The 60,948-nt window shown below is 38.7% G+C and overlaps 2 protein-coding genes and 1 pseudogene across 2 annotated transcripts in view; all 3 read right to left on the bottom strand.

The window, feature by feature from the left end:
* The window catches only part of LOC136393016 (prorelaxin-like), a 2,641-nt gene extending 305 nt beyond the window's left edge, over positions 1-2,336 (bottom strand). The window contains exons 1-2 of the mRNA XM_066365689.1: positions 2,114-2,336; positions 1-188 (exon numbers count right to left, since the gene is read on the bottom strand). The exon at positions 1-188 is cut by the window's left edge and continues 305 nt beyond it. Coding sequence (XP_066221786.1) covers positions 1-188; positions 2,114-2,315 — 390 coding nt within the window. The 5' untranslated portion in view covers positions 2,316-2,336. The remainder of the gene's footprint in view (positions 189-2,113) is intronic.
* A 17,079-nt stretch (positions 2,337-19,415) lies between these two features.
* Positions 19,416-60,743, bottom strand: PLGRKT (plasminogen receptor with a C-terminal lysine). Its single transcript, XM_066368109.1, has 5 exons — positions 60,608-60,743; positions 57,758-57,844; positions 26,982-27,112; positions 25,980-26,089; positions 19,416-19,802 (listed from the first exon to the last, which is right to left on the bottom strand). Exons 2-5 carry the CDS (start codon positions 57,836-57,838, stop codon positions 19,681-19,683), a joined length of 444 nt encoding a protein of 147 aa, XP_066224206.1. The 5' UTR covers positions 57,839-57,844; positions 60,608-60,743; the 3' UTR covers positions 19,416-19,680.
* Positions 33,884-41,440, bottom strand: LOC136393808 (replication factor C subunit 1-like; annotated as a pseudogene).
* Positions 60,744-60,948: the final 205 nt, after the last annotated feature.

A 60,948-nucleotide genomic window follows, 5' to 3' on the forward strand; every position in this document is an offset into this window, starting at 1 on the left:
ATTGAGACTATTTTCCTTAAATTCTTCAAAGTTAAGATTTATATCCTTTGATGCAGCTTGTCGTAGCTCTTTCAATAACAGCGGCCTCTCAGACAGTGTTTTCTTCAGTTCCTGTGGCAAAGTAGGAACGAAATCCATAATTTTATTTAAGGTTTCTGCATCTTTGGTGGTGGAAGATGGCATGATTTCTAAGTTAAAGAGGAGGAAGAAAAAAAAATATTCACATTAACAAACAGAAGGAAAACTATAAAATTTTGCATAGTCATAAAGGAAAGTATTGCCACAATAAAATTCAGTATCAAAATAATCAGCAAGTATCCTGGTATCTAAACAAGTTAGTTTATTATAATTGGGCAGCTTAACGTACTACATTACCAAAGTTGTAGTCCTTTATTCCACTTGGACTGTCTGTTACCACTCCTTATATCCCCTTAATGCTTTCATTAAAGTGCTTTGGCATATCTGTAGTCATCTTGGTCATCAAAAACTCTCAGTTTGACCACATGTTCTTACCTGAGTAATTTTCTTCCATTACTAAGTAACATCTAAGTTAATGATAATAACCCTTGAAGAGTATATTATTTTAAACTATCAAATGCTCCATGGTGGAATATTACCACTTCAAGATAAAGTTAAAAAGGCAGAATTTTCAACTGTTTTGATCTCTTAGGCAGGCGATTCTAGTCCTTGACATCCTCATGCATCTACTATTTAATAGTTTCTTTTCCACAGAGTCTTTATTCCAAATTGTATCTGAGCCCCTTGTGATTTTAATGCCCCTGGCATTTTTGGTAGCTAGAATTAAATAATTTCATTCTTATCAGGCCTTTGTTCACGTTAGCCGCTTTTCCTGCGCAACTCCTTTTGTTCTCATGAATGTACTCATAAGTTGCTGATGCACTACCATCTGTCAAGCGAGAGGAGATAACTTCAGGGTTGCAAGGAGAATTTAAGAATTTGTTTTACAGAGAGAAAGAATGTCTTCAAGGTAGCTGTGACCAGCTGCTGATGCCCAGGAGTCTGATGTAACTTAAGAAATACAAACCTCTCTCAGTTCCTTGGAACTTTCTCTCCTCTACTCCCTAGCTACATAAAAACTTGCTCTTGCTTTTAGAGAGAGATGGATTTTTAAAAAGATTTAGTTATTGATTTTAGAGAGAGAAACATCAATTTGTTGTTCCACTTATCTCTGCACTCATTGGCTGAATCTTGTATGTGCCCTGACTGGAGATTGAACCCACAACCTTGGTGTATAGAATGAGCTACCCTGGCCAGGGCCGGATTTGAGAGATCTTGCTCTCCTGTTCTCTTACTTCAGCCAAATCAAATAAACCTTTCTCTTGTCTCCAAGAACCAGTGTCTCAATGTTTTGGCCTACTAGTGGATTAAAACACAAACCTGAATTTTGGGTGATGAATCTGCAACAAAATCAATAGTTTAGTTCTGTTTGTTTGAAAGACAAACCTCCCTTGACTGTTGGTCCCTTCAGTTTCTCCTGAAGATGACCAGGCCCTTTTCTTTCTCTTCAGTCCCCTCCCTCACAAATGAGCTTTAAGATCCAGTTCAAAGCTGTGGGAGCTTTCCCCTTTGGTAAAGTTTACAAATAAAAATTAAATTAAAACAAAAGGGGAGGTTTTCGATGGCATAGGCCATGGCCCAGGATTTTGTTTGTTTGTTTGTTTGTTTTTTACAAAGGAAGAAAGTCATGTCTACCATTCCAGGACCCAATGGGAGGTCTGTTGATTTCTGCCCCAAACACCTTGATAATCAGCTTACACCTCACTGCCCCCGTCCTCTCAAGAAGCCCTGTCTGGTTGCCCCAGCCACCAGCACTTTTGCTGTCCAGCCCACAGACCTTGACTTTGGGGTCTGGCCCCAGTGTGCCCTGCCTCTTACAGGTCTTTGGGCAGCCTTATCTCCTCTGTGGCTTTCCCCTTCTCCCCACCACGTCACCCTGGTTGCAGGAGGCGAAGGGCATCAAATGCCTCTCAGATGAGACCAATTGCGGTTTCCACAGCTTTCTCTCCCTCTGGTGAGATCCCCAGTGTGACCCTTACTAGAAAAGCAAGTTATAAGGGAACAGCCCAAACTTTTAGGCACCAGCATCTCTCACCTGCAGACCGTTCAGCTCTCAATCTTTGATTCTTCCTCATCTCCTCTGCCCAGAGTTGAGTACCACAAGTATGGACCCAGAAACGGACTAATTCGATGTTGCACTTAGTAAAAATTTCCATTTCCTGGCCATGGATCTCTCTTGTCAGTTGGCTCAGTAGCAGCCAGCTTTCTAGCAGATGGAACAAGAAAAAACGTGGCATCCTGGACCTAATCTCTCCTGCTCTGGGTGTTTCAGCCTTTGTCTCTGCCCCTGCTGCCTCTACCAGTCTCTGCCTGTGTGCCAACCCTGGACTTCAGGCTGCTTTCCCTTGGCACCACCAAGCTTTTATAGCCCTCAGGCTACCACTAGACCTTGAGTCAATTGTCCAAGCTCCACCCCTTTCTACACCCACGTCCTTGCAATTCTCCCACCCCCACCTGTTTCCCCCAGCTCTAATTTGTCCTTCCAACTTTTCCTTCATTTGCCCATCTTTCTGTTCTTGGCCATTTTACAGCTGTGTATTTTTCTTTTTCTTACCTCCGATACATTTTATATACTTATGTAAAATTAGTCAATATTTGAAGTCTTTCCTTTATTATAAAGCTAGGCTGGTCATTATACTAAATTATATCAACAAAATAAAATATAAATTATTCATATTCTCACAACCTAGACTTTTTCCAGTGTGAACATTTGCTGTATAACCTTCTGATCTAAATAAGATTATAGTTAGATTAATTAGTATAGTATGTGGTATATCAATCCATAAAAATAAAATGAATGAAATGATAAATTATTGATAAGAGAAGCAAAACTGATGAATCTTTAAATAACAGTAGAAACATTAAAATTCTCAATATATCACTTTAGGCTTGTACAATATCTTAAATTTGCCATGCATTTTCTTCACGGACTTTTCTTCTACTCCCCTGGGAGGTATTTTGATAATAACCAGTTTCTTGAATAGTTTAATTTGAAATTGTATTCTATATATCTAGAGACTGGAGAACACACACACACACACACACACACACACACACACACACGGAGAAAAAGAGAGAGAGAAACTGGAAAAGAAAAGAAAAAATATCAGTAGAATCCTACAATTCCAGGAAGAATATTTTCGTAGCATGTTACAGTACAAAAATTATGTTTGTTTGTTTGTTTTTTTACTGTATTCTATGTTTGCTGTATTTGGTGAGGTAATTTTTTTTCAATGATAACAAGCTATTTTTAATTTTTTTTTTGGTTAGAAACATTCCCTGGATAACATACTGATAAAAGAGAGTTTGGTAGAAAAAAAACAATAGTTGGATATGGGACAGTCATTAAACATATGACCCAGTAATCACATGTAGCTCTTAGATCAGTTTCAAAATACACGTTTCTTTCAAGGTACAGCAAAAAATGTATCCAAATATTTTTTTCTTTATTTCTTTTTTTTTTGTCTGACTTGTGGTGGTGCAGTGGATAAAGTGTCAACCTGAAACACTGAGATCACCAGTTTGAAACCCTGGCTTCCCTGGTCAAGACACATATGGGAGTTGATGCTTCCTGCTCCTCCCCCCTTGTCTCTCTCTTTCTCTCTTTCTCTACTCTCTAAAATGAATAAAGAAAAAATATTTTAAAAAATAAATATGCTACACATTACTATGTAAAATAATTTTATATATAACATTCAATTAGAATCTTTCTTTTGTTCACATTTCACACTTAAACATTTAATTGTGAAATCTTCCCTTGGTATACTCTTAAAATACAGAATTACAAAGATTACATAGTTTTCTAATAAACTTAGAGTCCAATAATATATGAATATTAAATTACATATCTAATTATTCCAAAACCAGATAAAGACACTATAAGGAAAGAAAATTATGGGCCAATATCCCTGGTAAACATAGCCTAAAATTTTCAATAAAATATTAGCAAACTGAACCCCTCAATACATTAAAAAGATGATACATCATAATCAAGTGGGTCTTCCCTCATCTTGAGTTTTTTGGAATAGTTTGAAAAGCATAGGTGTTGGTTCTTCTTTGAATGTTTGGTAAAATTCTCCTGTGAGGCCATCTGGTCCAGGACTTTTGTTTGTTGGGAGTTTTTTGATTATTGCTTCAATTTCACTAGTTGTAATCTGTTCATTTATATTCTGTGATTCTCTCTGATTCAGTTTGGGAGGATTGTAAGTTTGTAGGAATTTATCCATTTTGTCCAGATAGTCCAATTTGTTAGCATATAGTTGTTCATAACATTTTCTTACAATCCTTTGTATTTCACTGGTGTCAGTTGTTACTTCCTCTCATTCATTCTGATTTTATTTATTTGGGTCCACTCTCTTTCTTTTCTTGATGAGTCTGGTTAAAGGTTTGTCAATCATGTTTATCTTTTTAAAGAATCAGCTCTTGGTTTCATTCATCTTTTGTATTATTTTTTAGACTCCATTTTTTAAAATTTACTCTGATCTTTATTATTTCTTTCATTCTACTCACTCTGAGCTTTGTTTGTTGTTCTTTTTCAAGTCCTTTAAGTGTAAATTAAATTGCTTATTTGAGATTTTTTTATTTGTTTGTTTTTTAAGATAGGCCTTGCCTGACTGGTGATGGTATGGTGGATAGAGCATTGACCTGGGATGCTGAGGTCCCAGGTTTGAAACCCCAAGGTCATCAACTAGAATGCAGGCTCATATGGTTTGAGCACAGAATCACCAGCTTGAGTTTGGGGTCACTAAATTGAGTGTGAGATCATTGCCACGATCCCAGGTCACTGGCTTGAAGCCCAAGATTGCTGGATTGACCACAAGGTCACTGCTTGAGCAAGGGGCCACTTGCTCAGCTGGGGCCCCTTGGTCAAGGTATCTGTGAGAAGCAATCAGTCAACAGCTAAAGTGCCACAACTACAAGTTGATGCTTCTTATCTCTCTCCCTGTCTGTCTCTCTCTTGCTTAAAAAAAAAAGTTAAGCTTGTAATACTATGAATTTTCCTCTTAGGACGGTTTTTGCTATGTTCCATAGAGTTTGGGTTGTTGTGTGTTCATTTTCATTTGTTTCAAGAATTTTTTTATTAATTTTTTTCTTGATCTTATTTTTAACCCATTCATTCTATAAGTAACATGTTATTTAGCTTCCATGTCTTTGTGTGTTTATCAGTTTGTGTGTGTGTGTGTGTGTGTGTGTATGTGTGTGTGATTGATCTCATTTCATTATGGTCTGAGAAGATGCTTGATATGATTTCAGTTTTCTTAAATTTATGGAGACTTATTTTATGTCCTAACATGTGGTTTGTTCTAGAAAATATTCCATGGGCACTTGAAAAGAATGTATATTTTGTTTCTTTGGGGTGAAATGCTCTGAAGATATTAATTAAATCCAATTAATCTAGTGTGTCATTTAAGGCTACTGCCTCATTGATATTCTATCTGAAAAATCTATCCATTGATGTCAATGGGGTGTTAAAATTCCCTACTATATTATTGTCAGTCTCTTTATGTCCCACAATATCATCTGCTTTACATATTTAGGTGCTCCTATATTGGTTGCATAAATGTTCACAAGGGTTATACCCTTTATTGGACTGTTCCATTTATCATTGTGTAGTATCCTTTATCTCTTACTATAATCTTTGTTTTGAAGTCTATTTTGTCAGATATAGGTATTACTACCCCAGGTTTGTTTATGTTTTTTTCATTTTCATTTGCATGAAAAATCTTTTTCTATCCCTTTACTTTTAGTCTGTGTGTACCTTTCATTCTGAGGTGGGTCTATTATAGACAGCATATATATGGGTCTTGTTTTCTTATCCATTAAGCTACCCTATGTCTTTTGATTGGAGCATTTACACCATATACATATAAAGTGATTATTGAGAAATACGTATTTGTTGCCATTTTATTCTTTTAACTATTTTGTCTGTTTTCTTCTTCTCCTCCTTTCTCCCTGCTCTCATCTTTCTACTTCCCCACTTCCTCCCTCCCCTCCTCCTCTCCTTCTTATCCCTTCCCCTCTCCTCTTCCTTATCTCCTCCTCCTCCTCTTCTTCCTCCTACTTCTTCTTTCTCTCCTCCTTCTTCTTTCTCTCTCTCCTCCTTCTTCCTCCTCCTTTGTTTCCTCATCTTCCTTTTTCTTCCAGGACCTTAATCATATCTTGTAATATTATTTTGGTGGTAACAAACTCCTTTAGCTTATTTCTTGTTTGGGAAGCTCTTTATTTTTCCTTGAATGTTAAATTATAGCCTTCCTTGGTAAACTAGTTTTGGTTGTAGCTCCTTGGTTTTTGTCACTTTGAATATTTAATGCTAATCATTTCTGGCCTGAAATGCTTCTGTTGAGAAATCTGCATATAGTCTTATGGCAGCTGCCTTGTAGGTAACTAACTGCTCTTCTCTTGCTGCTTAAAGATTCTCTTTTTGTCTTTACCTTTGACATTTTAATTATAAAATTATCATGGGTCTTGTTGTAGGCCTCTTTGTGTTCATTTTATTTCGCATGCTCTGTGCTTCCTGCACTATGCATATTTTTTCTTCACTAGGTTAGGTAAGTTTTTTTTCATTATTTCTTGAGGTAAGTTCTCCATCCCTTGCTCTCTTTCTCTTCTTCTGGTATCCCTAAATGCAGGTGTTGTTACATTTCATGTTGTCTCAAAGGTCCCTTAAACTATCCTAATTCTTTTTTTTAAATAAATTTTTATTAATTTTTAATTTATTGTGTTTACATGTATTCAAGTGTCCCACTGAATATAACTCCCTCAACCCCATCCCTGTGTCCCTTTTTATATCCCCTTTGTCCCCTTCCCCCTAACTCCCTCCCCCCTTCCCTCTAGGCCAGGGTCCCCAAACTTTTTACACAGGGGGCCAGTTCACTGTCCTTCAGACCATTGGAGGGCCGGACTATAAAAAAAACTATGAACAAATCCCTATGCACACTGCACATATCTTATTTTAAAGTAAAAAAACAAAATGGGAACAAATACAATATTTAAAATAAAGAACAAATAAATTTAAATCAACAAACTGACCAGTATTTCAATGGGAACTATGGGCCTACTTTTGGCTAATGAGATGGTCAATGTGCTCCTCTCACTGACCACCGATGAAAGAGGTGCCCCTTCCGGAAGTGCGGCAGGGGCCGGATAAATGGCCTCAGGGGGCCGCATGCGGCCCGTGGGCTGTAGTTTGGGGACCCCTGCTCTAGGCTTTGCTGTCCTGTTATCTACATCTCTATGATATGTATATATGATTTCACTAATCCCTTCACCTTCCCTGATCCTATCCCCTCATCCCCCTTCCCTCTGACTGCTGTCTGTCTGGTCCCTCTTACCCTGCCTCTGCCTCTATTCCATTCCTCAGTTCACTTTGTTCATTAGATTCCACATATATGTGAGATTATATGATATTTTTCTTTCTCTGCCTGGCTCATTTCACTTAGCATAATAATCTCCAGGTCTATCCATGCTGTCACAAAAGGTAAGATTTCCTTCATTTTCACAGTCATGTAGTATTTCATTGTGTATATGTACCACAGCTTTTTAATCCATTTGTCCACTGACAGACACTTGGGCTGTTTCTAGATCTTGGCTATTGTAAATAATGCTGCAATAAACATGGGGGTGCATATTTTTTTTAATTCTTTTCTTTTTTTGATGCTCTGATTGGGTATTTTTTCTACCTTGTCTTCCAAATCTCTGATTTGATTCTCTGCTTCATTTAACCTACTGTTTATCCTCCCAGTGTATTCTTGATATCAGATATTGTATTTTTTGTTTCCAACTGCTTCTTTTTTATAGTTTTTATATCCTTTTTCATGCTGTTGTAATTCTCACTAAATTCCTTGAGCATCCTTATAACCATGACTTTGAACTGTATATCTGATAAATTGCTTGCCTCCATTTTATTTAGCTCTTTTTCTGGAGATTTATTCTGTTCTTTCACTTGGGACATGTATTTTTGTCTCTTATTTTGTCTGCCTCTTTGTTTTTGTTTCTATGTAGTACATAGATATGCTATGACTCCTAGTATGTGTGGGGTGGCCTTATCCAGTAGCTGTCCTGTGTGGTCCAGTACTATGGCAACTTGATCACCTGAGCTGGGTACTCCAGGAATGTTTCCTTTTTGGGTTATATGGGCACTCTTGTTGTACTTGTGGCTTGATTGCTATTGGCCCATTTTATGTGGGATCAACCCTAATGCTGGCTGACTGTGAGCTCAACCCCAATTATAGTGTGTAAGCCGCTGTACAGGTGCTGACCACACAAAGCAGAATTCACCTTAGCAGGGTTTGGTGCCTGCTTAAATCTTTTTTTGGATGTGTTGATTATGAAGCTTTTTGGATCCTGCTCTGATGTTGTCTGAAGCTGACCACTGGGTGTGGTGGTACTGGGTCTCTGTGGAAGTACACTGGTGCAGGCCAGTGTAAGATGGTGCCTATGACTCACTCACAGTATCTTTTTGGGGCAGTCTTAATGTGGCTTCTTCTGTAAATCCTTGATTATAAGACTTCTCTTCAGCTAGTATTCAGTTGGTTATACAGGATAATTTTTCTATAATTAGGTTGTAATTCTAGTTTGGTCCTGGGAGGAAGTGAGTGTAGCTTCCACTTACTCTGCCACCACCTTGGATCCATCTAAGTGTCTTGTAAAGAGCTAATGTCAGAATATGCTAATTAATATGGTGAAAAACAGATGGTTATTATGGAAAAGGAAGTATGTTTTATAATTTGTCTAAAATTTTAGCCAATTTTTTTTAAAAATCATATTTGGTTGGATGATGGTTAATAACACTATATCAGTTTCAAGAGTACAATTCTATATGCATCATCTGTATATTGCACTGTGTGCTTACCACTCAGTCTAGTCTACCTTTGATACCATATATTTGACCCCTTTATCCTCTTCATTGTCTTCCCCACTCCCCTTCCTTTCTGCTAACCACCCTTCTATTGTCTGTGTTTCTAAGTTTGTTTGTTCATATGTTCCTTTCTGTTTTATATCCCACATATGAGTGAAATTGCATGGTTTTTATTTTTTTCTCTCTGACTTATTTCACTTAGCATGATACCCTCAAGATCTATCCATGTTTTTATAAATATCAGTAATTCATCTTTTATTATTCTAGCCAATGTTTTTGGAAACATTAATTATTCTACTTCACCCTCGTGACAATGGCACAGACATGCGAAAAATTAGAACAAAAATGTTCAGTCACAAATACAGATTCTAAACGATCATGCTTTTTTCCTTCCTATTTGACTCTCATCATTAACCTTTTCTTTTGCAAGGATATCAAATATACCTTATCATCTTCATATATTTAAAGAGCTTAACAAGTTATATTTTATATTTACTTGTACCTGGCCCAATATACCAACTTTGAAACATCTCAGAATAATCCCTACTAAGTGTTCTGAAACAATTCTCAAGCACTCGTTAGCATGATAGAGATAACATATTAAAGCTTTAATAAAACATATAATTCTGTTGATTTTCAAGAGGTATTATTTTTGTATCAGCAAGTTAGACTAGAATTGTAACTTTTGTCTTCATAAAATGAAATTTAATTATTTTTGTCAACATTGATTGATATGTGTGATTAGCTATATATATTTAAATAAGAGGTTTTTACTGTAAACAAATAGCCCAATATTCCTCTAGAAAAATGGCTTTATTTGGGAACAAATAATTGCGATTCTGGACATGTGTTCTAATGGAACACCACACACTTTGCCATAAATGAAGTCCAGAGAAACAAAGAAGAGGAATTGTAAACAATGAGTCCTTTAATTGAAACAAAGTTAGAAGGATAGTGACTTTCCAGTAGCTGAGGTATGAAAGTCTCCCATTGGCTGAGCTGTTACTGGGCTGTTACCACCTCTGATTGAGGTATAAAATAATATCACTTCCTGTCGGATACGTATATCTCTTCCTGTTGGGGTCAGTAGCATGTGTTAAGTGACTCATGCATGAGCATTCTATAGCCTCTTGATTCCATTTTAAATGAAGTTTTTGTTTATTAATTTTCATAGAGGATACCCAAAAGCATCTCATAAAGAGAATGATTCTGGACTGAGCTGACTGGTAGAGAGGAAAATTTGGTAAGAATCTAGGGAAAGTTGTGTACATCTGTATGATTTTGAGTTCTGTTTATTTATGACTCAGTGGTTTAAAACATGTGATTTATTAATTTGTGATGAGGGTGTTCCTCTGATATTTATTGTACATAGAATAACACATAACTAAATGTTAGTTGAATTTATATCTTTGTGTATGTGTAAAGTCATCTAAATGAAGCAAATATAGCCCTTATCACATCACTTACCCTAGATTTAGTTCACAAGTATGTTCATTGAATTTATAAGGAATTAATAGTAATTTTTGAAAAATAAGGTGTACAATCAATTGCTTAAAAGAGAAGGGTTTGCCATCAGCTATTAGTTTCTCCTTTGTAAAATAGAATTTATTTATTTATAGGGTAGAGTAAAAATAACAATAGAGAATATGCTTTTGAGGATGTCAATGTAGATTAATAATATTAGGAAATATTGAGAGATTATTTTCTGCCAAACGCTTTATCTGCATTATCTCATTTTCATTTTTCACAGCAGTACTTGGAGCTAAATAATGATGGTATTGTTAGATTCAGGGAGTACTGATATGCTAGGGCTGCCAAGAGTGTAACTATTGAAGGAACAGGGAGTGATGATATGGCCTCTGTGAGGCTGAGAACAAAGAAGGTCAGAGACCCTTATCAGAAGTTTATGTTTGAAATTCGCCACTAAACTAAAACCGGCCCCTGTTGCTATGCTGGCCCCTGTTGCTATGCTGCGTGCGACCTCCCTAGCCAATAGCTAAACTGCCACATCTGCTTCTGTATTATGCTTGCTCACTTAGGATATATAAGGACCTGGCTGTAAGTGCCAGGCGCGGCTTCCGTTTGCAGCTCCTCGTGAGCACGGTGTCTCCGGACATCTTGGGAGTTCGCCCCTGCGCAGGTTAAACTGGCCAATAAAGTAACATCTAAACTCCTGAAAGTCTCCGACGTTTGTTCTCGTACCCGGTGGATGCAACAGTATCACCAAACTACAAGTGAGGTGAGGGAGAAATGGAGATTCAGTCACATGTTCAGGTCTAGTGAGTGAAGAAGTGAGAGTTGAAACTGAGACTGTGGTTCTGCATAGCTTAGGCTCTTAACACTTGGATATCAAACATTTTTTGCTGAGAAATTTTACAAACATGATTTTATTATACCTACACAACAATCATGTTTCACAGGTATCTATCTCATTTTATAGGTAATACTCAGAAGTGCTTTGTTAGAGATTATACAATTAGTAAGAGTCTGTGGTGGAACTCAAGCAAAGACTTCTGATATCAAGTTTAGTCCCTTTTTTAATCACATAAAAATTTCATGTTCCCTTAGTGCCTACTGAGCAGTCAACATAACAATAACATATTGATTTGATTTTAAAAATTAACCATAATTTGATTTTTATAATTAACATATGCACATATATAACACACACCTTTATCCTTTGAGAATGAGTGGCACATTTTATGATCCTTTAAACATTTAAAGCAAATTCACAAGTTTAAAATACCAGTTCTAAAATCCTACCCTAATTAATATCCCTATGGAGAGATGTCAGTTCTTCTGTCTGAAAATTAGAGGCATAAGAAGTTAATAAAAAGAATAGAACATAAAGAAAAATACCTATAATGTTGTTGTTGTTGTTATTAGATGAGATGAGGGGAGATAGCGAGGCAGACTCCTGCATTCACCTCAATTGGGATCCACCCGGCAACCCCATCTGGGGCCAATGCTCCAGTACTGAGTTATTTTTAGTACCTGAGGCAGTGGCATTCCAACTGAGCTATCCTGAGTGCCTGGGGCCTTGCTGGAACTAATAGAGCCACTGGCTGCGGGAAGAGAAGGAGAGAAGGAGGGGGGGGAGAAGTAGACAATCACTTCTCCTGTGTGCCCTGACTGGGGAAGTCCATACACCTGGCTGACGCTCTATCCACTGAGCCACTGTCCAGGGCCTATAATGTTATTTTTATACTATAGCAGAAATAATATTTTAATTTAGTATATGGAAAAATATCAATCAAATTTTGATACTTTGTATGTATAAGACATGAACATTGCCAAAACAATTAAAAAGTGGAATTTCTTTTACAAAATATTTTGAGGTTAATCTTTCATATAACTCCAAACTAAGTAAGTAAATGAGAACCTGGAGCTCTAATGAAATTTTTTTTTTAATTAAAAAATTTATTTTGGAAAATGTTGACAATTTTGAGTTTGACAGATAAACTTTCTTCCTAGGATATATTTTTAAAATCCAATACCTTTTTATTGCTCAATTTTTGCTGTTAGTCATCTTTTAATATGGTTACTTAAAAACATGTGAAATAGGAAGTTTTGGAATTTAAAGAGTAGATAATAGTGGAAATGTTGCAATGTAAGTTGAGTACCTTTTATTTTTTTAAAAAGAAATTTCAATGTTTTTGTTACTTTTGAAATATTTTGGTTAAACAAATATTGCTTGCAAATGTGATTTCAGAATCCTTGCCTAGACACACAACTCTCCCTCTTCGCAATTGATTAGGCAAATTAAGCTGAGTACCTTTTATTTTATTTTATTATTCTTTTTAAGCTGAGTACCTTTTAAATTAGCATTTTATGGTGCTAGCATCATCAGCAATCTTTCAGAAATCATCTGTTAATTTTGTATAGCTGGGAAAACTAAAAAGTAATGGTTGTTCATCACTCAGGAAAAATATATACATTTTCAACAAAAATAGAACAAAGTCTAAATGATTGAACTATAAATTCAAAGCGTTGGTTCTCATCTAGGGATGATTTGGAGATATTTTTGGTTGTCCAACTGGGATAGAGGGAGATTCTATAGGCATCTAGTGGGGAGAGCCCAGGAATGCTGTTAAAATACTGTAATATACAGGACAGCCCCACCATACAGGATTATCTGGTCCTAAATATGCCAAGGCTGAGAAACCCTGAATTAAAGCAACAGAATAGTTTCAGTCACACTATTAAAATTACACACTATTAGAATTATTCAACTGGCATATTGAGTATGATAGTATATTTTGGTGAGTTCTAAAATATATTGCTTTAAGGCTGCTGTTTAGACTCAAATTCTCAATTAATTGGCAGAGTAGAAGATATTCAGCTATTTCAAGATCCAACACACTTCTTAAAAGTCTGCATCCCAGACAGAAATTAAGCAAGGTTCAGGACTAAATTCTCTTGTTGAGGAGGTGGTCCCTTGGTTATCAGGGTCTTTTCTTTTGTTAAAATATTAAAAAAAAAATTTCAATCATAGTTGATATAAATATTATATTAGTTTCAGGTGTATAACATAGTGTACACCTAGACATTTATATAACTTACAAAGTGATTCTACTGATAAGTACCCACTTGGCACTATACATAGTTATTACAATATTATTGACTATATTCCCTATGCTGTACTTTACATCCTTGAGACTGTTTTTAAAACTGGTAATTTGTATATCCTAATCCTTTCCCCCTTACACACATGTCTCAAGCCCCCTCCCATCTGGCAACCATCAAATAGGTTTATTTCTGTTCTGTTTATTTAATTATCTTTTCTTTTTAGATTCAAAATATAAGTGAAATCATATGGTATTTGTCTTTCTATGTGGGACTTATTTCACTTAGCAAATATCCTCTAGGTCCATCCAAGTTGTCACAAATGGCAAGATTTCATTTTTTTGATGGTTGATTAATATATCATGGTATAAATGAACCACATCTTTATCCATTCTTCTTTTGATTGTAGCGTTTAATCCATTAACATTTGAAGTAACTGTTGATGGGTATGTAATTACTATATTTTATTGTTCAGTTTTTTATCTTTTTTATTTTAAATAAATCCCTTTAATATTTCTTGTAATACTGCTTTGGTGGCCATGAACTCCTTTAGCTTTTTATCATCTGGGAAGCTGTTTATCTGTCCTTTGATTCTAAGTGATAGGCCTTGCTATGTTGAGAAATCAGCTGACAGTTTTATACGTAACAAACTGCTTTCTTCTTTCTTTTTTGTCTGATTTTAAGATTCTATCTTTGTCTTTAACCTTTGGAATTTTAATTTTAATGTGTCTAACTAAGGTGTGGGTGTCTTTGGGTTCATCTTGTTTAGGACTCTCTGTGCTTCCTGACCTTGTATATCTATTTCCTTTGCCAGGTTAGGAAAGTTTTCCATCATTATTTCTTTAAATAGCTTTTCAATTCCTTGCTTTCTTTCTTCTCCTGGTACTCCTACTATGTGGATATTGTTATTGGTGTTATCCTGGAAGTCCCTTAGACCAGTGGTCCGCAACCTTTTTTGGGCCACAGACCGGTTTAATGTCAGAAAATATTTTCATAGACTGGCCTTTAGGGGGATGGATAAATGCACAAAATAAAATTATGTGACCGGTGTAAAAACTGGTATTTTTAAATATAATTGTCGAACTTATGAGATAAGCATCAAGAGTGAGTCTTAGACGGATGTAACAGAGGGAATCTGGTAATTTTTTAAAAATAAAACATTGTTCAGACTTAAATATAAATAAAACGAAAATAATGTAAGTTATTTATTCTTATTTTGCGGACCGATACCATATGGCCCACGGACCAGTATTGGTCCACGGCCCGGGGGTTGGGGACCACTACCTTAGACTATCCTCTTAAATTTTTTTTCTTTTTGTTGTTCTGATGGGGTGTTTTCTGCTACCTTGTCTTCCAAATCGCTGTTTTGACCCTCTGCTTTATCTGATCTACTGTTGATATGTATTCTTCATTACAGTCATTGTATTCTTCATTTCAGGCTGGGGTTTGTTTTTTTTATGGTTTCTATCTCTTTTTTAAAGTTCTCACTGAGTTTACCTACTCTTCCCCTAAGTTCACTAAGCACTTCTATAACTAGTATTTTGAACTCTGCATCTGATAGATTGCTTGTCTCCTTTTTATTTAGTTCTTTTTCTTGAGTTTTGTCCTGTTCTTTCATTTGGAACATGTTTGTTTCCTCATTTTGGCTACCTTTCTGTGTTTGTTTCTTCCTATGTATTAGGCAGATCTGTTATGTCTCCTAGTCTTGGCAGAGTGGCCTTGTATATAGTAGGTATCATGTGGCCCAGTGGTGGAAACTTCATGACCATCTTTCCTTGGTGCTCTAGGGGTATCCCATGTATGGTTTACGTGTGCCCTCCTATTGTAGTTTAACCTTGATTGCTGTTGCTAAGTCAGTGGGAAGGATTGACCCTTAGGCTGATTGGCTGTGAGGACTGGCCTAGACTACAGCAGAACTGTTGTGCAGGGTTGACCACACAAAGTGAGATTTTCTTTAGTGTGGCTTTGGTGCCTTCCATATCCAATCTTTGGATGTGCCATTTGTGGAGGTGTTAAGGCGGTGCTCTAGTGTGGTCTGAAGCTGGCTACCAGGTGTTTGGTTCTGGGGACTCTTGGGAGGGACTTGGTGCAGGTCAAGGTCAGCTGCTGCCTGTGCCTGGCCAGAGCCACCTGTACCAGAGCCCCTGTTGCTTGGTTGCTTTGGCCTTGAAATCCTGCACTCTGCTCACTGGCATTCACAGAATAACTCACTGGAGTACTTTTTCCCCATCAGCATGAATACTCTTTAGAGAAATTATTTATATCCAAATTCTAAATAAAAGGACCTGGTTTATAAAATAAACACTATTAACATATAATTTAAAATAATTTTGTTTCAAAACCTGATGAATGTAAATGCTAAAATTCTCAATAAAATATTAGCAAACTGGATCCAGCAACACATTAAAAAGATCATATGCCATTACCCTTGAGCTTATTTGAACTTTTCCTAAAACACTCAAGTAGGAAATTGAAATCTCTTCTTGAATTGCTAAAAAGCAATTATTAAAGTCAGTAGCTGAACAAATTCCCCTTGCCTGCCTAGTTAGACTTTCAGGCTCTTTCAGAGGTGGCAGGCTTGCCCTTAGTCTCCAGTTCAGACAAGGAAACTAGATAGAAGGTTAGTCTAGTATCCTGTGTTTCTCATGGATATTGAAGTCAGAGAAGTAACTATCTAGAGGCACAACTAGTATTCATACCCCAGGTATCTTTTTGTTATTGCTATTATGAAATAAGTAGCATTAATTGGACTCCTTTCAAAATTCTTAGTTCCTTGAAGATGAAACGAAAAGCATTCCAGAGGACAGTTCTTCTCTGGAGTATTTTAAGATGTGAAATTGTTGAGTATCTCAAAATCTATATTGAGTTTCTATTGGTACAGCAGAAAATTAATGGTATGTGAATGTTGGGAAGAGAAGGAAAAACAGTCAACTATATTTCTCAAAGCCCAATTTTATTATCCTGACATCCTAATAGATTTTCACAAACCTCCCTTACTATTGTATATTTCAATTGATCAAAATCCATTGATTTTCACATATCTTCAATGGCTATTTTCTTACAGTTTTTTGTATCCTTATCAAGCTACAGTCCCAAATTTCTAATCCTCCTTAGGACATGACTTCATATAGACCCATTTTGAACTCTGTTCTCCTAACACCAAATGAATTGTCAAAACCAACTCAGACTCAGAGTCTACCTGTCCCTCATGTCTGAGCAGAGTAGAAAACATCCACAGAGTGCTGATGACCACAGATGAAGTTCTCCAAGAGAAAAAATAAATAAACTGAGGTTAGCAATCATTTAATCCCATGACACTTGTGGACTGAGAAATTGTGAACCAGATGTCATCAAAACCTCAGACTCTGACACCACTGAGTATCAGTGGGATATAGATTTCCCTTTATCAGTGGTCATGGTAAATTTGTACTGCGCCAGCCACACTTCTTACTGCTATCCAAGTAGCCAGAATAACAAGTTAGCACAGCAAAATAAATGAATTTTTGAGGGGATCTCATGGATTACTTTGGTCCCTGGGTGGGGTGGGAGGCTCAGCTCCTCAGAGCAAGCCAGTAATAGAACCCTGGCAGCCATTCTCAGGCTGTTTATTATGAGAGGCATCTGAATCAGTTCAATCCCTTTATGAAGACTATTCTTCCTTGGATTTCTTTGTTTTCTAGACCTTCTCATTCCCTCCCCCAACCTTCCTCTGCCTTTAGCCAGTCTGAGATTCCTGGTGCACATACAGCCCAAGCAAGTACTGCTCTAGTCTTCATAATCCCCAACACTAACCCAAAGTTACCAGTAGGAAAATCAGTGGAGGTGCTAAATAGTCAGCCCTGAATATTAAACTACTTTCTACAAATTGGAGAGTTGGTAGTATGTAGGGCATTTCTGAAATCTGTACGCATGAACAAGGCCAAACTTAAGAGAGCATTTCAAATGCTCTCACAGAACAAACACACTCCAAGGCCAAGAGACACCACAATGCCTGAGTAACAGGGCTTATTTAATAATATTTTCCCAGCAAGTGTTCATTCCTTTCCCAGAAGAATGGAGCAGAAAAACTATCCAGGTTCTGGCTAGTGTTTCTAAAACAACATCACTTTTCAATATGCGTATATTAAAATTGTTGAGAGTCCATAAAATAGAGTATCAAGTTCAGATTGCCCGAATTCTGATTATCTTGGTTGTAGATTATTTTTGTAATCTGAGTCCGTTGTCTACCTATCCTCTTTGAATCCCACCTTTGGGACATTTTCTAAGGCTCTGAAATTGAGCATAGGTGATAGTTTTTAAAAATTATTTTTTATTTTGACTTTTTCACTTTCCTTTCATATTTTGGCAGCAGGTGGCATTGCAAAGAATTTTTCTAGGACAATATAGTTTCAGTATTTGTCACTAAAACTGTTTTGAGCAGATTTGGGGCACAGCTATAATCTTTTATAAAGTGCAGTTAAGTACTATATCATAAAGAACCCTTCAACATTACCCAAAAACACAAACTGAGTTAGGGGAACACCATATAAACTTGATTGATTTGTAATTTTAGTCCCTGTGGGATAGAGTGCAACCTCCTTGTGATATACCTAAGGAGTTGAGCTGTGCCTCCAGGCTTACTTCTTAACAAGTCTCCCAGGTAAGAAGGACCCCTTGCCCCAGGTAAACCTAATTATGAGCAGCACATCCCTAGACTTGGCATGCATGGTCCTATCTTTAATCATTCTCCTTTTTTCTGCCAACGATGCATTTCTTCTTCACCTCCTGTCTCCATGGAGAACTTGAAACATCCTTCAAGACTTGGCCCAAAGTTCTCTTCAACTATAGTTGTATCAAAGCCATATGTTAATATGTCATTAGCTGCTTGAGGTGCCAGCCATGTAGCCTTGCTTGTTTCTCCTGTTCAGATTTCATCTCCTACTATTCTCCCTGGCCTTCTTTCTGTTCTTTGGCAAATCTCAGAGCCTTTCCTCTGTCTCTTCCCTTTTCCTAGATCTCTTCCCTATCCCCATTCCTGCTCTTCAAGGGACTGGCTCATTCATCATTCGAGTTCTGAGCTCAAATTTCACCTCTACAGAGAAGCAGTCCTTACTGTCCCAAATCTAAAGTTGTTCCCCCTACCAACATCCTTCCAATCATTTTCTTATCATCCTGTCTCTTTTCTACTGAAGCATTGTCACCATCAGAAATGACCTTTGTTTATGTCCATGTTTATGTGTTTCCCTCTCCAGTTCACCCCTCAGGAGAACCTGTTCCTTTGCCTGGGATGCAATGGCCTTCTCTACTTAATCACTCATGTAGTCCTAGCGCTTACAACAGTGCCTGACTAGAGCAAGTACTAATAAATATGTTTGGAATTGATGTATTATATGTAGTATTTGCAACTATAGGAGTGGATATAAATTGAATTATTTTATGATACAGGTTTCCTGGTGAGAGGAAATAAAAGCTGTGCATCCTAATCAACCTTCCTTTCCCCTTCCCACCTCTCTCTGAGTCATTATTTGAATGATTTTGTCTTTTGTCTTTTACATCTGCCTTTCCATGTCAAGAATGCAGTAAGCCCTAACTTTTTTTCAAGGGCTTTTAGAGTGTAAAAACTGGAGACAGTCTGTCTAGGTTCAAGTACCTATTCTGTCCACCTTGGGCAAGTAATTTAACCTCTCTGTGCCTCAGTTTCCAGATTCATAAAATGATGTCTACCTGATGAGATTGCTGGGATGATTACAACGATATATGCAAAACACTCAGAACAGTGTCTGGCCATAGTCAACACAATATACATGTTGGTCATTAATATTGGTTGTTTTTATCATGTGGAGACAGGAGGACACAATTGACAAATCCAAATAAAATATGAATGTGATGAGGAAAGTATTTGAGACAGAGAAATGAGAGCAAGCAGAACACTTACTTTTAGAAATTCAAAACAATATAGTTTATTTTACATTTAGAGATCTGTAATATACATATATAGGAAATCTGAAAGTTATTTAAAGTACTTCCTTTTTTGTTGAATGTTAGAAATTTTATCTTAAAATTGGTTAACAAAACTGATCTTGCATTTTAGTTTTAAAATAAAATCCATTATATCAAAATCTTGAGGATTTAAAAAATTGTGAAAACCACGATTCAAGTCAACAATTTTGTGTTTTAAGATTCGGTGGGTAAACATGATATCATTTGTCTTTGAAGAATTTACTTTGTTCTCTTCTGGCTTCTTCAAGGCTTTCAAAAGTAATCATTCCTTTTGGCAGCTGTAACTTATTCTTTTCTGTTTCTAGTATGTTCTCGGCTTCACCTTGAATAAAATACAGACATATGCAAGGTAACAAAGGGGTATCAGCATTTTGTGAGAAAACGTACTTACTATGTTCCAGTGACAAGCTGTAACACTGTGTGGAGGGATGCCCTCAAGTCTTACAGTTAAATATTTCACCCAGTGTCCTCAGGAGAAGTGACTTCCCAAAGGAAATACAGTGAGGAATTCTGAAGACTCACAAAAAGATAAATCAGATGCTCAGGATTGTATATGACTGAGACAACATTTTAAAATGTACAAGAGAAAGCATATTGAGTAATTTTTTTTCCCTTGTAGGAAGGTCAGGATGCTAAGTATTAGTTATGTTTGGAAGGGTTTGAGGTAGTCCTCTTCCTGTTGTCTCTTAATATATCATAAGTGACATGAGAAAAATAATATTTACTAAAAATTCTTTGACCTGAAACTACTTGCAAATATCCAAAATAATATTAAATGTTCTTTAGTCTGTATACATACTCACACACACATCTACACATTTTTATAAACAACTCTTTCAGATAACAGTCATTTCTTGGACCCATTGACATTTGCCAACTTAATATTGAAGATTAATTAGAAAAAGTAATAAAAATTATGGTATAATACACACTGACATTTTATAAACTCTGGGGATGAAAGCAAATGTTTTATTTTCTTCTTTTTTTTTAAATGAGAGGAGTGGAGATAGAAGGACAGACTCCCGCATGTGCCCAGACTGAATCTACCTGGCAGCCATGTCTGGGGCTGATGCTCTAATCAGCTGAGCTATCCTCAGCACCTGAGGCCAGTGCTTGAACCAGTCAAGCCACTGGCTGTGAGAGGGGAAGAGAGAAAGAGAAGGGGAAGAGGGAGGGGAAGAGAAGCAGATGGTCGCTTCTCATGTATGCTCTGACTGGGGATTGAACCCCGGGTGTCCGTACACTGGGCCAACACTCTATCCACTGATGGCCCAAATATTTTTAAATTCTCTTTTATCACACAATTAATTTATACTCCAAACCCAACAGGGCAGACTACAGTTTTCAAGTTATAACAGCATTTCAACTATCTGTAAACATTTCTTTCCTTAGTCTTAAAGAGTAAGTGAAGATCATTATAACATATATAATAAGGTAGGGCCATTGATGACAGACTAGATGTTTCCATGTGAGAATGTCTCGCATATACAAATCTCAGTATGTGTTTACAGAATGACTGATGATAAATTCAGTCAAACAGGGATTGTATATCTTGGGGTCATCACTAATTAACAGGACTAAATGTGATAACCTAAAGTCTCTAATACGGTAAGTTTCCCCTTGGATTCTAAAGATGTATTTCTTTTTATAAGAAATTTTCACAACATGCCTTGAACATTTAAATCTTATATTGTGTAGCCTCTGATGGACCTGCAGTAAAAATACTTCCAAAATATACAATCAGAATGTTCTCAGAAAATAAACTTGCTCTCCATTAATAATATGTTCAAAGGAATACAGTTTTAAAGAGTTGATGTAGCCTGACCAGGCGGTGGCGCAGTGGATAGAGCATAGGACTGGGATGTGGAAAGACCCAGGTTCGAGACCCTGAGGTCACCAGCTTGAGTGTGGGCTCATCTGGTTTAAGCAAAAAAGCTCACCAGCTTGGACCCAAGCTCACTGGCTCGAGCAAGGGGTTACTTGGTCTGCTGAAGGCCCACAGTCAAGGCACATATGAGAAAGCAATCAATGAACAACTAAGGTGTCACAACGTGCAACGAAAAACTGATGATTGATGCTTCTCATCTCTCTCTGTTTCTATCTGTCTGTCCTTGACTATCCCTCTCTCTGACTCTCTCTCTCTGTCTCTGTAAAAAAAAAAAAAAAAAAAAAAGAGTTGATGTACATTAATTCCACATAATTTTTGTGAGGTGCTGAGAATTCTAATGTCCATATAAAACAATGAGACATAGTTGAACTCAGATTAATGAATCCTTAAGCAGATGAGTAATGTAAAACAGCTGATTATTGAAATGAGTTTTTAACATTAGTAAATCAGTTGTGTACAGTTGATTTCTAGCTTCAAATGGGATTATACTCCAAAAGTTAATTTGTAGATCAGTGTTTTAGTACTTAGAATACATCTTCCCATGGTAATATGCTGGAAATCAATTTCCAGGCACACAACAAAAAATTATTTAGCTGAACTATGATACCCATAATGCCTGACCAAAGAGGACACTTGAACATAGTATCTATGAGGAAAGATACTTTCATTTTCAAGTGGGAATTTTTAAGAACAAAGAATCTTTCTATCTCCCTACTCCAAAGTCTTTACCTCCCTCTTTCCCATAGCAACCTAGTCCCTAGAGCAGGGGTCCCCAAACTTTTTACACAGGGGGTCAGTTTACTGTCCCTCAGACCATTGGAGGGCCGGACTATAAAAAAAAACTATGAACAAATCCCTATGCACACTTCACATATCTTATTTTAAAGTAAAAAAACAACAACAACAAAAAAAAACGGGAACAAATACAATATTTAAAATAAAGAACAAGTAAATTTAAATCAACAAACTGACCAGTATTTCAATGGGAACTATGGGCCTCCTTTTGGCTAATGAGATGGTCAATGTGCTCCTCTCACTGACCACCAATGAAAGAGGTGCCCCTTCCAGAAGTGCGGCAGGGGCCGGATAAATGGCCTCAGGGGGCCGCATGTGGCCCCCGGGCCACAGTTTGGGGACCCCTGCCCTAGAGAGTTTCGAGGATGGGCCCATATCCCAGGAAAGAACAAGACAGCAAAAATGTAGGATTGGGAAAGTACTATTTTGAATATGCTCTGGGTTAAAGGCTTGTAAAGTGAGTACACAGTGATCCTCATGTGACTGTAGCTCCCAGAGAAGTGGTGGTAATTTGGAAGATATCAATATCCTAGGCTAATGAGAAACTATCTTTCTGGGACAGGAATGGCTTCTTTGGCAGCAGTGCTCTTGGTGAGGGCAGTAAGAGTCAGGGTTCTGTGAGAGCAGCACAGTGCTGGCGAATATTTAACAACCAGCTCTCCAAGGGTGGGAGGGAATGTAAAAAAAATTATGTACATAAATTTATTATAAATGTTTCTTATATAAAATATATGTAGCACAAAATGTATAAATAATAAAATGTACAATACATTGTATCATAAATCACATATAGCAAATTGATTCTCACAGAATGTTTTCACGATTTTAACTGAACTCTTGTAGTCATAGCTAACCTATAGTAGCAGTTGATGAATAAGTATAATTCCAATATGAATGATAGTTGGTATTTTCATTTACATTAATGAATATGACAAAGATGAAACAATGACATATGTTGGAATTATACCCATTTGAGAAAAATGTGAACAACTTTGCTGAATAAGATAACAGTTTTTAAATATTGGGAGATCGATTCCCGGCCAGGGCACATAGGAGAAGAGCCCATTTGCTTCTCCACCCCCCACCTCCTTCCTCTCTGTCTCTCTCTTCCCCTCCCGCAGCCAAGGCTCCATTGGAGCAAAGATGGCCCGGGCGCTGGGGATGGCTCCTTGGCCTCTGCCCCAGGCGCTAGAGTGGCTCTGGTCACAACAGAGCGACGCCCCGGAGGGGCAGAACATCGCCCCCTGGTGGGCAGAGCGTCGCCCCTGGTGGGCGTGCCGGGTGGATCCCGGTCGGGCGCATGCGGGAGTCTGTCTGACTGTCTCTCCCCGTTTCCAGCTTCAGAAAAATACAAAAAATAAATAAATAAATAAATATTGGGAGAATATGTCCTCATTTTTTTTTTTTTTTGTATTTTTCTGAGCCTCCCGCATGCGCCCGACCGGGATCCACCCGGCACACCCACCAGGGGCGATGCTCTGCCCACCAGGGGGGGATGCTCTGCCCCTCTGGGGCGTCACTCTGCCGCGACCAGAGCCACTCTAGCGCCTGGGGCAGAGGCCAAGGAGCCATCCCCAGCGCCCGGGCCATCCTTGCTCCAATGGAGCCTTGGCTGCAGGAGGGGAAGAGAGAGACAGAAAGGAAGGAGGGGGGATGGAGAAGCAAATGGGCGCCCCTCCTATGTGCCCTGGCCGGGAATTGAACCTGGGTCCCCGCACGCCAGGCTGACGCTCTACCGCTGAGCCAACCGGCCAGGGCCTATGTCCTCATTTTTATGCTGTTCACATTGAAATGGCTATGGACACAACACACTTTTAAGCATAATCTGCATTCTTAACTTATCCTTTGTCACTATCTTAAGTCTAGACCAGGCGTGGCCAACAGTTTTTGCACCTGGGCCAGATTAGAAAGAAAACTTTTTTCATGGGCCGGACGAAATATTAAAATTAAAAAATGTTAAATACAAAAATGATTCGTTTAAGTAAACAAAATTTTATTATGTAATTTATGAATAAATGTAAGTAATTTAGTACAACAAATTAACAAAAAAACTAATGTGACGTGTTGAGGCGCTTTGAATCACCTATTATTTTTTTAATATCTGGCTCTATACTTGTAGTAGCTATTCTTAACACAGCCTCCAAATGTAAATCATTCAATCTTGATCTTGTTTTACTTTTATTTAGATTCATTAAAGAAAAAATGTTCACAAATGTAAGTTGAGCTGAAGATTACTAAATATTCCTTGGCAAGTTTTTTTAAATTTCCATATTTTCCATTATTCAATTGCTTATAAAAATTGCACAGATAAGTACAAAAGTTGTAAATCTTTATAATGGAATTTTTTTAAAAAATAAAGAAGTATCGCAAATTCATTTGACCAATTATTGGAATTTAACCCTAGATTAGTCACATGCAGAATTCTTTTCCCACGTATCACTATCTTCTTAAATATCTCGATTTCCAATAATCAAAGACACTTCCGCTTCTGAGTAGCTGAGATTTTAACTTTCATTGTTGTACAACGGTTAGATATTGTAGTTTATGTATAACGATTTAAAAGTACCACTTATTTCATTTCCACAGTGCATCATGCGGAGAATATTAAAAATTTAATTGCAGGCTGCATAAACTGATTACGTGGGCTGGATTGGACCTGTGGGCCATATGTTGGCCATGCCTGGTCTAGAGACCATAGGTTAGCTAACTTTCTTAAAGGGCCAGGTAGTAAATTTTTTAGGCTTGTGAGGCCTTTAGTCTCTGTTCCAATAACTCTGCTCTATCATGGAAATGGGAAAACAGCCAAAGACAATTCAGAAAGGAATAGGCATGACTGTGTTCCAATAAAACCTTATTTTCAAAAACAGGTAGCCCACCCACAGGCCATAGTTTGCTAATCCCTGGTCTAAACAACCAAGAAAAAATTAAGTCAAGGCTTGAGTTAGCATTTGCAGATTTCCACTGTGTACATACTGCCACCATGATCAATTTCAGGGTACCAATGGGATGTCACTGAAGTCAGAGTTGTATGTGTATTTTATTGTATTTGTATATTGTATCTGCATTTCTACCATATAGATACAATAGATGTTCATATGTATATGTGTGTTCATATATATATATATATATATATATATATATATATATACTGCTTACAAAAATGAGGGGATATTTCAAAAATGAATATGAAGCAATAAAATATCCCCTATTTTTTATGAGTAGTGTAGTATAGATATACAAAGCCAAAAACTGGCCTGACCAGGTGGTGGCACAGTGGATAGAGTGTCGGACTGGGATGCGGAGGACCCAGGTTCGAGACCCCGAGGTCACCAGCTTGAGCGCGGACTCATCTGGTTTGAGCAAGGCTCACCAGCTTGAGCCCAAGGTCGCTGGCTCCAGCAAGGGGTTACTTGGTCTGCTGAAGGCCCACGGTTAAAGCACATATGAGAAAGCAATCAATGAAAAACTGATGATTGATGCTTCCTCATCTCTCTGCGTTCCTGTCTGTCCCTATCTATCCCTCTCTCTGACTCTGTCTCTGTAAAAAAACAAACAAAAAAACAAACTGAAAGTGTAAATCATAGTATAATAAGTAGAAACTGATCATTTCTGAGTATATTTCACCATTGCTTTTAATATAATGCTACTTTTTTGTAATTTATTTCATTGTAAGTTTATATAATTTAACTTTTAATAATTATACTTAACAACAACGGAAAGAGTCTTGACAGAATCTTCTTACATCAAAGGATCATAAGGAGGGGATCTTTTAACAAGATAATGAATCAGAAATAGCTTAGGTTATCACACACTTACCTTTCATTCTTTGTAGAAGGGTTCCATAGCCCAAGTCATACTGATAGGTGAAGACAAAGCTTAATGGAATGACAGGGAAGAGAAAGGCTGGCTTCTTCCTTTTTATTGCTCTGGTTCAAGAACAAAGAAGAAAAATATCAAGAAATGACCTGTAACTGCATTATTCCATACGTAGGTGGAACATAAAAGTGAAACTAAGAGACATTGATAAGAGTGTGGTGGTTACGGGGGGAGGGGAGAAAGGGAGAGGGAAAGGGGGAGGGGGAGGGGCACAAAGAAAACTAGATAGAAGGTGACAGAGGACAATCTGACTTTGGGTGATGGGTATGCAACATAATTGAAAGACAAGATAACCTGGACTTGTTGATCTTTGAATATATGTATCCTGATTTATTGATGTCACCCCATTAAAAAAATAAAATTATAATAAAAAATAAAAAAATTAAAAAAAATTAAAAAAAAAAAAAGAAATGACCTGTGAATACATATCTCTATACTTGATGAAAATAAAATTTACTTACTTTTTGAAAGAATGTCCTTCATTTTAAAAGTTACTTAATTCATTTGCATCTTCTTTGAAAATAGGATTTCCTAACCCAGATTCTGCAGTTCTCCCAGACAAGCAGGATCTGTGACTTGCTCATCTTTATTTGATGTTGAGGCTTAGATTACTCATTTTATAAATGGTTAAGTTTTAAGATCTACCCTTTAGAGATTGTGGAGATAAACTTGTAGAAGCCTTCTTTATCTTGGTGTCAAGTTAGTTCTCTAACATATAAACTGGAGAAAAGGACAGAAGAAGTCTAATAAAATAAAGTCAGAATTAACTATTGCTACCCTGTTTCTACAGAATTATCTCTAAGGACTAAGCTATCATGGGTTATCTTGTTTACATATACATTATTTGAACCAAAGTCCTATCTTGGCCAATTTAATATGATAATGACAAAGACAACATAAATAAATTATTTAAGAAAAATTTAAAGTAAATAATAAACATACCCAGCTGTTAAAGAGATGGCAGCAATGCCAAAAAATGTTCCAAAATATTTGAGGAATTCCCGAGACCAAGCAATCTGTATGGCCATTTGTCTTTCTCTCATTTCATTCTGCATCATTAGCTGCCTTTCCAGCTGAGGACAAAGCAAAAGAAAAAGTGTGGTTACTCATCTTTTGAATCTGAGCAGAATTAATAATCTGCTTTTCCAGTGGATTTTTACTCTTCAGTTGCTTTGATTCATCTTTTTTTTTTTTTAATTCTCAATAGACTTTTATTAAAAAGTCTCTATGGACAGCTATCCCCAGCTGTTACTTTGACAGTAAAATCTTCATGGAATATAGGCAAAATAGATATATTCTTTTTCTGTGCCCTGAGGTATTGAACACATGTTATCTGAAGCTTTTATCTAAGCCTAATATATATATATATATATATATATATATATATATATATATATATATATATATATATATATATTCAGCTTATTATATCACTTATGAGGAAAGATCTATGTGCCTGTAAATGCAGATACATCTAATTGCCCTTTATTACAACTTAAACTGAAGTAATTTTGCCTTCCAAATCCATCCAACTCCAAACTGAAATTCCTTTAGAGTATCAGGTTCCTGTCACACCATGATATAATGGTAAAGGGGTATTATTATAAGACATCAACAGAGATTTTTATTTGCCACCATTTTCTTGTTGCCTCAAGTGCTTCACCATTTTAACGAGTGCCTTTCACTGCTTTGGAGTAGACAGCAGATAAAGCTCAGAACAAAAACAACTCAACTTTTGAATGGACTTTTAGAAAACACAAGAACTGCAATCTGAAAGCCCAACCCCATTATTTTGAGGCAGTCAGAGTCTAGAGAGATATGGTGTTATTTTTAATTCTAAAATATTGACATAGTGTATTATTAGCAAAGCATAGAGAATAGCAAAGCACAGAATGAATTCATGATGTAAACCACAGGGTGGAAGGAATGGGTAATAATGTGACTCAGTTTCCCATCCTTGCCTTCTTTCAACTAAGAAGGAACTGGGAGAGGAAAATTAGATTTTAGATATAAAGATAGGAGTTGGCTCCTTGGCCCTTATTGAGGGTTGAAGTCCCAAGGCATGTGATAGATTTGGGGTTTGGGGACCTCCAGACCAAGACTCCAAACATATGTTTGTTCCATTAGCCCACATGTACAGTTTTCTTAATCTCTAGACATCATTTCTCCTTGTTCAGGTCCAAGAACCATCTCTTCTTTTTCATAGTTATCAAATCTAACTATCTTTTTCATAGTTATCATAGTTACCATTCCTGGCTCTTTAGGGATTAAGATTTGATTCTTGTTAAGGTAAAATTCTAGTGGAATGTGTTGATCTCTCCTAGATTCTTATGGCTGCCACCAATCCTTGGAATTCCTTGGCTTGTAATGCATCACTTTATCTCTGCCTTTATTCTGATACAGCCTTCTCCTCTGTGTATTCTCATGGCCTTTCTCTCTGTATGAATTCTAATGATTTCAGTAGACATTTGTCTAAAAGCTATTGTATACTATTTCATTCACAATAGAATATAGCAAATCAAAGTTGCTTGATTGCTTATTTATTTATGAATTTAATTAAAGAGTGGTTATATACAGGGTGAGGCAAAAGTAGGGTTACAGTTAGTATGGAAAATAATACAACAATCTTATGTACTCTAGTTGGCCAATGTCATCCTGTTAAGTTGAATAAAAGTTAAAATTAAAAAATAATACAATTAATAAATAATAATACAAGAATATACTTTCTGCTTTATGTACTCAGAAATGTAAGCCTACTTCTTCCCAACCCTGTAAATACCTTTCTTCCAAGAAGGATTGGAGGAGGTTTGAACATAAGGAAACTTCTTTTCATAAAGACATAGTCATCAAAAGCTCCTCTGACCTGTGATGTAGTGGTGTTGTCAGAATCCACCATATGGCCCCAGGCCTGTATCCATTTTCTGTCTTCTCCTCTAACAAGCTGTTATTTCTGACTCTTAGCAATAAATGCTTCTCTAAGCACCATTCTCTCCTAGCTTTCCTTTCTCTTCTCTCTCTTCCTCTCTTTCTCAAGATTCTCAAGATCTGTTGCTTTTAATGGTTCAGGGGAAGTGAGAGAACACATTTTTTAGAAATGTCTATTAAAGTACATTAGTTCCTAATGAGCACCTGAAAGCCAGGGGCTGCCAATAAGTATGTTGCATGCATTTGAGAACATGACCTTATTATAGTTATTTGGTTCTTTTGTCTTTAAGTATTTCTTCTTCTTCATCATGTTCTAGATAAGAGGTTGTCAGTTACATGACTTTGGTCTAATGAGATGTCATTACAGTCAGAATAAAATGGAGAGTAATATTGTTTATACCACTTATTATAACAGCCAGAAAATTATACTTATTTTCAAAATACAAGTCATGCAAAAGAGAAGTAAAACAAAATAAAATAAAAGACAAAATTAAACCCAACCGACTACAACTATGACCATGTAGAATGTTCTTTATTTAGTTTCCCTTCTGTCTTCTTAATGAGATGTGCTTTTCTAATCCTACATTTCTATATCTTCATGCAATCCCCAAACTAAAGTTTTTATATTCAATAAAAAGTGATTTTGTACTTTCATGTGATTTTGTTACACTGGGAAATGTTTAAATGTAAAACAATTCCTCCAAAATGCTTTAAAAGGTGGAGGAATCCTTAACAAGACACAGTAAGGGGAACTAAAGTCCGTGTTGAGCAAAGGGCCTCTCCACCTAGTTGACAGGAATTTTTAAAAATTTGCTTGACAAACTGATTCTAATATTCCCTTCGAGGAGAAAATATGCTACAACATGAAAGAACCTCAGAAATATTATCCTAAGTAAACAAAACCAGACACAAAGACTAGACCTTGTGTGGTTACATTTATATGAAATGTCCAGAAAAGGCAAATCTATACAGACAGAAAGTAGATTACTGATTTCCTGGATCTGGGGTTGGGATCAAAGATATACCATAAATGAGCACAAGGGAATTTTGGCAGATGATGAAAATGTTTTAAAACCGGGTTATGGTGATGGTTGCACATTCTATAAATGTACTAAAAATCATTGGATTGTACTTTTACAATGGGTGGATTTTATACTATGTAAATTATACCTCAGCAGAGTTATATAAAAAATAGGATACCCTTTCAGCATCAGTCATGATAGGTAAGTAACAGCATGTGTTTATTTTAAATCATTATGAAAAATAAGAAAGATTTGTGGTATTGCCTGACCATACAATTATTCCAGGTCTTTCATGTTACACTTTCAATAATTGTTCAAAAACATCTGGACCACCAGGTAAGAAATAATTTTCAGATGCAAAGACTTTATAAATAATTTTATAATAAAACATTTCATCTTTATATTTATCAGAGAGGAGGAAAGGCTTTAGTATTACATGTATTTCTTGTCATAATTACTACTTTTAAGTTTCATATTCCATATTTTTCTATTCTTATAATAAAATTACACTACTAGAATTCTCCTTGCTGTGGCAAGAGGTGGAGAGGATATTGTTTTTCTCTGTAAATGTTTCTATTTTCTCTTCAAGCTTTCCTATCCTTAATGCTAAGATCACCCTGCATGGGTGTTAGAACTTACTTGCCCTAAAAAGGTTCAGTCTACTACACCAAGGTAAATTTTTGGTCAAGAGGGTGGGTGGAACTGATCTGTCTTTCTTAAACACATTGCTTAAATGTTAACCCATCATCACTTGAGTGAAGTATTTTGGGAGCTCAGCTTGATTGGTTATTAATCTGGAGATTCTTTTATTTAGAAGAAAATACATTTGTACAGTACCTGAAATCAGAATTCAGTTAACATTAGAAACTTAATCTAATAATCTAATAATTGTTATTAGGAAGAATTCCTAGGACAGGTCATCTCCAATTCTAATTAATTTTAGCCAAGCCTTTAACTCAGAAATTTCTTATTTAAATTTGATTTCAATATAAAAACAAAAGTAGATTGTGAAAATAATTCATTATTTAGTTCCCCATTTCAAAGAAATAATACTCCACTATTCATGTTCACATGTGATTTCAAAAATAAAATATCATCTCATTATTATAAGGAAATAACCACTAATTCCTGACATGGAAAAAATAGCTGTTTTTATATCCTGTGCTGTTCTGACTTGTACGGGTCTAAGAGTTCTACAGAAAGATGAGCCTGACTCAGTCATAAACAATAAATTTTAGATTTGTTTTTGCTTAATCCCTGTAGTGACACTCATTCCTCCTTTAATACAATGCTAAGTAAGAACCCAAACTGAATAGCCACAGATAGGAAGAAGTCAAACTGAGAAACAGAAATGTAATTTGATTTTTATGTCATCCTCATCATCATTTGTATGCAGCTATATATTCTGATGTGGAAAAGTCGGTAAGGTATATTGTTAAATAAAAAAAGCGAGATGTAGAATAGTGTATAATTTGCTACCATTTGTCATTTGTGTGTGTATACACACACATAAAATCATATTTATCTACTCCTAACTTTGTATAGACTATCTTTGAAAACTATTCAAAAAACTAGTAATACTAATTGCATCTGAGGAGGTAAATTGTATGGCTGGGACAGGGATGGAAGTATTCACTATATGCCCTCTTGTTCTTTCAGAATCCTGTATCATGTGTACATAGTAACTATTCAGACATTTATACTTTTGTATAAAGAAAAAAAAAAACAAAGCCTTTAAGCCCCATTTCAGGCTGAAACTGCACTTGGGCTGTCTGGAAAGCTAGCTGTCTGTTTTCCTGCCCAACAGCAGGGCAGTGGAGTAAGGGGGTAATGAAATATTCATACAATGAGATCTTCTGCAGCCTAAATAATGATTGTCCACATTGTGAAGGCTGCCCACAACACTGGAAAATGCTTAGATACATTGTGAAATGCAAAAAACATGATACAAATTTTACATAGAATATGATAACAATTTGGTAGAACAACAAAATGTAACACAGAAAAAAGACTGGGAGAAATGTTAAGTAAGGTTGTGTTGGGGTTGAAGCACTATAGTAGTTTTTCTTCCATCTAAACATATGTAAATTTTTGTTTATGAATTCTTTAATTTTATAAAGAAAATTTTATATTTAAAACATAAAAATGAAATAGAAATTACTGGATAGTGAAATTATAGACTATTAACTTTTTATATTTTATGCTTATCTACATAAAAAATAAGCTAATATATTTTTAAAAAGAATAAATCCACTATAATGCCTGAAAAACAAGAAAGGGTGCCATCAGCAAGCCAGAAATTTTAAGAAATTTCTGAAAAAGAGAAAGCAGACAGGATCAGAATGATGGTAAAACCAGAGGATAAGAAACTACAACTTAAAACAGACACAGACTCATGGGAGGATCCCTATGCCTAAAGAATACTAGAGAAGCTTAATTAAATAACCACCTATGTAACTATAAATGGTATGTACTCCTCCCCTCCAACAGAGAGAATTGGTGGTATTTATTCCTAATCAAATTTTCTCCAAAGTGGAAAACCTTTTGGAGAAATTTCCAATTCTACAGGATGGGGTCAGAGAGAAGAGGTGATATTAAAATAATACTGTACTTCAATAATAGACAAACAAGGAAGAAAGAGAAAAGGGAAAGAGAGTTTCACTCTGGCCTAAATATGACACCATGCTTAACCCCCAAATAAATCTTGTTCTTTGACAATTGTGAAGTTCTTAAGCCTGCTCCTTGCTCATCCACCCTAAAGAGAAGCTCTTGTGTTAGGACATGCTGCCCATTCCACAAAGCCCACAGACTGTAGGGAAAATCCATGCCAGTTACTTATATTAATTAACCCACTTATTCACTTAAAAATATCCCCTAATTTTTGTGAGCAGTATATATATATGAATAGGCAACCAAGGGCTACTAGAAATCTAAGAATAGAATACAGAAAGATCAAGGTACATAAAGAGAACAATTGGAATGGGGAATAAGAGAGATAATACAGGACAGACAACAACAACGTAGTGATTAGAACCCTCTTTCTCTATGCCTGGATGTGTCTCTGAAAGGAAGATATTAAATAAAGAGCTTTTTAGGAAGGATAGAAAAATACTTTTGCCCTCTGGGCAATCTGTACTAGAAGGCATTTATATCATTATTGCTCTTAGTGTAACAGCTGAAAGCCAGCTTGGATAATTCTAAAGCTACAATGAAGATTGAAACAATTTATCTCACCAGAATTAGGCTCCTTGTTTTATAGTAAATTGAGGGATCATAGAATGATTCTCCTTCTTCTTTTTTTTTTTTTTTTACATGTATCATGTGGAACACTTTTATTCCTAATTTATATTTTGTAAGATATTTGACAGTATACAAAGAATATCGTTACAGATGTTGTTTTGTGTTATGGTCTATTTACAAAATTTTACCACATAATTGTAACTACCTTTAAAAAAAATCAGCACTGGTCCTATCAAGGCCATTAGGATAAATTGTTAAGCTTACAAAAGTTGCCTAATACCACTGATCCCAGGCATATTACTGTTAATTAAAATCTGATTCCCAAGCCCACCTGTAGTTTCTAGTTCTGATTATGCACAGTCATTTTGAAGTACATTTTGATCAAGAACTGTAGAGGACCCAAGCATTCCTATCAACCTCTATCAGAGTTGTACATTAGCCTACTGTTTACATCCTTCTAGCTGTATCACCATTTCTTTAGTGGGGGTGCATGCAGCTGTATTATCCTCTTATAATGGAACCATTTGGTCACCCCATTATGCTAAAACATGGTTCCTTTAGGAAAAACAAAAAACAAGGCATTCACTAGACCAGTGCTAGGGTCTAGGCTGCTCAGCAGGGTGAATAAAAAGTGACTGTCAGTCATGAAATATTATTTCATTTCTTTGAATTATTTCCTTCTCTTTTTCTGAACTCCTTATCTTGTTCTGATTTTGAAGGTCTTTAAGATTTTGTCTTTTTCTTAATCTTAACATCATTTTCCATCACGTCTTGATCTTTCTCATCAGATTGAGAGTCATCTTCACTTGACTTCTTGTGCACAGAATTCATTGTTGGGCCTGTGCTGTCTGGATGTCTTTACTGCCTGAAGAGAATTGGAGTAAGGTTGACTTCCTTATTGTAAGCTCTTGTAAAGGTGGCTTTCAAACCTTGGGAACGAGCTTGGAGAAGGGATTAGCTTTGCCATCCCAGCTGCTAATTTCCATGATATTCTCAGTCTTTTTTCATCAAAGAATCTACATCCATAAGAGCAGCAGCATCTTATACTCCTACCCTTTGTGAGGTCAAGGGCTATACAAATGCATCCTTTATATGTGACAGATAATCCATATGTATAGTCCTTTTGGTGGAGTAAGTTCTGAGACTCATATACCAGGTCCTGAACAATACAATTGTGTTTGCCCATATGAATGCTTACTCAACCAGCTTGGGAAGGTGAGACACTGGGTCATGTACCCTCTCATTAACTCTCCAGAAAGAACACTGGTGCAAATGGCCTGTGTGGACAGAAGACTCCAGTTTTTCTTACTCCGAGCTGATGGTCCACTAAGTCACCATCACACATGCTATCTGCTGCTCTACTTAAAACTTCAACTGCTTTTTCATGTCACCCCCTGCAGCTACAAGCTTCATGTGTATATCGTTCTCCTGGACAAAGAAACATGCTGTTGAATAATCATGAAACAAAAGAGATCAGATTTTTCCACAAGTGACATATAAGCAATCTCCTCTTCAGCTGCAAACAGTTTCTGGGTCCAGTTTAATATCCTTTTTGGCTCTTTGAGAATCAGCCTTTGCCTAATCATAGGTTAGTGACTTACTTCATGCAAACTACATGCTCAGATTGTGTAAAACATGTTTGATAACTTGATTGGCTTTCCAAATTATTTCATTCATAGCTGGAGGGGGAATCCTCAGACTCTCTTTAAATGTTGAGACATCATGCCACCCTTAATCTGTTCAACCCAAGGTCTTTGAAAATGAAGATCGAAACCATAATGAACCAAACAAAGAGTGAATCTTGGGATGATTTCTATCATTGTACATACAAATCATGGGAGTTTTTAAAATGTTTTATCAGGCCAATTAATTACTGAATTCCTCCCCTGTCCACACTGCCCACCATGCTATACTTTGTGCTTCCTTAATGGGCTGCGCCACTTGAATAAATGCCTTTGAGGCTGGTATCATTCAGTGACTGCAACAACCTCCTTCAAACTGTCCTTACTCTGAATTATCACTTCCTTTCATTTCCACATAGCTATAGCCCAATTCCTGACAAATCCAGAGCAGCTGTGGTTGTTTTGCCACCACCTAGATGGCCTGAGAGATATGCTGCTTTAAAACTAGAGCCATCGGTCCAGCGGATGGTCGTCCTGGTTCAAGTCTGGTCAGGGCACACATGAGAAGTAACCATCTGCTTCTCCCCCTCTCCCTCTCTCCCTTCTCTCTCTCTTCTCCTCCCATAGCCAGTGGCTTGATTGGTTCAAGTTTCACCCCAGGCAATGAGGATGGCTCAGTTGGTCCCAGCACATCAGCTTTAGGTGCTAAAATCAGATTAGTTGGCCCTGGCCGGTTGGCTCAGCGGTAGAGCGTCGGCCTGGCGTGTGGGGGACCCGGGTTCGATTCCCGGCCAGGGCACACAGGAGAAGCGCCCATTTGCTTCTCCACCCCTACCCCCTCCTTCCTCTCTGTCTCTCTCTTCCCCTCCCACAGCCGAGGCTCCATTGGAGCAAAGATGGCCCGGGCACTGGGGATGGCTCCTTGGCCTCTGCCCCGGGCGCTGGAGTGGCTCTGGTCGTGGCAGAGCGACGCCCCGGAGGGGCAGAGCATCGCCCCTGGTGGGCAGAGCTTCGCCCCTGGTGGGCGTGCCGGGTGGATCCCGGTCGGGTGCATGCGGGAGTCTGTCTGACTATCTCTCCCCGTTTCCAGCTTCAGAAAAAAAAAATAAAAAAAATAAAAATAATAAGATTAGTTGATTCGAGCATCGGTTCCAGACCAGGGTTTGCCAGGTGGATCCTGGTCAGGGTGCAAGTGGGAGTCTGTCTATCTCCCCTCCTCTCATTAAAAAAACAAAAACAAACAACAACAAAAAACAACTAGAGCCATCATCATCTTTGCCAGCAAATTTACCTAACTTGGAGTATTTGGTATCTTTGGATGGACTCCTGTGCCTTGGAAGCAGCATAGGATTTTGTTGACACAACTCTGGTCACTTTGTTGTCCAATTATGGTCCCGAGCAAGGTTGGCTTATATTTATTCAACCAGAACTAATTTTCCATTTTGTTTTCACTGCTGTCATCAGCCAAATTCCTAGCTCAGTTGTCACCCTTGGTCTCCTTGGCACCCTGGTACTTAAAGTCTAGGCCTCTCTGAAGTACACTTTTCTTTTTTCTTTTTTTTTTTTTAACTGACTTTATAGAGCTGTCCCTTTGAGGAGTCACTTCTCTGTTTTTGGATTCTAAAAAATTAGTTGGACTAATTTTTTCCCTTCGTCATTTGGGGGGTGGTGTTCTCTGTAACTTTTTTCTTTTTTTTTATTTATTTTTTTTAAGATTTTATTTATTCATTTTAGAGAGAGGAGACAGAGAGAGAGAGAGAAGGGAGGGAGAAGCAGAAAGCATCAACTCTCATATGTGCCTTGACGAGGGAAGCCCGGGGTTTCGAACCAGCGACCTCAGTGTTCCAGGTTGACGCTTTTACCGACTGCGCCACTGCAGGTCAGGCTGTAACTTTTTTTCTTTATTTATCTCAGCTTCAATTGCTATTTTATATTTGGAGTTCTTGCCTGGTATAGTTTGAATCAGATCCAATAAACCATCTTCCTCAATAATTTTTGTCTCCAAGGCTGCTGACTTACCATTCTTGGACTGTCTACTATCATGACCCATGACAAGGTAGTTTGTTTTCTTGCTGACATTCCTGGTTACTTTTCCTCTGTAACATTTAATTAAAGCAGTGGTTCTCAAAGTATGCGCCAGAGTGCACTTGTGCACCCTAGAAGATTTCCAGGTGCGTCCTATGGTATTCCAGAGAAATACGTGCCTGTTGAGGACCAAAACACCAACAGGGTTTTTGGAGTTTAAGTTTTTGGGGGACAGAGGGGTGGGGAATTAGCTGTAAGCTGACAGTCTTCCCCTCCCCCCCACCTCACTTGCCTGATTAGGTTGCAAAAGGCTGTTAAACTGTGGTGCTGGATTGTTTACTCTAACTCCCATGTTCTCCGGAAAGACTGGAGGCAAGTTTCTTCTATCCTTTGTTTGGTGTAATGTTAAGATGATATGTATGGTGGGGGTTTTCTGCACTCAACATAATTAAGAGTAAAAAGAGAGGAATTCTTCAATGTATTGATGAGGAAATGAGAGTTTGCCTTTCAAATATATGCCCAAACATTGAAGAAATCACTAGGACACATCAGGCTCATGTTTCTCAAAAACACAAGAATGAAAAAAGTTAACATATTTGCACCAGGACCTGCTGAATTTACTAAATCTTACTAAGAATATATCTATATATATAAAAATAATGGTTTTTTGTTGGTTTTTTATTTTTTAACCCCTCTTTTTTACAAATTCTAAAAAGCATAGCTCAAAAAGTGTAACATAAAAATGTTTTTAATGTTAGAATAAATTTAATTTTGTCATATTTATTTTGTTTAATTACCATAAAAGCACACTTGGACTTTATATTATTTTTCTTTAATATTTGACTTAATTATTATAACATATTTCTCAGAAATTTGTATATAGTGCGCCTACAATTATTTGTAGGATTTTAAATGCTCTTCAAAAAGTTTGAGAACCACTGAATTAAAGACTTGGCGTCATCCTTTTCAGTGGACTTTAGCACTCCTGTTATTATAAATTTAAAGCCTTTCAAGCAGTTTTCAGTTCCCTTTGGTATTTCTTTGGAGCTCAGAGCTTTGGATACTTCTTGATTTAAGTAAGTTTGATAAGCTTAATAATCAGTGTGTCTCTTTTCAGAATTTTAGGACTTATAGATTCTTTTTTGGCTGGAGAACTTTGGTTTTCTTTGAAATCTTTGTCTCTCAATTCAAAGGAATTTCTTTTTAAAGTGCCAGCTTGGAGTTAGCTTTAGAAGTTTCTCCGATATTGTGATCTGGTGATTGGAATGTTACTGAGATTCTTTTGAACTTTTTCACATTTAGTTTGCTTCTTAGGACTATAGTTCTTTCTTTCATCTAGAAATTGTTCTGTTTTTACTTTATGAGAGTATTTATGTTTTACTGCTTTACTTAAATTGTCTCGAACAAATGAAAATATTTTTCTTTTGGGTCCTTTTGAGCCTTTTTTTTTTTTAGGTTCTTCATCCAACATGGCTAACGTTGTAGCAAACTCTTCATCTCCATGCAGTGTCTCCCCAACTCTGCATCTTCATCAGGTTGTAGTTGTTTCATGATGGGTTCATCATTTAATCTGGAATCATCTGCATTTTGTGAAGACTAGTTGTTCTGTTTGTTTTGCTTCTTATCTAATCTTTGGACACTTCCAATTCCAAAATAATCAAGCACTAATGTTGAGGTAAATTTTGTTGGTGATAAAGGCTTACTCTTGGCTTTTGTATTTTCGTCATTGTTTTTCATGTTTGATGCTCCGAGACAATTATTTGTAGATCCTCCATTATCTTTTGATTTAGAGGCTGCCTTCTTACATATAAAGCCTCCTCTTCATCTGTTTCCAACATGTATGTAATAGGTTGCTGCCATAATATTTTACCAGGTTTAGGAGAAAATGGAAATTTTTCTGGTTGCTTTTTGTAATTATTTTACCTGCACTGTCTCCTCTGATTCTGAATCATCATAATCCTCTTTCTCTTCTTTGGCTGCTTCTGCCTAGAGTCATCTTCTTTATAAGAACTATTTACTTGATTTTCTTTATTTCTTTCTTTGAAAGTTTCTTCAGCAGACTGTTTTCTCATTCTTCTTTACTGTTTCACTTGCAGGTTTCCTTCTGCTTTGTAATAACCACAAATAATTTCTGAATATCCCGTGTTATATTCTGGACTCTTGTGTTTCTTGAGGCTTCCAGTAAAGCCAGTGTCAAAGACTGTACATCCAGCCTTGCACTGCTCGCTGGAGATACCACCCCCCACCCCCAGTGGCTGGAGGGACTTCTGGGCTGCCCACTTTCAAGCCCCTTCACACAAGGCCTCCTGGGAACTGTTGTGATTTTTATTCTTATCATAAATTTTGAAGTGATTGATGTTTCATAGTAAGAATAAAGACATAGATAAAAATATTCTTCTACTAAAACAAAATTGAAAAAAATTACAGTTTTAAGGAAAAGTTTAAAACTTAATTCCATTTTTATTTTCTCTCTTGAGTAAACTTATACCATGGAGCTCATGTACTTTCTTCCAGAAAAGGTGAACTAACCTATTTTGCAACATAGCTTTTTCCTCACTTTACTAACACCTCTGCTGATATATGTCCTCTTCAGAGACAGCTCTTCCCTGACCCTACATTCAACCGTAGCATTCATTATACTGCTTATTTCCTTGTATGCTGTCATCGCTGTTAAAATGTACATTCTATATGAGCAGTGACTTAGTTCAATAAATATTTGCTGAATAATGAATAAATGAATAAACAAAGCAAAGATTGAAGTGATGGTTAGGTATGCAGGAGGCTTGCAGAGATTTGTCTAAACTAGTCCACAATGGCTGGGAGCGGAAGAAGTGCCATAGCTACAGGCAGTTGTCCAAGGTGCTACCCTGAGGTTCACTGAATTAACAGGGAAGGCTTTCCTCCAGAAATGCTTTGCTGCTCAGATTTAGGAAGAATGAGAAGCCTACTGCACAGTCATGGAACTTGAGCTTACCAGAGAACCACTCTCCCTCAAAAGTAATAGGCTCCTACTCACAGAAGAGATGTAGATACTGAACTGTTTTAAAGGACTATGTCAGTGACCCAAGGGGAATAGTTAATTCTTTTAAGTCATGAAAGTGGCAAAAAGCATCAACTGGAAGAAAGAAAACTGAAAGAAATGAGCGATGCTCTTTATAGCATTGATTCCCCTTGATGAAGTCCACAAGAAACAGTATGATTTTGAAGTGATTCTATTTAGATGCTTTAACTTTTTAGTTTGATAAAGCTATGAACATGTGGCATTTTTTCTCACTGCTCTCCACCTAGGATAAAAAGTGAAGGTCATAAAGCAAATAGATGTGTCTTTGGGATCCTCTCACTGGAGAGGTCAACATCTACAATATTTCCTTTTATATTATAAATTATAGGTAAAATTATATCATATTCAAACTTGTATATATTTAAACATATTAATACAGTGAGAGAGAGACTGCATGTGAGAACACCAAATCATGTTACCATGTTCAATGGCAGTAGTTTTTGTTTAAAGAAATACATAAAGTGGAAAAAACCACTGCCATTTGCATTTTACCATACATCCCTTGTTTCTGAAAAATATTCATTATTCCCTTTTAGCTATAACAACAGGCAGATTTTTCTTCATAGCTGTGTGCTTTGGGCTACAGTTATTGAAAATGACAGTTCTTGCAAATAAAGTTCAACTTGATGTACTTATTAAAGGGGCATAGCAACAAAGTGTTACTTAGGAGGGAATTAATTTTAACAGTATTTTTTTTTTAAATGAGAGGTAGGGAGGCAGAGAGACAGACTCTCACATTCACCCCCACTGGGATCCACCCAGCAACCCATCTAGGGCTGCTGCTCCACTGATTGTTAACTGAGTCAAGGCCATGGAGACATCCTCAGTGCCTGGGGCCAACTTGCATGAACCATTTGAGCCACAGCTGTGGGAGTAGGAGAGAAAGACAGAGAGGAGGGAGAATGGTGGAGAAACAGATGGTCGCTTCTCCTGAGTGCCCTGACTGGGAATTGAACCCAGGATTTCCACTGGACAATGCTCTACCACTGGGCCAACTGGCCAGGGCCTTAACAGTATTTTTAAAAATCTAACCTAATAGAATTTTCGTTTGCCTTCAACTTCCCAAGTCCTTTAACTACGCAAGTATTTATATTTAAATACTAAAAATATTAAGAAAATATTCAACTAAAGTACACATTTCTAGCCTGACCAGGTGGTGGTGCAGTGGATAGAGCATTGGACTGGGACGTGGAGGACCCACATTCAAAACCCCAAGGTCACTGACTTGAGCGCAGGCTCAACAGCTTGAGTGTGGGGTTGCACAAGAGTGTCCACCTTATCAGTCTGCAGAGTGCCTCCAGTCTATGATCTACTGATCATTGCTCTTGAAAGAAGAGGCCAGTATGAGATGCTGTTGGAGTGCTTAGAAAGAACCATGAAGTTTGCCTTTGAGGTAGTCTACCTCTGGTACCAGTTTGCTTTATCTCTCATGGCTGCCAGAAAATCTGCCCCTGTGGTGAAGGGGCTGAAAGAATGCATTGGGCTGAAGCCCAATGATGCCACCATCTTCCTCCTCACTGCAAAGCTGTGTATGGGCTCTCTTCACTGGTTGGAAGAGCCTGAGGCGCTTGCCCCAAATGTCACTGATATGAAGGGAAACCGTCTGAGTTCAAGGCCAGACTGATAAGGTGGACGCTCTTGTGTTCAGGTATTCTGCTCAGCACAGCCTCCAGGTTGGCCATAGATTCACTGATAGGCAATAACAACAGGGCATCTTCAGTATTTTCTTGAGCACAAAAAATGTTTTTTCCTGAGTAGACAAGGGCTTCCCAAGTGAGGGTGTAGGTTTTCGTGTTTGTTTCTTTCTGGAGAAGATCGTCCAGAGGTGGCTGGTATGGTGGGTCCTCTAGAGGGATCCAGTAGCTCTATTCACACAAACCTGGAAACAAGATCTCCACCAGCTGCCTCCTTATTGTCATTCACAGGTTTTGAGTTATTCTCACTTAGTCTGCTCTGAGGAACTCTCTAAATCTGCCTATTCCTCTTGTCACATTCCCATTTTTGAACGAGAGTACATAGCCTCTCTGATGCCTGTTTCTAAGGGGTGAAACCTAGTTCTTGATCCTAGGGGAGCAGGGCCAAGCTTAGAGCTTCTGTTTTGAATATTAGTATTACCCTTTCTATCTCTTGGAGGTACAGGAGTGCAATGTCCCCTGCTTTCTCTTAACAAGTGATGAATGACATATTGTTTCTGGTTCACATGGAGATTCCTGGTAGAATATGAAATTGGCAACTTCTCTAAACCAAAGCCTTTGGTAGCATAGGCTTCCGCCATTGACCACAACCTGTATGGAGGGGTGGTTGTCAGTAGCAAGTCGTGGAGGCCTAAATGGTGATAGGTTCTTTATAATCTCCTTTCACATAGTTCAGCATGGCTATGATCAGATTGGATTCTTGTAGGAATTCTGACTTGAGGTTCCTTAGGTCTAGGGTTGGCACTCAGGTGCTTGTGGACCTCAGTCAGCTGGGGCCTTGGGGACGTTTCCAGCTGCAAGCCCACCTTCTTTGTCACCATTGTGGACTGGCGGGGCCCAGCCAGCCCGCAGGCCCTGCAGTCGCACCATCACTGCGATTCTCGCACAGGCCGCAGGCTTGGGCTCCAGCTCCTGGCTCCTGGCTCCACATTGCTTTGGTCGTGCCGACTGGGGAAGGGCAGGGAAGCCAAGGGCCGCGGGGCCCAGGGCGGGGCAGGACTGGCCCCTTCAACATAATACCTTAAACTCTAAGTCTTCTTGTTCACATTTTCCTTAACACAAATATGGCTTCAAATTAATATTTATCTTTTTGGGCAGATAACAGAGAATAATTACTATATATAGTATAATTTTATACTATATAATTTGGCATCTAAGTCATGTACAAGGTTTTAAAAACCAAATGAACCTAAAATAAATTTATAACAAAACATACATAACAAAAACTCAAATCCTAACTTATATAATATTTTAGTGTAATAAATCCAAAATTTAATGGGTCAAATATTTGTTCTAACATCAGTAAATGTAGTTGAACCAAACCAAAACATGAACTTAAAATTAACATCATTAATTTACCAAACAGATTCAAAGAGAACACAGAATTTTTCTTTCCTGAAAGTGACGCAACCATTTCTTCTCCCAAGAAAAGTATTATGTGAAATAATGTGAACAATTTCAGAATATTTCGATATTATAAAACTACTCAACTTTGTCTTTTCATCTTTAGGCTGTAGGGCTGACAGGCTAATTGTCCCCCTGGTCCCATTTTCAGGATTGATTATTTAAAGGGGGGGGGGGAGGAGATAAATGGGAAAGAAAGGAGCACTTATTAAGCTTCTCCTCTGCCATCGAAGTTTAGTACTTGGGTATCCTTCTCCACATATTCGTGATGAAGTTGAGACTCTGAGAGTCTATATCATTCATTCAAGGTCATACAACCAGTAAGTTATGGAGCAAGGATAAGCCCACGTGTGTCTGACTCCAATGCCTGTGAACTTCTCACTGTACACAAGGAGAGTGAAACATAGTCCTTAGCAGCCATGTACTAGCTGTAAACCCAGCAGGTAGCTGTCTGGGGCCCAGTTTTCCCTTCTAGATTTACCATTGTGATACCCCAACCTGCCTGGAAATTCTACTATTCTATATCTTCCTACTCTTCAATCTTGCACATTTCAGAATAAGACTGTCCCTCCACCATATGCACTACTAATATAATCCATTGCCAGATAGTCAAGGAATTCAACTGCAAGAATATTTTTATAATCATTTATAGAAAAATTTAACTTAAAATTTTCCTTTTTCTACATGCAAAAAAATTTGATTTAGTCTGTAATTCATTTATAAATTCCTGGAAGACATAAAAATAAACAAATGGAGAACATTTCCCTGTTCTTGAATAAGATGATTCAACAGTTCTTCCTAAATAAATTTATAAATGCATGCAATCTCAATTTAAAAAATCAACAAACTATGTTATAGAATTGAATGAGTTGAAATAAAATTTCTATGAAAAAGCAAACATTTAGGCCCTGGCCGGTTGGCTCAGTGGTAGAGCGTCGGCCTGGCGTGCAGAAGTCCCGGGTTCGATTCCCGGCCAGGGCACACAGGAGAAGCGCCCATCTGCTTCTCCACCCCTCCCCCTCTCCTTCCTCTCTGTCTCTCTTCCCCTCCCGCAGCCGAGGCTCCATTGGAGCAAAGATGGCCCCGGGCGCTGGGGATGGCTTCTCGGCCTCTGCCCCAGGCACTAAAGTGGCTCTGGTCGCGATGCCCCGGAGGGGCAGAGCATCGCCCCCTGGTGGGCAGAGCGTCACCCCCTGGTGGGCGTGCCGGGTGGATCCCGGTCAGGCGCATGCGGGAGTCTGTCTGTCTCTCCCTGTTTCCGGCTTCAGAAAAATACAGAAAAAAAAAGAAAAAGAAAAAGAAAACATTTAATAAACACTGAAAAGGAAATACCAAAAAGATAAATTGCAATTGTATATACTACCTTAACTAGGCATCAAAACACTAAAAAGCATCCATATTTATAATAATGTTAAACTGGTATATGAAGAGACAAATTGGCCAGTTGAATAGTTTGTCCAAAGAGAGACCCAAGTACATATAGAAGCTTAATAGAGGTTACATCTCAAATCACTGGAGGAAAAGATAGACTTTTTAATAAATGTAGGTACTGTGAGGTATCTACTTGGGAAAAGATAAAATTAGATCTGTATCTCATACCACACATAAGGACAAACTTCAAATGGATTAGAGATCTAAATGTAAATAAAGGAATCTATAAAAGTACCATAGGGAGACATGGTAACTACATCTTTAACTTAGGTGTAGAAAAAACTTTTTAAATAAGGACTCAAAATTCAGAGGCAATAAATAAAGGTTTGTTAATTTAAACACACAAAAATTAAAAAAAAATTTCATGCAAAAAAACCCCCCACTATAAACGAAGTCAAAGACAAACGACAACCTGGGAGAAAATAATGGCAATATGTTCCACAGACAAGAGGATAATATCCCTAATACATAAAGAACTTATAAAAACTGAGATAGCACCTGATTGGTGGTGGAGTAGTGGATAGTCGACCTGGGACACTGAGGTCCCAGGTTTGAAACTCAGAGGTCACTGGCTTCAGAGCAGGCTCACCAGCTTGAGTGTGGGGTCACTGGCTTAAGCAAGGGGTCACTGTCTCAGCTGGAGCATCCTGCTCAAGGCACATGTGAGAAGCAATCAATGAGCAACTCAAGTGACACAACTATGAGTTTGATGCTTCTCATTTCTCTCCCTTCCTGTCTGTCTCATTTTTGCTCATAGGAAGAAAGGAAGGAAGAAAGGGAGGGAGGGAGGGAGGGAGGGAGGGAGGGAGGAAGGAAGGAAGGAAGGAAGGAAGGAAGGAAGGAAGGAAGGAAGGAAGGAAGGAAGGAAGGAAGGAAGGAAGGGGAAAGAGAGAAAGAGAGAAAGGGAAAGGAAAGGAAAAGAAAAAAGAAGAAAGAAAGAAAAGGAAAGGAAAAAGAAAAGAAAGAAGGAAAGAAAGAAAGAAAGAAAAGAAAGAAAGAAAGAAAAAAAGAAAGAAAGAAAGAAAGAAAGAAAGAAAGAAAAGAAAGAAAAGAAAGAAAAAGAAAGAGAAAGAAAGAGAAAGAAAGAAAGAAAGAAAGAAAGAAAGAAAGAAAGAAAGAAAGAAAGAAAGAAAGAAAGAAAGAAAGAAAGAAAGAAAGAAAGAAGGAAAGAAAGGGAAGTGCAGGGTGGACAAAAAACAATAAATAGACAATTCACAAAAACAAGGTGTGTAGAAAGCTCTCAAACGTAAGAAGATGTTCAAGTTCACTCATAATGAAGCAAGTGCAAATTAAACGAGACTGAGATACCATTTTCTTGCCTGTCACACTGGCAAAACTTACAGAGCAAGACCACAATCTGTTGGTGAGATTTTGGGAAAACAGGCACTCCTAAATTGGTACAACATTTTGGAAGGGAAATCTGGCCTAACAAAACTACATAGGCACCTGACTTTGACCCAGCAATCCTACCTCTAGGAATCTACACTGAATATATGTCTCCAATAGTACAACAGTGTAAAGACACAAGGTTATTTATTGTAGCGCTGTTTATAATAGTAATGATTGGAAATAATAAGTACATATGGTAGGTAGAATAATCCTCTCTCCCCCCCAAAGAAGTCTATGTCCTGAACCTGTGGATATATTACATTATGTGGCAAAAAGGGACTTTGCAGAAGTGATTAAATAAAGGATTTTGAGATGGGGAAATTATTCTGGATTATCCCAATGTAATCACAAGAGTCCTTATAAATGAAAGATAGAGGCAAGAGAGTCAGAGTTAGAGAGACATGACGACGCCACACTGCTGGCTTAGGGAGGCAGGGGACATGAGCCAAGGAATTCAGGTGGCCTCTAGAAAAGGTGTCTCACTGTCTGAGAAAGATCTTGCTGATAAAGAAAGGGGAGAGGCTCAAATGAAATGTCATTCTGGATTGCAATCAGAGGTATCAGTGTAAACTCATGGATTAGAATATACATACTTACAGGTAGATATAGAAATAGATATAAGCATATACATATGCATAGGTCAGTATATGTATATGTCCTTGCTGAGAGGATCTAGGAATAATGGCCAAGCAATAAGCACACCTAGAGCTCAGATCTTGATTTCTAAATACCATTTTCCAATAAAGGAACCAGGACTCCTTGAATAAGTTGTTAATTCCAGGCATGGAGCTGGGTAATAAAACAGTTTGGGCCTGGCCAGTTGGCTCAATGGTAGAGTGTTGGCCTGGTGTGCGGAAGTCTCGGGTTCGATTCCTGGCCAGGGCACACAGGAGAAGCGCCCATCTGCTTCACCCCCCTTCCTCCTCTCCTTCCTCTCTATCTCTCTCTTCTCTTCCGGCAGCCCAGGCTCCACTGGAGCAAAGTTGGCCCGGGTGCTGAGGACGGCTCCATGGCCTCTGCCTCAGGCGCTAGAATGGCTCCTGTTGCAATAGAGACACGGCCCAGATGGGCAGAGCATCGCCCCTGGTGGGCATGCCAAGTGGATCCCAGTCGGGCTCATGCGGGAGTCTGTCTCTCTGCCTCCCTGCTTCTCACTTCAGAAAATAAATAAATAAATAAATAAATAAATAAATAAATAAATAAATAAAATAATGATGGTACTAGATGACCCATAGAATAAAATGTCCATGAGCCCATATATATCTACAATAAATAAATATATGAAGAAGATGCAGCTTTTTCAACAAACAAATATAGATGAGATGAAGGAGATAAAAAATCATAATTAAGCAAACCCCATAGTAATAATTGTTGCATGTAAGATCCCACCAATGGATGCTAAAATGAGTGGGCAAAAGATTGAGGAGAAGCAAGATATTAACAGTCTCAAAGTATCTACCAAAATATATTTATCAGTTAGAAGAGAAAAAAGAGGAAGTTTACGGTGGAGAAACCTGGTGGATGCCACCTTAACCAAGAGATCAAGGTTAACCTCACCAGAAATATGACATAACATCAGGTGTCCTTTGCTGTGATGCAATTACAAAGACACAGTAGCATTCTGTGGTTTGAGAATACGTTAAAAGGGTGGGGGCAAAACCACAACCTCAATCTAAGCATAAGTAAACACTGGAAAAAAAACAAAATTAAGAAAACTTCTACTAAATAACTAACCAACTAGTAAAAAGGCTCATTATGAAAGCCAAGGAAAGAATGAGGAACATCACAGACTGGAGGAGACTAAGGAGACATTAAGTGCAATATAAGATCTTGGATGGGATCCTGGAACATAAAAGGGACATTATGAGAAAAATTGGTAAAATTTTAAAAGGATCCGTAATTTAGTTAATAGTGTATACTAATGCTACTTAATTGGTTTTGATAGCTGTAAACTGTTCATATCAGCTAGAGAAAAGAAAATAAACTTTCTGAACTAGTTTTACAACTTTTCTGGAAATTTAAAATTATTTCAACTAAAACATTTCTTTAAAATGTAGATTCATTACAATTCTGCATTTAATAAATTTATCCAAGATAAGGTTGTTAACCAGTATCCCCCCATAAATTAAAAAAAGAACACTTTGGATTTTTCTCCCTTATGTTAAATATTAAGCAAGTTTATATGGGTTACTCTTTCTCTCTAAAAATCTCCTCTCCCAGCTCCCCTACTTTCTTAATTATCATTAAAAAGAAAATGAAATCGAAACAACACACATGTGAGATGTCTAAAGATTAGAATAGCAGCCTACCTGAAATTCTTTTAGGAATAAGGCTGGGTATGTTTGCATATGTGCATATTATGAATATTTATAGAGAAAACAAAAAATTCTTAAATCTATAGGATCATTTTTAAATTAATAGTTTTGTGCCCCTCTCTCTATACTAGGCATTTAGTAAATGCTTTACCGAGTTAATAAATAGGTGACCCTGCTTGCTCAAGCAATGAAGAACTAAAAATGAATTAAAATTCACTCGCCTGACCTGTGGTGGCGCAGTGGATAAAGCGTTGACCTGGAAATGCTGAGGTCACCAGTTCGAAACCCTGGGCTTGCCTGGTCAAGGCACATATGGGAGTTGATGCTTCCAGCTCCTCCCCCTCTTCTGTCTCTCCTCTGTCTCTCCCTTTCCTCTCTAAAATGAATTAAAAAAAAATTCACTCTGATCAGATTTATGAAATAAAATCATAGTTGAGAGAGGAAAAGAAAAGGAAAATCTTTCTGCCCATCTATAACTGGATTTACTGGTCTCATCTAAGTTTGTGAACACACTTAAAAACAGTGTGTCTTCCTTGGAAAACTGACTGTAGAAAGGGCCCTGGACCCACTGTCAGCAATGGAAGGGCTAGGAAGCACAGGACTGACTTGCTGCCTTGACCTTTCCTTGACATTTGTTTACCTTTGTACATGTAAGTGGCTATGGTAGTACCAGTGACCTTTATTAATTATTTTACTTACATTTCTTACCATGCCTGAATATAGAGAGTATACAGAAAATTAAGTCTCAAGAGTATATTTTCATTAACTCCTCTAAGTGATTCCTGACATGTTAATATCTTGCCCCACCTTTAAAGAGATTTGCTGAACATTTTTAACAGCCTCTTTACAAATCAAGTAACTCATGTTCTTCGCATTTAGACCCAATCCTTCATGATGCAGTCAAATGCAATTATTTCCATCTGTTCTAACTTTGGTAGAGAGAGAGAGCAGGCTGGTACCATTTTGGACATTTTGGTGGTTCCACAATGAGTTCAATGTAAAATTATCAAATGATCTAGCAATTCCACTCCTAGGCATATATTCAAAAGATCTGAAAAGGAAGTGTTCAAACAAAAATATGTACAAGAATTTCCATAGCAGCAATATTCTCAATAACCAAAAGATGCAAAGAACCTTAATTTCTGTAAACCAATGAAAGGATAAATATAATGTGATATAGTCATACAATGTAATGTTATTTAGCCATAAATAGGAATTAAATACTGATACATGCAACAATATAGATGAATTTTGGAAAGATTATACTATGTGAAAGAAGTCAGATGCAAAAGACCTTATGTTATATGAATCCATGTATATGAAATGTCCAGAATAGGCAAATCCTATTTTCCCCCAGAGGCTGGAGGAAGAGTGAGGTTGGGTGGTGACTGTTTAATGCTTATGGTTTCCTCTAGGGTGATGAAAATGTTATGAAATTTAATAGTGGTGATGGTTGCACAACAGTGTAAATGTACTAAATGTCACTGAATTGTACACTTTAAAAGGTGAAATTTGTATTATGTATATTTTACCGCAATAAAAAAAAACCAAAAAACGAACCTCAGGTGAATGATTACTGGTGAGGGACACGGGGAGGCTATGAGCCAGTAGAAGGATGGGGAACATGATTGTGAATCCAAGCATAAGTGTCAGGGCATCGTAGCCTTCCTGTAGCCCCCACTGTCAGTGAACTTGTGTTGATCATTCTACCTCTTTTATTTAAGGCACTTCCAGGTTAAGTCCCCTGATCCTTCCAGTTCTTGACCCAACTCCCAGTTGCTTATCCTGCTCCATACAGACACAGAGTTGACTGCATTTTTCTCCTCTTCACTGCCTACTCTACATTTTGGGTTCCTTGTCACCACAAGACTCTCTATAAAGCAAACGCTTTACTTCTTTATTTCCTCTACTTACCTTTTTTATTGAGGTGCCATTTATTGAAGAAAGCCTAAGATCATGGTAGGCTAAAGATATTAGTAGGCATGCTGTTTTAGTTGGGGTTTTAAAAACTCTCCCCTTTAAAGAAATTACAAAGACATGTTGTCTTCCACCCCAGTGGCTGATTTCTTCTGTTTGCAGAGTCCTGCTCAGTCCTCAGGGCTCTGGGACATGAGGTCAATTCCAGCCTAGCGTTCACTGTTTGGGTTCACTCAACATGTGGGGAGGAACCCAGAGACAGCCTCAGGGGTATTGTGAGAACATAATTCTTCAGTTTTGTGATGGGTTCATTGGTGTTCATTTTCTTATACTTTAAACTTATATCTATATTCTCTTATATGTATCAAATATTTCATGATACTTTTTTCCAAAAAGAAGAATAGCTTAAACCTAAGAATGATCCTAGAAGTTTAATTCCTTTAAATGGGTACATTCTGGGATCAACTTGATCTTCCAAAATGGCTGCAGATGACTATGTTTTCTCACTAAACTTCCCCAATTAGGATCAGAACTCAAAATAGCTTTAGGGTTGGAAAGCTGCTTCAACCATGTTGATCTTTGTCTCCTTTCTTGAAATTAAATGATAAATAATAAAGTATATCTTGATCAATAAGGAAAACTAATCATCTTAACCAATGCATATTGAAAGAATCAATTGGCACAGGCTCTGAACACTGCTGTACTCTTTGCTGGGTAGGGCAAGTATGCAGGCCCTGACTGCTCTCTACATGGGCCATTTTGCAGGGTTGTTTGCAGTGAGCAACCCTGAGGGGTGAAGTAACCTCTCTTACCGAAGAGTAGCCTTGCTGACTACTTACCATAGAAGTGGTAGATTCCACAGCTCACTGTTCCTCAGTACAGTCACAAACCTTCTGCATCTACCTCAGCACCCCACTAGGCCCACCTCGGTGCCCTCCATGGGCTTGGGGCACATAGAAGACATCTCATGCCCATTGTGGCCTGCTCAAGTTGCTTGTGCTGTGTAAGTAACAAAGTCTTTTGCCAGCACCCATGAAACAGTAACAGGCTAACTTGATACCGTAACTTGCCAGTAGAGTAAAATCCCAGACCCTTCACAGTGTCTGTTTTTGTGACAAAGACGAGATGCTGATAGAAACATGGCATTTTGAAAGAGTAAGGACAAGAGCCTTCATTGATGGGTTATTGGATTTAAGAAGACTCCCTGAGATCTGATAAAATGCCCTAGGTGGTGGTCAGGGTGGAAGGGTAGAGTAAGAGTCTCTCACTGTTTTTTGTATTTATAATAAATGAGGCTGAGCAACAAAAGGTAGGGTCAAAACTGGACACCCAGATGGTACTTTGGTTGTAGCACATTCTCTTCTGAGTGAGAGAAGGAAGGATATTATCACAATTGGGGCACCAAACCTCACACCTCAGCCCAAAGGTATGCAATGTAGCTGTGGCTGGCTGATGGGTCAACGAGTCCCCAAAGCTGAAATCATCATGTTAGCATTGAGGGTACAGAACTTTGGGCAGATTAAAATCTTTAGAAACTTGGCTGTTGAACCTAGTGAGGCCCTTGAAACTGAGAGCAAATGCAAGGTCTAACATACTGGAACTGAACTGACCTCTCCTTCTGTCTCCCTCCCAACTTCAGCTGGCTGTGTGCTGGGGAACCTCTGGGAGGGGAGTGTAGGGACTCAAATGTTTATGGCTCTGTTGCACAGAGGTACCCAAGTATACTTATTCTCATGCAGATGGAGTGTGAGCTAAGCACCAGATTGGCCCAAAGTGCCGAAGAAACAGGTGTGGATGAAAAAGACCTGACAAGCTCAGGGGAGGCCTACATGGTGGTCTTACAAACCCAGAGACCCAAAGTAACCACATAGGATGGCCTGAACATAAACATTCCTAAGTAAAAGCAGGTCATGGTGGTAGTCACATACTAGGCCAGTATCTTCCTCAACAAAGACCAGTCTTTTTTTTTTTTTTTTTTTAATTTTTATTTATTCATTTTAGAGAAGAGAGAGAGAGAGAAAGAAAGGGGGGAGGAGCAGGAAGCATCAACTCCCATATATGCCTTGACCGGGCAGGCCCAGGGTTTTGAACCGGCAACCTCAGCATTCCAGGTCGACGCTTTATCCACTGTGCCACCACAGGTCAGGCTACAAAGACCAGTCTTTATCTTAATTGAGCCTATTGTCTTTTGCATCTAAGATTAAATACCTTTGAAATGTCAGAGTACTTGTCTTTTTTCTGCCCCTCAGGGCACACCCACTGCACCAGAGTACAAGACCTCAGCCCCCTCATTGTTAGCTTCTTCCCTGTATACCATCTCTGTGTGCTGTAAATGTTAATTATTAACAGTCTTGTACTAACCAGTGTAGAAGAAGTATGTGTCTCTGCATTTTGCTTTTTATCCAATCGCCCAGATTATTTCCCTGCTTTGCTTTTCCTGCCTCCTTAATCTACCACCAACAGATTTCATGTGGCACTACTTACATCTCCTCCTTTTATTCTAATGAATAAAATAAGCAGCAAAACTGCCATTCTGCAGAGCATTTTCTCAATCCATCGAAATTTTGCTTCCTTGCAGTTGTCCTTAGTTTGGTTCAAATACACTCATAAAAATTCTCTATAGATTTGGACATTTCTTATGACACACAGGGCAGATCAGTGGTGCTAGTAGAGGCTAAAGCATGATGTCCCTGAACCCCAGTACTTGTGGAGGCCAGGGTTGCACATGGGAGGCGGCGGCAGCAGCAATTCAGGGAGGATAAGGAGCCAAAGGGCAAACACCATATTTCCTCATGTACAGCTCCCATGTATAAGACGCACATTTACTTTGCGGTTTGAAATTTAAAAAAAAAAAATGTATTACATAAAGTTATTGAACTTAAGTTTTATTCATCATAAAATTCATACAAGTCCTCATCACTGTCAAAACTCCCATCTATTAGCTTGTTCTCATCTGTGTCTGATGATGAATCACTGTCTTCAACAATGAGAATAAAAACAAGTGCAAAAAAGCATGAAAATGCAAGTAAAAAAAAATCTACAACCACTGTATAAGACACACCCAGTTTTTAGACCCTAAATTTTTCCAAAAAATGTGCATTTTATGCATGGGGAAATACAATAGCTTTCTAGCCCCTTTGCACTCCAGTTTCCCCAGCTAGGTGGGAGACACATAATCTTCTAAAACTGCTAATGTTGGGCAAATGAGTTGTAAAATCTGTATTTTCTGGGTTTGTTCACTCTTTTTGTTAAAGATGGCGCTGCCTGTCACCCAGGTGATAATATTAATGCCCTTCTTGCTTGAGAAGGGGCTTGGTTATACTAATGTGTGTTGGGGGAGGACTTTCGTGCCAAAAGGTTTTAAAAGGAGAAGCTAGGAGGCCATTTGAGGGAGAGTGATCACGTTATTGTAGAGAGGAAGAGCCTGTGGTGTAGCAGGGCAGGGAAGCCACATGGAGGAGGCAGTCAAAATGGCGGAATGGTGAAGGAGAAGCCAGTTCATAGAGGAGAAGGAGATGGGGAACAGAGGTGAATAAGACTGGTGAGGTGGAAGCATTGATTCTAGGAAAACTCAGATGACAGTGGCTTTGGGAGCCCTGAATGGAAAGGGAAGTGTTTCCTGCTGTATTTTCTCACCTAGTGGGTGCAAGCTAGGATTAAAGGAAAATGGACCACCAGTTTTTTTTTGTTTGTTTGTTTTTTCTGAAGCTGGAAACAGGGAGAGACAGTCAGACAGACTCCCGCATGCGCCCGACCGGGATCCACCCGGCACGCCCACCAGGGGGCGACGCTCTGCCCACCAGGGGGCGATGCTCTGCCCCTCCGGGGCATCGCTCTGCCGCGACCAGAGCCACTCTAGCGCCTGGGGCAGAGGCCAAGGAGCCATCCCCAGCGCCCGGGCCATCTTTGCTCCAATGGAGCCTTGGCTGCGGGAGGGGAAGAGAGAGACAGAGAGGAAGGCGCGGTGGAGGGGTGGAGAAGGAAATGGGCGCTTCTCCTGTGTGCCCTGGCCGGGAATCGAACCCGGGTCCTCCGCACGCTAGGCCGACGCTCTACCGCTGAGCCAACCGGCCAGGGCTGGACCACCAGTTTTCAGCTCAATTGTTTCTTTACAATAGATCCAAATCAAACCTGAACCTGCGTTGGCCAGGTGGCTTTGATGGCAGCCGCAAATACTGGCTTTACAGCTAAGATAACCCCTGAATAACCCTATGTTAACTTTATTGGTGTGTGTTCCCAGATGGAACAAAACATTGGAATTCAACTGATAGGGTTTGAACAAAGTTTGCAGGGAGGAAGGGAAATTAAAAGTGACCTTTGAGCTGCTTCATCACCCTGCTGTTGTTTACCCCGTTATATAAATGTATAATGAAATTGATGGGTTACTTGCTTATATTGTAAATATTCACAGTGATGAGAGGACACCCTTCCACTCAGGGATTCCCTAACCCCTTCCAGTTAGTCTAATAGAAACAATATAGAATCCCCAGAAAGAAAAACAGAAAAATCACAGCTGATCTCCAGAGAAGCCCTGTACTGCAGTGTCACCTGCTGGACATTGCCACCAAATACATCCCGTATTAGTTTCTAGGGCTGCCATAACAAAGTACCACAGAGTGGCTTACACAACAGAACTTGATTGTCTCAAGTCTGGAATTTGGAAGTCTAAAATGCGTCAGTAGGGTTGGTTCCTTGGGAGAGCTGTGAGGGTAGCAACTGTTTCAGGACTCTCTCCTTGGTTTGTAAATGGCCAAATTCATATTCACCTGGCATTGTCCCTGTATGCCTATCTGTGTCCAAATTTCCCCTTTGTATAAGGATGCCAGTCAGAGTGGATTAGGACTCATCCTAATCTCATTTTAACTTGATTACTTCTGTGAAGACTATATGTCCAAATAAGGGCACATTCTGAAGCAGTGGGGGTTAGGACTTTAACATATGATTTGAGGAGGGGGTGTCACAATTCAACTTGTAATATACTCCTTTAAACAGAGTGAGGGAGCTATTGGCCTACTGCAGAGCTCTTGTTCAAAATGAATGCCCCTCCCATGGAGGTCGTGTATCTCTCAGGCCTGACATCTCCACTTGGAGTGGGTTAACTAGGATAAGACAACTACAAGGGGCCCATTTGCTGGTCAAATTAAAATGTATTTGAAGGCCTGGCTGGCCTGGCCCTATTGTCATCTCCATTTTGCATAAAGTAATAGCTGTCCCTCCGGGAAAACCTTTATTCCATTCTGCTACCTGAAGCAAAGCTACTGACTGAATAGGGCCCTTGTATTCACAGGGATTTTCCTAAATGCCTGGGCCTGTTTCACCTTTGATTCAGCTAGGCTTAAAACTGATGTCGATAGTGCTCCTTCCTGCCAGTTTGACCTCAGCACCGGCTATAGTGGTTGCTGGGATAAGTGGGCAGAAGTCAAGGTTGTTCTTAAAGCTCTGGTCTATCAGGCTGAGGGGCAGGTTGTCGGGAGGGGCAATCCACCATTGTCCCTGACTGTCCCAGCACATTCTTGCTGGGTAGGCCAAGAATGCAAGGCCCAGACTGCTCTTGGTCAAGCCATTTCTCTGGGTTATGTTTATAGTGAACAACCTTGAGAAATGAGGTAACCCTTCCCAACTCTACCAGCTCACCACTCACCATAAAAGCAGTGGATTCCCTAAGCCCAGTGTTACTCAGATGTGCCACAAACCCACCGACTATACAAAACCCATTTAAACGCATCTGTGTCAACTCTGTGAGACTTAGGGGGAATGGGGAATTGACATCAACCTCATGCTCATGGTGCTTGTATTTTGAGTAATACAGTTCTCTGTCTCTCACTTAGGTGTCTCCTATATTCTGCCAGCATCCATGAAATAGTGACAGGCTAATTTGTTAGCTTACAACTAGGGTAAAATCCCAGATCCTTCACAGACCCTGACTTCATGGGACTGATATAAGAGTAAAAGCCTTTTGTTTCCAAAGGTCTTGGACAAGGACTCAGTATATGACATTCTTGGCTGGATTGTACGCCTAACATTTGGTCTTCCCTATGTCACTTTGCTCTGTTACAGTAATTCAGTTGCTCTTTCAATTGTTCCATTCCCCCAAAAGACATTATTATCCTAAACAAGACACTCTTCTCACTCTTTAATAGCAATAATAACAACAGCAATAACTAATACTCATAGAATGAGAGACATTGTTCTAAAGACTTGAGGCACCGCTCTATACATTTTCTATACACTACCATTGTTATTCCTCAAAACAATTCTATGAAGGGGATATATCACCTCCAGTACAGATTAGGACTCTGGGACATAGTCATGCAGTTAGTCAGGGACAGAGATGGCATTCAAATTCAGGCAGTCTGGCTTTAGTCCTCACTTTTAACCACTCATTATACTGCCTCACATAGGACCTTTAACTCTGAGAGCCATAATGAACCACAGTGGCCTAGAGATCTTTATTTGAAATCTTAGGCAGAAAATTCCAGTCAAACATTTTTTTTTTTTTTTTGAGAGGAGGTTAGATCAAGAGATAGACTCCTGCATGTGCCTGGACAGGGATCCACCCAGCAACCCCCATCTAGGGCCAGTGCTTGAATCAACCAAGCTATTTTAGCACCTGAGGCTGACACACTCGGACCATCCAAGCTATTCTCAGCACCTGGGGCCCACACTGGAACTAGCTGAGTCACAGGCTGCAAGAAGGGAAGAGGGAGAGAAGGGGGTGAGGGCAGGGGGAGAGAAGCAGATGGTCGCTTCTCTTGTATGCCCTAAGAAATGAACCCAGGACGTCCATATACACTGGGTCGATACTCTATCAACAGCCAACTGGCTAGGGCCCCAGTCAAACTTTTAACACTTGATTTTGGCATACATTTTAAAATATTTTTTGACAACCTATATTAGGCAATTAGACAATCTACTACTTTGCTTTGATCTTTTCTATCCAGCCTATGTATATATCCAGTGTCAAGTTTTCATACTCTGTGTTAGTTTTCTATTGCTATATAATATATGATCAAACTTCGTGGCTTAAAACATCACAAATTTATTATCTTACAGTTCTGGGGGCCAGAAGTTCAAAATGGGCTGGTGTGACTGCATTCCCTGTGGAGACTCTAGGGGAGAATTCATGTCCTTGCCTTTTCCATTTTCTAGAGGCTGTCTGTGTTGTGTGGCTCGTGGTCCTTTACTCCATCTTCAAAGCTAGCAGCACAGCATCTCCAAATCTCTCTCTCTCCCCACCTTCCCTGGCCCTCTTGCCTTCCTCTTTTCCTTATAAGGGCCCTTGTGATTACAGTGAGCCCATCCAGATAATCCAGGATCTTCTCCATCTCAAGCTCCTTAATTTAATCACATTGCAAAGTCCCTTTTTGCCATGTAAGGAAAAATATTCACAAGGGATCGGGATGCAGATATCTTTGAGGAGGGTATCATTCTGCCTACTCTATACTCTGAGCAGTTGTCTCTTCCTATAGTATGGAAGTTTTTACAGACATACCTGGATTGGAGATTTTTAAAAGCCTGTTTACCATTTGGTTAATACTCCATTTCATCTTGGCTTTGAGGATGGAGCCTAAGAGTATTTTACCTTTTGGAGTCAAAGAGAACATACTGCTGGAGCATGTGTTTGAAACTTTAACCACTATAACAACATAAAAACCTAATTATTTAAAAATTACCTGGAGTTGAGCATTCATAAGCATGAACTCCTGTTGGTTTTTCATGTTTTCATTCATAGCTTTTGAAAATATAAACCCCATCTTGACCTAAAATACAAAAAAAGCAAAAAGGCTTAAATCAATATATTCTACACATATCCTATGTGCTCTGCTTTGGACAGGGGTCCCCAAACTACAGTCCGCGGGCTGCATGCGGCCCCCTGAGGTCATTTATCCTCCTCCGCTGCACTTCTGGAAGGGGCACCTCTTTCATTGGTGGTCAGTGAGAGGAGCACAGGATGTGGATGCTGTACGTGTACTGTGTACTGTATGTGGCAGCGCCGCAAAGTACAGCATTGCTCACGTACAGTACTACTTCTGGTGATGCGGGACACATGCCTCACGGCTCCAGAAGCGCGTCATATCACTTGTTACGGCTAGCAGTGACAAATATGGAACCAGACATTGACCATCTCATTAGCCAAAATCAGGCCCATAGTTCCCATTGAAATACTGGTCAGTTTGTTGATTTAAATTTACTTGTTCTTTATTTTAAATATTATATTTGTTCCTGTTTTGTTTTTTTACTTTAAAATAAGATATGTGCAGTGTGCATAGGGATTTGTTCATAGTTGGTTTTTTTTTATAGTCTGGCCCTCCAACGGTCTGAGGGACAGTGAACTGGCCCCCTGTGTAAAAAGTTTGGGGACCCCTGGCTTTGGGTTATCATGAGCTTAGGACAATGTTAAAAAAGAAAAGCTCTGGCCTGGGAACACAGTGTGGATTCTAGTCCTTGCTCCTAAGAGTTGTCTGATTGTGGGCAAACTTGACTGGCTTGGTCATCATTTACTAAGATCAGCTGATTGAACTAGATGATTTCCAAAATCTTCTGTTTTACAAGTATAAATATATGGCTCTATGTTTCCTAATTTTGTTTTCCATTGTAAATCATGAACAATTGTATGCTTGAAAACAAACAAACAAAATAAATAAATAAACCCTCTCTTTTTAGCGAGGGAGTGGGTGGGTACCTTCTATCCTTTTACCTTCTAGACAGTTGGATGATAGAATTTTTGTTTCTGAGGAGGGGTATTCAAAAGATGCATCATGCACTTTGAAGACAGATTTTTCTGTGCTTCTTGCATTTGTGTTTAGGAAGTTTTAAGTATCTCAAGGTCACTACATCAATACTCTTCTTGTAATTCCTGCCCCTCTCCTATACACCCCCTATTCCCATCCACCCACTGCTGATATCTCTTGGCCATCCTTCCCTAGCAACACCTTTGTTCTCTTCAAGCTATTACTGAAGTCTAAAGGGGAAAACATAAGGATAATTAAATGTCTTGGGCAACACAATTTTTAAATGAATATATAGTATTGTCAATCTTACTTATCATACTTAAGAAGTTCTTAAGTGAGCTATCAATTCTAGGTAGGCTACAGCTTCGATTTTTTTTTTGTTCTTAATCTAATTGGATAGGTACAGAAGACCTTCAGTTGTTGATTTACTTTCAGAATGAAAAACTCAAGGACATTACAACTGCTCTACCCTCCTCAAAATGTTGCTGATTCCCTTTGATAAGCTGTTGAGCAGGGTTGTGATCCCTGGATCAGACTGGCCAGTATTAATACTTTCTACCCAGGACTCACAGTATTCTGTGGAAAGCCATCAGCACTCCTGTTTTCCATATCCCTATCAGGAAATCTTGGGTTCAGGCTAATTGGGGAGAAGGAAGGAGGGGGAGCATCTCATGCCATGAGGAATGGGTTACCCCTGCTAATAGGGCTCCAAAGGAGTGGAAACTGCAAGGCAGACTTTAGTAGCTTTCCTGTATCCTGGCCTAAGACCCATCCTGGAAATACAGGGGCCTCTGATCCAGAGTCAGCTTTAATGTTGGGAACAGGAGTCCAGTCATTCACCAGAGAGAAGCACAACCCTGAACAGGCCTGGGAGGCCTGGTTTCCCTTGTGCTCTGCCAGTGTCCCACTCCATCCTGTGACCAGAATTGAGGACCACCCACTGAGAGTGGGGAGATCTAGCATAAGTTATCTCCTCTATGCAAATTCTGATTGCCCCATGTCAATTGTCCCCAACAGCAGACCAGAACTTGCCAGGAGGCAGAAGCAATGTATTATTAATCTTGGCTGTCTTCATGGTGTCTCTTGCCCATAAACGTTTGCAAAAAGCAACAAAGAACAAGAGAGAGGGAACACAGGTCACTTGTCATTTTTTATTTTTCTTCTGCATATAGGAGTAGATAATTGAATTTTTACATACATTGCTAACATTTATAAAGAAAACAACTGTCCTCTAATCTCATTCCTACACACACACAGTTTGTCACAAAGCAGTGTCTTTTACAGTGCTCTTTAAGGGGTGATATCTTCACTGAAGTGCAGGGAAAGTCCTCACGTCAACTATCTAGGGAAGAGAAACTATCTGGAAAGTTGGGATTTAGGTTTACCTCTTTCTGCATTGACTCATTTCCTGATCAAAGTACATATTAACTACCTCCATTTCTGACTAGTTGCATAATTACAATCATTTTCAATAAGTCATTGCATTTCATTTAAATTAGACCACTTCCCCTGCAAATTCCAGCCAGAAACCCACAGCTTCTGGTAGGTTTTCTCCAATTTAACTCCACCCGCCCTTCCTGGGCCTAATTACTGTAACTTGGGAATTTCCTGAAGGCCCAGGAGTCTTGCGACAGGAATAGCAAGGTTAGTGATACCCTTACGCACTAGGGTCAGGAAGAGAGCCAAACGCAGGCTTTCACAAGGAGCGTGCACCCAGCGCGGCCCTGCGCGCCCGGGCTTGGAGCTCAGCCCTGGAAAACGAGGACCCGCGGACTCGCGCTTTCCACCCACCTGTGGCCTGCCCGGATCCGCCTGGGTGGCGCTTATTCAATAGGCGGCGGAGGCAAGGACAAGGAGACCGCCGCAGAAGCCTTCAGGCTCCGGGTCACAAACCTCGGCGGGGACCGGGCCTCGCCTCGCAGATTGGCTAGCCATGACAGAGGATTTCCGACCCTCAGCCAATCAGCTCAGGCCTTGGCTCCTTTAAAGGGCCCGTAGCCCTGACCCAGGCGTACTCTGTTCCTCTACACCTGGCACCTGGGAGGGGCAGATTATGGAGACAAATTCAAACTCGCAGCGACTAAACTGTCAGATTTTGATGGAACACAGAGGAAGCAGAACCACAGTCTCAC

The sequence above is a fragment of the Saccopteryx leptura genome, chromosome 2, assembly GCF_036850995.1.
Source record: "Saccopteryx leptura isolate mSacLep1 chromosome 2, mSacLep1_pri_phased_curated, whole genome shotgun sequence".
Taxonomy (NCBI): Eukaryota; Metazoa; Chordata; class Mammalia; order Chiroptera; family Emballonuridae; genus Saccopteryx; species Saccopteryx leptura.

Excerpts from the sequence above, each read along its gene's own strand:
- PLGRKT (XM_066368109.1), bottom strand. The coding sequence starts at position 57,838 with ATGGGGTTTATATTTTCAAAAGCTATGAATGAAAACATGAAAAACCAA. Across the intron at positions 26,090-26,981 it reads GCCATCTCTTTAACAGCTGG|AGCAATAAAAAGGAAGAAGC; the intron begins GTATGTTTATTA and ends TTCTTGAACCAG. Across the intron at positions 19,803-25,979 it reads CCTTCTACAAAGAATGAAAG|GTGAAGCCGAGAACATACTA; the intron begins GTAAGTGTGTGA and ends ATTTTATTCAAG.